General features: G+C 46.5%; 2 protein-coding genes across 3 annotated transcripts; both read right to left on the bottom strand.

Annotated features, from left to right (window-relative positions):
- Positions 1 to 16,686: 16,686 nt before the first annotated feature.
- PGGT1B (protein geranylgeranyltransferase type I subunit beta) lies at positions 16,687 to 55,951 on the bottom strand. Its single transcript, XM_084277987.1, is given in 10 exon segments — positions 16,687 to 17,117; positions 17,120 to 17,251; positions 20,818 to 20,926; positions 21,202 to 21,386; positions 22,721 to 22,766; positions 28,197 to 28,329; positions 33,036 to 33,187; positions 40,939 to 41,006; positions 49,516 to 49,634; positions 55,688 to 55,951. Coding segments are annotated over 10 exon segments (1,119 nt in total). The 5' UTR covers positions 55,816 to 55,951; the 3' UTR covers positions 16,687 to 17,070.
- Positions 55,952 to 55,954: 3 nt separating this feature from the next.
- CCDC112 (coiled-coil domain containing 112) lies at positions 55,955 to 68,095 on the bottom strand. Of its 2 annotated transcripts, XM_084277985.1 has the most exons (10): positions 68,006 to 68,095; positions 67,223 to 67,338; positions 65,471 to 65,592; positions 63,690 to 63,779; positions 61,009 to 61,084; positions 60,056 to 60,446; positions 57,776 to 58,183; positions 56,965 to 57,060; positions 56,235 to 56,353; positions 55,955 to 56,158 (listed from the first exon to the last, which is right to left on the bottom strand). In XM_084277985.1, exons 1-10 carry the CDS (start codon positions 68,054 to 68,056, stop codon positions 56,128 to 56,130), a joined length of 1,500 nt encoding a protein of 499 aa, XP_084134111.1. In that variant the 5' UTR covers positions 68,057 to 68,095; the 3' UTR covers positions 55,955 to 56,127. The 2 variants fall into 2 exon arrangements, with proteins under 2 accessions (XP_084134111.1, XP_084134112.1); XM_084277986.1 differs by lacking the exon at positions 56,965 to 57,060.
- Between the last annotated feature and the right edge of the window lie 3,768 nt (positions 68,096 to 71,863).

Here is a 71,863-nt window from a genome sequence, read left to right as displayed (position 1 = left end):
CTCTCTCGATACCCTTAATGGCAACCTTTGTGACAGGAAGAGGGAGGAACAAGTGTCAGCGCAGAAAACGGGAGCCAGCGAGGCACACTGCACAGCTGCACGTCTGCTGCCACCAAAAATCGCGGCACACGCCTTGAGCTGCCGCAAGGCACCCCAAAGAAATCTCAGGGAACATTCCTGAAAGCACCGACAACGCTCTTTCAGCTGAGACGCACGCTGCCACCCGGCACACTCGGTTCTCTTCAGGTCACGCCTGCATTGCAGGGGCGGAGAGGAGAGGAGGGGAGCCGTCTCGCTCCCACTCCAGCACCCAGCGAAAGGCGAGCGACCGCGCTCCGCAACAATGGGGCTCCACGCGTTGAGCTCAGCCGAGCCCCCTGCTTTTCGGGGCGGGGGCGGGGGGAGCAAGTGCCCGACCGGTTAAACAGGAGGCTTCTCTGCCCTGTAGGTCTCCGCTCAGCCCCGAAAGTGCCTTCGCGTCCCCCGGCTAACAGCCCGAGTCCGCAGCGTTGCTTACGTGCCCACCTCCCGCACGAAGCGCGGCCCGGGGAGCGGCGCAGCGCCTCGGCCGCTTGATGACCGCCAGCCGCCCGCGCCCGGAGCCCCGGCCGGGAGAGCCCCGGCAGGCGCAGCCCCGCCGCCGAGCATCAAGTGGCGAGCGCAGCGCCGGCTGCCCAGCGCCGCCCCGCGCATCCCCCCGCGGCCGGCACCCGACTGAGTTCATCTCCCTGCCGCCGGCAGCGCCTCCCCGGCGCGCACCGAGCTCCGTCCCAACAGCTCCGTGCGAGCCCTGCCCGCCGCCTCGGCGCCGCCGCTCCCCGCCGGGCAGGGAAGAGCACCGGGGGAAGGGGACCCGCACCGCGGCCCTCGCCCCCCCCTCGCTCCCCGCGCTCACCGCTTTCTCCGGCCGATCGCCCTCCTCCATCCTCCGCGGCAGCGGCGGCCGCCCCGGCGGGGCGCCGGCCGAGGGGCACGCACTGCGGGCAGCGCCGTCCTCCGGGCGGGGCCAACGGCGACGCCTGGCTCACAATGGCGAACGGGCGCGGCACCGGGCACCGGCGGCGCGGGGGCGGCCACGCCCACAGCGGCGCGGGGCCGGCAGGGGGCGGCGCGGCCGCGGGCACCGGAGCTGTCCAGCCGCCGCCGCCGCCGCCGCCGGGGCGGGGCCGGGCCCGAGGGGACGGGGCGCCGCGTCTGCCGCGGCACTAGTAACTTTCAGGCTGCTCGCTCGCACCGGGCGGCACCGGAAACGCCGCCCGCCGCTGCGCCGGGGGGGGCTTCGCCGCTGCCCACTCCAACCCCGTCCCCGAGCGTCCCCCCAGGTAACGGAGACGTCGCTGGGTACGTTGCTGCGCCCGCGGGAATCGCATCGCGCCGGGCGCGGCAGCGGGAGACGGGCGGGCGCGGGCGGCGCGCACCAACGGCCCTGGCGGCAGCTCGGCTCAAGCAGAGGTGGGCAAGTGCTCAGCCTCGCCCGCGCCTCCTGCCCCCGCCAGCCCTGGGACGGCGGCGGCAAATGCCCCTCCCGACACCAGCCCGAACGAACAGCAACTGCTTCGCAGTCTCCGTCTTCCCCACGTTTCGGCAAGGGTGCAGACGCGGCCGTTGCGGGCACGATGCTGCCTGCAAGTAGCGTTCCGCAAGGGAGGAGCACCACTACCTGGGACACCGGCAGTGAGCGCATGCAGCGTCCTTACATCACACGTCCTCAGCTTCAGTCCACGGGACCATAAATCACAGTGGTTTGGGTTGGAAGCGACCTCAAAGCCCATCTAGTCCCAGCCCCCTGCCATGCACAGGGACACCCCCCACTAGCCCAGGCTCCCCAAAGCCCCATCCTTGGACAGTGCCAGGGATGGGGCAGCCACAGCTTCTCTGAGCAGCCTGTGCCAGGGACTCACCATCCTCACAGTGAAGAATTTCTTCCTGATCAGTAGACACCCATTAGGTCTCCCTGGAGCCGCCTCTTCTCCAGGCTGAACAAGCCCAACTCTCCCAGACTCTTTACAGAGCAGAGGTGCTACAGACCCCTGATCACCTCCACGGTCCTCCTCTGGACTCAGTCCAACAGCTACACGTCTGCCCTGTACTGTGGACTCCAGAGCTTGTCACAGTGCTCCAGGTGGGATCTCACCAGAGCAAAGTAGAGGGGCAGAATCACCTCCCGTGACCTTCCAGGACCTTCCGGGATTTCTTGTGCCCTGCTGTGTTGTCCGATACGTTGACATAGAGGGTGACACCCCCTCCTCCTCTGTCCCATCTGTCCTTCCTAAAGAGCCTGTATCGTCCTATCCCAGCAGCCCAGTTGGAGCCATCCCACCACATCTCCATAATGCCAACAAGGTCACAGCCCTGCAGGCACCTGCCCGTCTCCAACTCCTCCTGATTACTGCCCGTGCTACACGAGTCTGCACAGAGGCATTTCAGCCAGGCCCCACTGAGTCTGATGGAATGGCTGGAATTCCACTGCTCTATTTCCCCACTGTTTCCCTGTTGCTTCCCACTGTCTTGGGAGCTCCTGGCTCAGCACCCCTAGACTCCAAGCATGCTGCAGTGGGTCCGGTGCGTCTCTGAGCAACAGGCTGAGGGCCCTCACCAGCACCCCCAACTTGGGCGCGTCCCACAGCCTGTCCCAGCCACGGCTGACGTTATCCTCTCCCTCCCACTCAGAGCCTAGTTGAAAGGCTTTCCACATCCAGGTCCACGTCCCTTTGGAAGGCAAGGTGGGCAAGGAGGAGGAGCTTTGCCTGCTTCCAATTAAAACAGACTAATTAAAACAGATTGACCACTGGATGTGGTCAATTTGGGGCCAAACCATCAGCTGCAGACCAGATGAAAGCCCCCTTGGCTCTGCTGCTGCCTTTGGGACAACATGAGGAAATTTTGTCTCCGTCGGCACAGCAAGACAAACCTGCACTCATCCCAGGGCTGCAGGTGCCCATATAGGTGGGTGCTGCTAGCATGGACAAACCCATTTTCCTCCTGTCCTCCCACTGCCGTCAGACGGATCACAGAGCAGCCCACGCTTACAGCCTGGACCTGTGAGTGACCCTTTGTTAATCCCTTAATAGATCATTAAGGTATTAGCTTCTTTGTGCGCCTGTTTGCTCTGGCTTCCGGGTGCTTTAGAGCCAGATCTTAGTTACCACTTCCTCTTCCACCACGGTACATGAATGACAAGGCACGCAGAGGCCTCCAAAGGGCAGAACTCCCCCTTCCGCACTCAACACCTTTTTACAACCCACAGCCCTGTGTGGCTGCTTTTTGCAGCGCCGAAGTCTGCAGCAGCTTTAAGGTACTGGCAGGGGTCGCTGGTACATGGAAAAGCAAAGAGCACAGACCACTGGACTGAACAAGTTTGGAAGGGCACACAAGCCACTGCTAGGCAGAGAGCATTGAGCCAGTAACGACAACGCTCACCAAACTGCTGGCAATACTGGGACTGCCCTCAGCTTTGGGTAGGCCCTGTAGCCAGCACATCCCGAGCGTGGTAAGTTGGCTCAGTAGATCTTCACTTTTTCTCTCACTGCCTCGTGTAGAACTCTGCTTCACGCCTGGACACCTGGACAGCAGCAGCTGTGGGGCATCCGAGAAGCATCCAAGAACAGCTGCAGCCCACGCAGAGGGCTCTGCTGATTCTCTCCTCACACGGCAATCACTTGGCAAGCAAATGAAAGGCTTTAAATAAAAAACATGATGTTCAAACCAAACCACTCTCCAGCTCCGTATACGACACCAGGAAATTATCATACCTGCAACCAAATTCTTACTGTTTAGCAGAAATGAAAGGTAATGGCTGTTTTTCAAAGGGTTTGGAATGGAAAAGGTTTAATCAAAAAAAAAAAAAAAAAAAGAAATCAAATTAAATGGACAGGAAGCCCAGGCACAAGCTCCTTTTCTGACACCATATGGATATGGCATGGAAAGCGTGATCACCTTGCACATGGGGACTGTCCACTCCCACTGCCTGCTCCCCTTCACTTGTCATGGTAGGTTCCCCAGTCACAGAGGACAAGGCTGGCAGCTCGCCTGTGCTGTGTCACATCCTGTGCTCCACTCCTGTAGGCGCCTTAGGAACCCCACTGCTGGAGGATGAGGGCATGTCTCAGCCCCAGGGACACACATTTGTCACACAAGCTGACTGACACAGCTAAGTAACTAAGACTATGGGCTGTGAAGACAGGCAAATTGGATTTTAACTCCTCTTAGCTGCTGGATTTCAAACTCAAGACTCCTCTGCAGCAGCTAACCAAACCCTTTACCTGAAACTGAAGTCCAAGCTACCTTCAGACTCAAGTCCTTTTTTGCACAAATACCCCTCACATGATCTAGCACAGGTCTGGATACCCACCAAATGGAATGCAGTTGCTGTACAGTGACGGGCTGCTTTCCTCACAGGGACCCAAACCCCAAACTGGCACTTTGCTACATATATAGAAGCAAGAAAGAGGTAAAGCCTCGTCTTCTGAAAGATGAAGAACAGCACTCGAGTTCAGCTGAGTCAGGCAGCCCAGTGCAACCCACCCCCTCCCACAGCCACCAGAAAACTTCACTGCATTTCCTTCCTCCTCCTCCCCATGCGATTCGGGCTTTGTGCCCCTGCGCAGCTCTACCCCTCACTCCCACCTGGAGAAAAGCTGAAATGGCCCCACAAGCTGAGTGTACGTCAGTCACTGGAAGAAAACAGGCGGAGGGGAGGGACAGAAATCGGTGCCACCTCGCAGGGTCTGGGTGGAGAGCATGCAGAATTTCTACTGCTCTTGGAATGACGTTTCTCGGGTTCACATCCTCAGGGGTTTTGGCCTTGGTTTTCGTAGTGCCTGTTTCTCAAAATGCTTTTTCTGGAGAAATGCTTCTCAAGCTGTTCCTTCAGAACCACAAGCTGCCAGTTTCTGCAAACCAGAGGGTAGGAATAGGGGGTAAGGCAAAACCAGTGAGTGAGGGGAAGAAAAGCAGAGGACCAGGCACAGACTATGCCAAGACCCTCCTTTCAAGAAAATCAACCACCCATGCACAAGGACGGTGTCAGCATTGCTAGCCTCTCTTGAATGTCCCATCAGATTCTCTTGGCTTACTGACTTTATTCCACTTCCAGGAAAGTGCCCACAACTGTTTCTACAAAGCAGATCACAAGCACTGGTATCAGCTCCCCCCCAGACAGAAATATTTCCTTATAGAATTGCCTCCAGATTCTTGCAAGTTAACGCCACAGAAGAAGCAGATGCAGTGAAGAAAACCAATAGAAGAAGCAGATGCGTGCCAGTGAAGAAAACCAATAGAAGAAGCAGATGCGTGCCAGTGAAGAACACCAGTGTCTATGAAATAAACCGATGGTGAGTGAGTGAGGGTGAATAAGGGTCGGGATATTCATGTGTTTGCTGAAAAAGGAAACTTACAGGCAGTGAGGAAGGGAGAGGGGAAAAAAGGCAGCCTGAAACCATTTCTGAAACCACTGGATCATTCTGAGACAGCTGAGTGTCCGTCCTTGCTGTGCTCTGAACTGGGATGTCAGAGTCCTGAAAGAAGGTCAGAACATCTCATTCTGCCTCAGTGCCTCTGATGCAAAATGCAGGTGATTGTTGGTCTATCTGTCTCACAGTGACCTTTTGGAGCACTCCTATGCTACTGTGATGATTGTGGCAGGAGCCTCGCAGGCCTGGAATATCTCACGGAGTACGGCAGTGAGCCAAACGGGTGCTGTGGACATGTGGGTTGCACAAGGACTGCCATGCTGGGGCGAAGTGACACGCGGCTTTCGGCTCCAGGTACGGTGGGCAAGCTCTGTGTGTGGAACCGAGTCACAGGGGAATAATTAGTCCAAATCATTACAAGAGATAACGGCTTTTGAAGTGACATTCCCTGGGGGAAAAGGAATACATAAGGATTTGCCCTGCCTGACAGAGACTGCAAGCTAAGTGGAAAAGCAGCAGGAGTGCCAGAAGAGGTCACGCGCCCAGCGTCCGCAGGCTGATGGATCCTACCTGCTGGGTGCGCCTGTACCCAGAGCAGCAGAGGTAAGTGAACAAGTGTCAGGTATTGCAGTGTCCTGTCTCTCCGGTAGCTCTCTGCTCAGTGAGAGCCAGGTGCTTAGCAGTAAATTCAGACCTTTGCTGCAAAAGCTTTACCCATGTGGGAGAACAGGAAAGGGAACACTGGCGCACTAGGACTGCTGAGCAGTGATACCCTGCCCCTAAGCAAGCACAGTTTACTGTGCAGAGCAGTCCTTCTGCAGGCACGATTTATGACACCTGAAAAAGCAGCTGAATTTTCTCAGGAGAATGCCTCTGAGCTGCTGGATAACACCAATAGATTACAAAGGGGCTGTCATCTAAAGCCCTGGTGCGGAGGCAAAGGACTGCCCAAGGCAAACCTTTTGGACAGTGAGAGGTCTCAGAGCTGGCCCTCGGTGAGCCACTACAGAGTCTGTGAAGACCAGACAACTGCTACTGCTCATCTTTCCTTCCACCACAGCGAGTGGTGGGACTTGGCAGTGGGATGCTGTGTGTATAAACACAGCGCTGTTTGTAGCAAACACGCCTATTTCACACCAGTGTGCCAGATCCTCTGTCGACCCAAGCATATGCTCTTGCAGAGGGTGTCTGATTCGAGCAACAGCATGCTCTGTTTGGCTGTGGGAGACGAGATGGATGTACCACCCCGTTACAGGGAAAAAAGGGAGTTTCTTGCCCGAACGCCCTTCTGATTCCGGGCACTGCATAAAATGGAGAGGAACGTGGCTTGGCCATCTAATTCAGCCTCTGGAGCCCCAGGCATGTCTACTCACAGGCAAGGAGAAGCAGAAAATAATCCAGTAAAGTCCTCTCTCACCACTCTAAAGGTTCATCCACGACTTTTGGAAGAGGGAGTGAGGGAGTGGGAAGAAGGGTGAGCACAAAGAGCAAGGCATGAAGACAGCATCTGGAGATGGACTTGGAGGTCTTCAGGATACATTAACAACAGTCAGCCTTGCAAATAACACCACTGTCCAACACACTTAGTTTTAAGCTGAAAACTAGAGCGACCGCTGCCTGTTTGTACAGCCCCCGCAGCAGTGCCCTGGGGGGACAGCAGCCGCGCTGCTCCCCGGATTTTAGGGCAATACAAGACGCGGCATTGCCCGTCCCTGCGCTACAGAAGGCACACGCTCGTTTCGGTCAAGGATGTGCGAACTCTGAATCCTTTCGTGGGGGCGGGACGCGAGACTCCCGCACCCCGGGAGCCAGACAAGTCCGCGCACACAAAGGGCCCCGGTGAGAGGCTGCCGGGGGCAGCCTCCGGCACCGCACCGCGCGTTAGCGGGCGGACAAGCGGATCAGCAGGCTGCAAAAACGCCGCACGTCCAGCCGCGACGGGCTGCCGGCCCTTCGCAGTTCATTTTCACACTGCTTCGCCCGGCAGCCTCGGAAGCGTGCGGCAGTTACGCGGCGGGTCGCCTCAGCGCGTCGGCTCGAAGCGCGAGTCAAGCCGCCCCCAGCCCCAAACCACCCCGAAGCCCAAAGACCCGAGGGCGCCGACGCCTCCCTCCCTCCATCCCCACCTCCCTCCGGCGCAGCCTCACCGGCTCCCGCCCCCGGCGTTGCCACCGCCCCGGCCCCGCACGGGTCTGCCGAGGATGCCCTGGGGCACCACCGCCCACACGCCGCGGCGGTGCGGGGTCGCGCTCCTACCTTGTCCCGCTTCAGCAGGTCCAAGATGTAGCCGAAGTCGCGGCCCTCCGCGGCCCCCGCCATGGCCCCGCGCTCCCCGCGGGGCGGCCGTGCCGTGGGCCAGCACCGCCCCGCCGCTCCCCCCGCCCCCGCCGTGCTGCCCCGGCCTCCCCCGGTGCTTTCCGGGGAGGAGCCGCCTCCCCGCGCTGTGGCAGATGGGCTCTCGGGGCAGCGCCTCTGCTCAGGGGCTGCGGCCGCGGCACTGGGCGAGGACCCGCGAGCTCATCCCTCCCCGTGGGCTCGCCAAACCCGAGTGCTGCTGTGTCCATCCCCTCTCCTGCTGTGTCTATCCCCTTTCCTGCTGTGTGCAACCCCTCTGCCCCTGCTGCTGTGTCCATGCCCTCTGCTGCTGTGTCCATCCCCTCTCCCTCTGCTGCTGTGTCCACCCCCTCTGCCTCTGCTGCTGTGTCCATCCCCACTGCCTCTGCTGCTGTGTCCATCCCCTCTCCTGCTGTGTCCATCCCCACTGCCTCTGCTGCTGTGTCCATCTCCTCTGCCTCTGCTGCCAGCGCCCGAAGCGGGCGTGCTTCTGGCAAAGGGACTTGAAAGGTCAGCTCGAAGCAGGCTGCTAGCTGGGGTACCGCACCGTGCGCTGGTGCCAGGCTCCCTCTGCTTTTCTCCACTTCCAGGAGTTTGGTTTACATGGAACTTTGTGCATGAGCATGTCTGAGAAGAAGAGCCCCTGCCCTGTCATGTGCCTTTCTCGTCTAAAGCGCGTTGCACGTTGCACTTGGCTGCTGCCATGTCTGTGGAAGAAAAGGCAGCTGTGGCTCACAAGAAAACTCCTCTCCTCTATATTTCTGCACCCCGGGCAGGCTTGATACCACCACTCACAATGGTGTGGATACAACATGCCTCTGTCCCACTGTGGCCAAAATACTGGGCGCAGCAACTCAAGTACCCAGCGCCGCTCGAGGCAGGGAACCCTCAGGGCCCCAGAAACAAGAGGGCCTGCTATGAGAAGCAGCTCTACAAGCCTGTACGCTGACCCAGCAGGCAAGGGGATGCCTCAGGGTGGCTGGGGGATGGCGTTGGAGACATGGCAGGCATCGCACCCCTGCTCCCCGTCTCCACTTCAGCACTGCTGCAATAGCTTGCTCCTGGTGAAGACACCGCTGGTCACTTCAGCCAGCGGCTCTTTTCTTCCTCTTCTGGTCACAGACTGCCCCAAGCCCAAAGATCCCAGCCCCCGCAAGACTGGGGGAGGAGGTCAGTGAGGGGTCACTCTGCTGCTCTCTCATCATCTCTCTCCCAGACCGAGAGGTGGAAGGGGACAAGCCACCCTTGCGCCGTACCTATCAGGTGGCCCGTGGAGCACACCAGTGCTGCGTGGTGGTAGCGTTGCAAAGGGTGTTTTGTAACAGTATAGCATGTCCCCTCCGAGGCCGTATCTCCTAAGCGTACTGATACGTAGTAATGTTATCCCAGATTCTCTCTACAGGTTACTTGCTGAAACCATACACGCTTCCTTTCTCAGCAAACGGGACTCATGAATAGCTACCAGACCTCTGCCACTGGATACTGTGCAATTATATATATCCAATGTCTCATTGATCAAATAGCTCATTATTGGGATAGAGAGAGGCTTTCAGCGTTCTGCAGATTGCTTCTGAGCCAACACCCCAGGAGTAAACAATGGGCAGCAGCACAGGGGACAGCCAGCCATCACCACCCACACAGCTGATGGGTCCTCAGCAACGTCATTTCGCTTCATCTGAGATATTCTCCTCTGATCCAACCCCTGCTCACCAAACAGCACTCATGGAGGAAAGAGTTGCTGCTCTAATTTCTTTGGTCAGTGTTAAACACCATCAATGGCCCGGGCTGGCCAAGGCTGGGGCGAGGGGCGGCATGAAAGCACAGTGCCAACCTGCTCAAGTCCAGTAGTCACCTGCGGGACACCATGCTGGTGGTGGCATCAGCAACAGTGGTGCTCCTGCTTCAGGGCAGGTTGTACCACGAAATTGACGTGACTCTCCAACCAACAGCCAGCACCAAGCAGCAAACATACCTTTGACCTTCCTGCTCAGTAATGACAGGATGTGGGAACAGCTGAGGAATTTACAACCCTTTCTGCTCCGCAGTGGGACAACACAACACGCGGTGCAGATCTCAGCTGGAGGTGTGTCTGCACCCAAATCTCACTGGGGTTCTGTCACATTCATGTTAGACAGTCCCCAACAGCCATCCCCCAAAGCCTGTGGGACAGGATGTTCCCTGGTGCATCTGAATCTGGACATTCATCTTGCTTTCTCTGGCCATGAATCACACCGGGGTTTTGAACTATGTGCTCCCAATTTCTGGCTCCACCCATGTGATTTTTGCTGCACCAGTGTGATTAGGTTTTGTTGTGGTGGTCGTTGAGGTTTTTCCCTTTCTACCAGCCTGGGCTTGAATTCAAGGACTTGGGACAGAAAGGATGATTCCTGGTTCCTCTCCCTTCACCTCCTCATGTCTTGTTTCCATAGACTGATAAGCACCCCAGTCACGTCTGGGTTGTGCTGTCCTTCGGAGCTGGGAGGTGCTGGTGTTCTCGTTACAGTGCTCCTGTATATGGAAGAGATGTAAATGTTGCTCAAGTTGTGGAGTCAACCAGGGCAAGAAGGACACAGGAGAAGGTAGAAGCAGCTGATGGCTCTTTTATGTTCTTTTCTCTGAGTGGTTTAGTTTCAGTGTTAGCTCTTTTAGCCCTCCAGGCTCAGGTGGCTGCCAGTGACAGGCAGGCAGGAGGATGCTGCAAACCACTTTTGCTCTTGGTTTTACTTTGGCAATGGCACCCTCCAAGCAGCTTTTGTTGGGGGGATCCTGGCCCCTGCACCACAGCAGCCTCTGCCATGGGCCCCGCAGAGAGAGCTTTTCTGCAGAGTCCTGCGAGGCCAGGCAGAGCCCTGTGGACGGCTTGGTATCACTGACATGAGATATCTTGAGAGATCCAGCTTAGCCAGGAATTTGGGACTCTTCTCTGCAGCAGATATCAGTTTGTGTGGCCTTTCTGAGGGACCCCGGTTACCTCCCCGTGGGGGAAGACAGTTTGTGTTTGCCTTTGTCTTGAGTGGCTGCAGGCTGACAGGGGAATGTGCGCTGGGAAGGCCAGAGACAGATGGAGACGCTTCGTGTTGCAGCTGGTGGCTCAGGGACTCCCATCCCTCTTGGCAACCAGTCGCTCTGCTTTCCACAACCTTTGCTGAGGTAGGCTGTGTGTCAGGAATAGCTGGGACCTCCTCACCTGTCACACATAAATCGCAGATGTGCAATTGCTTTCCACACTTCTCCTCCTCTTGTTTTGCCCATCATGTCTGTTCCTTTCTGTGGAACCCGGAGGCCTGAAAATTAAGCCAAACCTTTGGTTGCCATGAAATGAGCAATCTCACAGCATGTCCTACGATGTTCAAGTGAACCTGTGGAAGGATTTTCTTTGTTTTCTCTCTCTTCACCTTGAAGTGTGTCTCCAAAAAAGCAAGGATTATCAACTGATGTAACCGATTCCTGTAATTTTATACCAGTGGAAAAACTGGCCCTCCCAAAATGTCATACAACACAGGCACCGTCCCATTTCCACTGCAGAGGGAATCCACGTGAGCACACACGCGTGGCAGCCGTCTGCCTTCGGGAGCGGGGTCTTCTCCCGCTGTGCCCCTGCACACTGTGCTTGAGCGTGTTGGCTGTCGCCACCTGCGGAGGTCGGCTTAAAGAGTGTGTGAACCCTGATGCAGGCACTGGGATGGGGAGGGCTCACACAAACACTTCAGTACACCGGAGAGAAAGACCATTCTATAGGCTGTGTGGAAGAAACGGATCTGTGTGGATGTGCTTCCACCCCAGAGGACTCCAGTGTCTCTGACAGTTGCAAAGCCAGAGCAATGGAGATGCAGGAAACATACAGGCAGGAGAAGATAGTGCTGGTACTCGCTATGAACCGCTTCAGTGTGCAGTTGCACACATTTAGAAACATCTGAAGTCAGGAAAGAACACCACCACTTCAACACATACACAAGTGTACGTGGCTCTGGTAAGGACCGTGACCTCCTTTGGTTTTCTTGACATGTTTGGAGGCCTGCATCCAGCTTAAGAAAGACTAGAGTCCTCGTGTAAACAGTTTATGAATTTTAGATAAACTGCTTCCTTCCACAGGGACTGAAGTAGATGGAACTGTCAGGAGCAGAAAAAAGAACTGCCAAGGAAAAGATGAAACCTTCTGATGCTGGAAACTCTTTGCAAGCAGGACAAAGGCACCAGAGGGACATTCTACCCGCCCCCCCCTGCCACACACACACCCTTGCCCCATTTACCAGGTGTGTTGCTGTGAGGAAGAAAAAGGAGCACAACTGCCTGGAGTCTCCTGGTGAGCAGTCAGGGAACCATCTCCTTCTGTGTCTCTTCCACATTCTGCCCAGGTCCCACTAAGGCCACCTCAAGCTCAGCCACCTCCTCATCCTATTAAATGCCACTCAGGAGCCATATTTGGCCTGTGGTTCCCTGGGGTCCCCAGACCTCTCTCAGTGATGCAGCTGCCAATTCTCTGCACAATGGGATGGTTACCTCCTCAATGTCTCTAGCCTTCCCTGCTGATCAAGTTCTTCCCCCCGGCACCACAGACCGACTATGGCAACGCGAGCGCGGAAGCAGCTCTGCTGCTGCTCTGTGGCCCAGGCAGGCAGCAGCCCTCGCTGCTGGCCAGAGGGACCAGCCTCGCCCCTAGCCTGTACCTCACATCTCCCTGTGGCGACTGTAAGCTGTAGGTGCTCTGGCAAGGGCCAACGTAGGAACATGCAAAAGGGAATTTCAAAGCCACAGTGTTTTCTAGGCAGCTTTTTATTCTCCTGCGCTCAGGCCCTTCTGACACCGCAAATCCCTTCCTCTAGGCGTGTAAATCAGGCACAAACACACAAAATGAATTTCAGAGTGAAAACTGCAGCTATGCTGTGCAAAGCATTCTCTGTATGCATCATTTCCCCCAAGCCTGTCCCGAGCGACTGAGCACACCGGAACAACGCCCTGGGAACCAGCTCATTTCCAACATATGGGTTAAGTATGTAGACTACTATTAATATTGAATGTCCTGAGCGTGCCGTTAGATATGCATAAGGAATCAGCTGGAGTGCATAATGATGCATACCATGAATACCCAGTGCCAATGCCATTGCTCGGCACAACCACAGCCAATCAAGTCTGACAACGTCAAGAGAGAAAGAACTAGGGGTAGCTCGAGTGCTAACAAATACTGATTGAGGAACACACACCAGGCTGGAGTATCTTACTTTACAGTTCACATTTCCTCAAAAGAAGCCATCGAACGAAGAAATCCAAGACATGCAAATCAGGGGAAGAAAGATGAGCGCAGCAGAGATCTGGCTGCAGCAACTGCAGCGATGTTTGTTTCAGTGATTTTATGCCTTTGCAGAAGGGGCATGTCTGCACCAGCAAAGGCTCTGAAGCCTGCAGCATGGGCTTTTCAGACAGAGCCGGCCTTCAGAGAGTGTCACAGCCCTTTCCATGGCTTGTCCAGTTCGTGCCATCAAGGTTCACGCACATCAGCTGGCCTCCTGCACTTCCCGCTCAGTTTAACTACCTCAGGATTAGGTTTGAGGTAACTTTCCTTTGGCAAAATGGCATGCCCTGCGCTCCCACTGGAAAACTCCTTCCTCTGTGCTTACCTGTGGGTTAATCCTGTCTTTAACCCCTGCTGAAACTGGATGAAGCTCCCTGCGCATTGACATTGCTCAGAGTTGGGCCGCTGTAGACCCCACTGAGCTCTGTGTGAGCCAGGCAAGGGCTGACCCTCCCAGCATTGCACTGCACCAGAAAGAGCAGGCCCCTTGGCTTGTTCCCCTTCAGGCTCTCCAGGCCCTTAACATAGATAATCCCGTTTAACACCAGTGTCCAGCTGGGATCAGCATTTGGGCAGATGTCGCGCTGCTGGAGAAGCTGCCTGCGGTGCTGGGGCACAACGGGAGTGCTGCCACGGCCACCCTGGGTGCACAACACTGCACCAGCGGAGGGTCCTACATCTCCTTCCCCTCCTAAGGCTGGCAGAGGTATGTGCTGCTGACCCCTCAAAGAATCTCTGACATAAATGAACTTGGCTTGTGCACGTGAAGGCATGTGCAGTGCAGAGGAAAAGCCAAAACCAGCACCCAGGAGAGATTCTCCAAAGCCACAACAAAGGAAATCGTCACTGAAGAGCTGAGGGGGAAGCCCGGAGACACCGCAGTGCCCTGGTCCCATGATGTGGAACATGGAGAGGATCTGGGGCAGCAACTGGTCCTTGATGTGAGATGGATGCCCTGGCTGGCCAGCGCTGCTTTGGGCCAGCCCCCCCAAATCACAGCTCTAGCTGGTTCCCCACGCGTGCTGCAGTGCAGGACAAGCTGAGTATCACCAGGTGAGGAGCCAGCCACAGCCTCCAGCCCCATGTGCTCGGCTGCTGCTCAGGAAGATGTTCCTGTCCCACACACGCCACAGTGCCAAGGGAGCTGAACAAGGCTCATTGCATGAACTCAATCACTTTCAATCACAGAGAAGCACGGTCCCTGATGACAGGAGTCTGGTCCCCGTCCTGGGCAGACAAGCACTTCTGTACTAATCCGGAGTTTCTGGAAATCTCCCTGATTTTCCATTCTTTTATGTTCCCTTGACTTCTGCTGGCCTCCAACATCTTCAGCATCCTTGGTGTAAAACAGTCTCCCAGAGGTGGCTGCCTGTCTGAGTGGAGCAGATTTCCCTCTGGTTCAGCTACAACTTACTAACCTCAGGGGAGAATGCTCGCTTTGCCTTGCTGTGAGGGAAAGCAGAAGAAATGAGTGCTGCCCAACTCAGCGTGGCTCTTCCCAGTGTCCTCCCCAAATAACTCACCAGCCATGGATTTCAAAGTGGGTACAGACAAGACAAACACTTCCCCCACTTTAATTCCTTGTTTACCCTTAGTTTCCAGAATAATCAAGAATCATCTCTTCCTGGCTGACACCAGTAGGTGAGCAGGCTACAGCTCTCTGCCCTCAAGACGAAGCACCTCCCTAGTGTCCTAGTCTTCCTCTGCCAGTGTTTGCAGGACACAGACCTCCAGTGGAGTGACTGGCATCCCAGGGTTTGTTTAGGAAAGGTGAAAGAAAGCCCTCCTTCACCTTCCCGTCTGTTCCACACGATGCCAGCATCAAAAGGCCCCAGAGGCCTCAGCCTGTTCTGGTGCCCAGTCATCACGGGGGCTGGAGCAGGCTGGGCAGCCAGCAAGGGGGCGAGAGTGGCATCCAGTCCAGCCTGGCCATCAGACCAAGAGCTGTGGCAGACTTTCATTTCTTTTTATAGCAGGGCAGTCGTGGGAACTGTTGTTCTCCACAGCCCGCGGAGCCTTCGGTCTAAAACCCGCCCTCCCTTGGGACCGGACACTGTGAGTTCTCAAACGCTGCTCCCCATGTTTGCTCGCGCTGCTGCCCGAAGCAGCGTGCCTGCCTCTGCTTCTCACAGGGACGCCTGAACCTTCCCCCTTCTGACACTGCTGGGCCATGACTCGGGAGTTTGGGAGGTGGGAGAGCCGGCAATGGCCCAGGGGGTTACATGCAGGGGGTAAGAGCGATGCAGGGCAAGGGGCACCCGGAGGTAGGGACAAATGGGCTAGCAGCCTACGGGCTGCTACGCACAGGGCTGTGCTGCGCTGAGCGCTGGCTCTGAGCACCCGAGTTCACTCACAGCTGTGGCGGCTCCCAGCCATCACTGCTGTTGCCAACTCCTGCCCAGAGCTGGGAGCAGGCCTGAGCAGGAAGGGGTGCAGGAGAACACCTGCCTCCGCTCTTCCCTCCTGTCTGTGTTGATTAAGGGTGAACAGGGGTGGCAGAGGGGAAGGGGACAGGACTTGGTGTGTGGCCAGAGGAGCTCACCTTGTTCACGTGGTTTGCACCTCTCCTTCAGACACCCGCCATCACAGTGCTCATGCTTGCCAGCAGCTCCTCAGTCTGCAAACAGGAGTTGCTTCAGGCTGAAGTTTACTTACACTGAAAGCACATGACGAGGCCTGGAGCCATCAGAAAGCTTTGGTGGCAGGACCAGTTTCCAGGACTGAACAGGAAGCTAGCGATAGAACTGGGAAGCCACAGGGGCCCCGTGTTACCCCCGCCCTACGGGACCCTCTGGCCACATACAGGGACTGTATGCAGAGCTCTACACACAGACACACGAGAGCACACTGTGGAGAGGCCTCCTCCAGACACATCTCTGGCAGAATCCTGGCTCACCAGAGTATGGTGTGTTCCGGGGGCTGTTTCAGAGGGGGGCTGGGCAGCCCGCACCACCCGAGGACAGCTCAAGTGTGAGTATGCCCGATCCTCTCAGATTTCCCATTCCCCCTCCAGTGCATTTGAGCTCTTTGTAGAAACACCCCCCCACACCCCCTTTCCCATCTATGCACCTTGCAGAGCAGTACTGTGTTCAATAGCCCCACCAGCAAACCTGTCATTAATTTAAGAAAGTATGGGTGTCAGGGGTGGGGGGAATGGATTAAAGATAATTCAGTGGTGAAACAGAACTTAAGAACTGCAGAAAATAGCCCAGGAGGGTCCTTAGGAGCCCACCAAACAGCCCCAAGTTAGGGCCAGCTCCCCGGGCAACGGGTTCATCTTTCAGTGCTATGTTCCTCCATGATGGGACTGAAGTTAAAGGAGGCTTTGATGGTATAAATGACATCATAACAAATAAATATAGCAAAGGCACTGTGTGATTTAATCTTTAAGGCCCCTCCTAATCCAGGTTATTCTATGATTCTCCCATATTTAGCTTTCTAGGCAGCACAAGCACAGCTCCTTTCCTACAGGAACTCATGGTGTTTGACGAACACCACACAGATGTGCCTGAGAATGGTCAAGAGATTCAGAATTCTCTTGCATGAGAAGGGGACTATGTATAAAAAAAATAATCAGAGTGCAGTTGTACAACTTTAATGTATTGCAAAGGCTTGACTTCAGAAACAGGTTCTACCCAAAAATACGTCAGACATCGAGAGCATCAACAACTCCAGGTTCTGTGCTATACTGTATGATATGTAAACAGATTTGAAAATATTTCCCCATTATAGACTTTGACACAGTATGCACAAATTTAGAAAAATAAAATAAGAATGAAGTTTCAATGCCTCAAGGGAATTCTTAGAAGTAAAGCCATCTGAAGAGCCAGTTACAGTCTGACAAACTTCTATGTAATACAAATATCTCCTTTTTCCACAACGCAGAGCAACCTGCTGAAGGCAACTATCAAAGTGATGCCGGCAACACGGATCTGATTGCATGACTCCAGCACTTAAGAGAGCACATTGGTTATACATGGCTTTTAACCCTGGGCTACAATTATGCTACCAGAACTAAAGTCAAGTCTAAGTCAGTCATGTAGAGAGGTGTGTGTTGCCTGAGCACTGTTTAGCGTCCTTGATTTCCACATCTGATGAAGGTGGTGAAGGTGCTCTGAGGCTCTGGTGCTTATATTCAGGGCAGGATGGACTTGGCAAATGCCCGGTTCTCCAATTAGCGACAAACCACAGATCCCAAAGTAGGCGTGTAAAGCATCTGGAAGGGGGACAGAAAAGGCAAAAGAGAAATTACACCAGGTGCCACAGCCAAGCGTTCCCGTCTCCCACCACCCCGAATCATTACAGACACGGAAAACAAACAGCTCCTACGTTTGGAACTTGAGTTTGGAGCGAATGAATCCGTGTCTGCCCAAAGCCACCGGTGTGAAAGGCGAGGCTGCCATCTCTCTTGCCCGCTCCCTTGTACCTTTGGAGTGCTCAGGCCAAACGGCACAAGAATTTGAGGACCTGGAAATAATGTCTGCCTACAAAGCAATTTCTCTTTCCCCAAACAGGAGAACATTTTTGACCACTGACCCCATGGACAGCTGACTAACGAAACACCAAAATTAGTGCCAGTAGCTACCACACATCAAGATCTCAGAGTAGGAAAGAATCCTCGCTTTTCCTGAGAGAAAATCCTAAGGATAGGATCTGAGGAGGGCTTGCTGAGCCGTAACAAATGACCGCCACCAAGAAGGGATGCTCTTTTCCCCTCTCCAATGCTCATCCTGCTGCCTACCTTGTCGTCTACCAGCATTACAGCTTGCTGCAAACCCTCCATGGCTGAAAATTAACCCCAGCAGCAGAAAAATGGGGCATTTCTGACATTTCAGTGAATCAAATGGGTTTGCAGGAGATTTAGATATACAGCAAAGCCTGTGCAAAAAGGAGAAAGGACGTGTAGCTGGACTTGGGGAAGCTGGGGGGAAGAGAAATGAGCCTGCCTCTGCCCAGGAAATCCCAGGCTAAAGGGGGAACGAGGATGTGAACTTCACGTGCCCCTTACAAATGCTCAGCACTTTGTAACCTTTGGGAGCTGTCAGTGAATTCCTACCTGACTCAAATGGTACCGCAAGAAGGTTCCAGTGCAGAGGGGCTCTGGAAGAGCTTCTGCATATCAGCATTAGTGTGCAGAGAAGCACGCTTGGCAGTTCCAGCCCCTGCTGACCTTCCAGAGGGAGTGTCAAGCGGAGAGAAACTTCAGGAAACTTCATGGTACTGACCCCTGTGGACAGCTGCGCCGATCCACACGAAAACGCATACACAAACGGAGAACCTGTAAACAGCTTTTGGGTGGGATCAACCACAAAGTTCAACAGTTTGGCAAACCCACGCTATCTTCAGGCTCAAGTTAGTTCTAGTTCTATAAAACAGTAGTACTGCTACTACAAAGATATTCAGGAGATTATTCAGATGAAAAACACGTTAATAACTGAGACACAGCTTCTCTTTCAGGTATGAGACTGCGCTTGTGGGAAGCGCAGCTATGAATGACAAGGAAATCACAGCTCTGTGGAAATAATCTTTACAGTGCTGCATTAACACTCATTCTTCAGGTTAGAACTGCGTTAACTTCTTCATCATTTTGGAGCAGAATCTGACTGGAGGCCTGTTACTAGCGGTGCTCCCCAGGGCTCGGTGTTGGGTCCAGTCCTGTTTAGTATCTTCATTAACGACCTTGATGAGGGAATAGCATCCACCCTCAGCAAGTACACTGATGATACAAAGCTGGGAGGAGTGGCTGACACGCAGGAACACTGCGCTGCCATCCAGAGAGACCTGGACAGGCTGGAGAGCTGGGCAGGGAGAAACCAGATGAGGTTCAACAAAAGCAAGTGTAGAGTCTTGCACCTGGGAAGGAATAACCGCTTGTATCAGTACAGGCTGGGGGATGACCTGCTGGAGAGGAGATCTGTGGAGAAGGACCACAGGTAGGCCATGAGCCAGCAGTGTGCCCTGGTGGCTAAGAGAGCCAATGGGATCCTGGGGTGCATCAGAAGGAGTGTAGCCAGCAGGTCAAAGGAGGTGATCCTCCCACTCTACTCTGCCCTGGTCAGGCCCCACCTGGAGTATTGTGTCCAGTTCTGGGCTCCTTGGTATAAAAAGGACAGGGATCTCCTGGAGAGAGTCCAGAGAAGGGCTACGAAGATGATTAAGGGCCTGGAGCATCTCCCCTGTGAGGAAAGGCTGAATAAGTTGGGAATGTTCAGCCTTGAGAAGAGAAGACTAAGTGGGGACCTAATTAAAGTTTATAATTATCTGAAGCAGGGGATGCAGGGGGAATCAGCCAGCCCCTTTTCATTGGTCTATGGAGACAGGACAAGGGGCAATGGCTACAAGTTGGAGCACAGGAAGTTCCGCACCAACATGCAGAAGAACTTTTTCCCAGTGACGGTGAGAGAGCCCCGGGACAGGCTGCCCAGGGAGGGGGTGGAGCCTCCTCTGGAGATATTCAAGACCTGTCTGGACGCCTGGGAGCTGCTTTGGCAGGGGGGTTGGACCCGATGATCTCTTGAGGTCCCTTCCAACCGCTACAATTCTAAGATTCTATGATCTCTCCTTCAAACGTGAACACAGACTTAGGTCACAATCTGCCCCAGGAAGGAATGCTGCAACAAGGCCACCTCTCACAACGGAGCACAAGAGACAGCAAAAGCTTGCTTTATAGGAAACAGCAGCGTTCAGCCCGGAGCAGCACACAGATCAAAGGAGGGCAGCTTTATTAGTAGTTCTGCCTTTCTCAATCAACTGTTATCTCAAACAATCACAGCTCTGCTACAAGACAGGCAAAGGGACCTGGCACACGACGGGGCTTGAAACAGATTTCTCTCATTTCTAGCTCACAAAATAAATGGTTCATCAGATAAACAGAGATATTTCCTCCAAGTGGTACTGACTGATCTGTACAAAGCAGTGTAAATACAGCAAAGTCCTCAGGAATCCAGGGCTGAGTCTCGGGCCAGTGGGAGGAACACATCTATCACAAGCACTGTGTTCTCAGTGCGGGTCCACCTCGAAAACTCTTCAATTGCTTTCATCCTTTCCTTTTGAACCACAGGAAAGATCAGGGCCAAGATTCTGAACACACTCACCCTTGGCTACGGCTGACTTTGTATGTTGTTTGATTAGTTTGCAGACTCCCTCTTCCCTGAACAAAACGCCACTGAGCAACACTACGGGCGCGAGGTTTGTTTTCACAAGTTCCCAATACTTGTTGGATCCCAGCACCTCTTCAAATGATCTCAAATTAAAAGATCTGAGCATCAAGTTTCTCACTTCTACAAATGATCCGCTTCCAAAATGATCATGATTAACTTCCAGATATACTCTATCTAGTTGCTACAGGTAACTACCACCTGTAAATCACACTACAGAACCACGTAAATTTTGACTGTTCTTACAGGTGCTGACTTCCTCCCCAGAAGCTCTGAGGATTCCTTTATCGAGGAAACAAATGTTCTGAATTGCTCTGCTCAGACGATGTAGACAGACACCCACTGCATGGTGTTCCCACAAGTACAGGTAAACACCTGCAGAAAGGCTTGTCCAGCCCTAGGTAGCGATGCTCTTCTAGCAAGAGCCTGAGCAGCACCAGCTCCATGGCAGAAGAAGGGGAAAACGTACTTCCCTCTTTCCACTTCCTGCCTGAAAATCACATTCTATTCTAAAGGTTTTTTTCCCATTTCTTTGAAGGAGAATGAGGGGAAAACTGCCTTGGCACCTCTCCGAGGAAGCTCTCACTTACAACACGCTCACCATGACTGTGAAAAGGAAAGTTACCTGGATGGCTATCTGGCCACTTGGCAAATCCACCTACGAGGCGATCTTGAGTTGACAGGATGTAATTTCGGTTTTTCTCAAAGTTTGTGTATTGGAATGTGTTCAGGAGCTGAAAGAAATCAGACCATTGCAGTCATAAATCTTGCTGTAGTTGTAGAACTAACGCCAGTGCCTGTTGATGAGACAAGCCGCGATAGCAGAGACAGCACTAATCTGGTAAGCCTCCCCATCCTGCATTTTTGGGAGATGAGGGACCTTCCTGGGGATCTGTGCCAGTTCATGCACTTGTGCCAAACACGCAAGTCTTTCAAGCAAAACAGAAACACGCCACTTGAAGAAAGCAAAGCAGGTGAGTGACTGTCCTGTAGCTGTTCTGTACACTACCTTCAATGTTGCTCCCACCCAAAAAGAATAGCAGGTGTCTACGGGTTTGTTGGGTCGTCCCTGGTAGCCGTTCTGTTGCCTCATTATGCACCACCTTGTTATTCTCTTCAGCTCCTTTTGCGAAAAGACTTCCTCCAGTTTACCCATCAAACACAGCGATGCAATACCGCAAAATGTAGAGCCACCTGTGAAGAGAGGGTTGCTTTGGCAGTGCTTCGATGCCCAGATTTTGGCTGAAGCCTGCATGGCCTCAGTCAGAGCTCTGACCTGGGCCGTAACAATGAAATCAATGGATTTTTGCAGGGCTGCGATATTAACTTTAGGTGAAAAATACAAAGAAGAAAACCACTCCAGCTCAGCATGCCTGTCGATTTAAGGGAAGAGAACCCCTCAACTCAACGCAGCGCTTGCACGACTGAACCTGAATTCCCTTTTGGAAGCTGTGTTGCCTCGCAGTGCTGCGTAGCTGATGTCACACAGCAGTTCAGAAGTGAACTGCAATGTCACACCCCACGGCCTGTGGCGGTTGTAATACAGACAGACAGACAAACTCGTGTCCTCTGCCTGTGTATCATGGCCATCACTTTCTAAAGCCCATCCAGCTGAGCATGTACCTCGTGTGATAAAATCACAGTCTGGGAAAAGCTGTGAGCAAGCCGCTGAGATGCGACTTGGGGCCCAAAGTTCCTTACACGCCCCTGATGCTACATGACCCCAGGAGCTCTGAGGCTGTTCTTATTCTGCTGGTGAAGTGCAGCAGCAGCAGGCATCTGAAGCAATGCCCTCTGTTTTCACTAGCAGCCTGCACTAACGTAGTTAACACATTTGTTACATGTGTAGGGGTATAATTTAAGTTTGTCAGCTTTATCCGTCCTGGAGGAAGAAAACTATGCAATCCTGGCAAAGCTCAGCAGTAAGGATAAAGCTAGCAAAGAACTGCTAATAGAGTATTCGTCACACAGAACGCAATCTGACCACTACTCCATAGCATGGAGACATTCTGTTTAAAAATACCAGTCTCTTGGGGACACCCATCTTCACAACTGCCAACTACTCACCAAAAAGTAACTGCTGCTGCTGCTGCTGCAAAGATCTGAGGCCCCCGTGACTGCTGTAAACTACCGGAGGAAACGCTTCTAGGTTTTGCTAAGAGCTGCTGCAATTGGGGATTGTCAGGTGCACAAAATCTCTTGCAGCTATGTCCCAAGAGCAGCCACAGTACATGTGGGGAAGGTCTGCCCTGTCAGCAAGAGATGAGAACCACAGCCAACACCTTTCAGGAAGATATTCCTGAGGTATGATTGGTGGTGTCAGGATCCTAAGAGCGCACCTCGTCTACTACTGAACTGGGACGAAGGGAAGAAGACAGACTGCTATTCCGAGGCAGGGTTTGCATTTACTCCTCCTCATCCCACTTCCTTAGTCAGACAAGAGGGAAAGGCATGACATACCCTGCACCTTTTGCAGCCTTTCCCATCCCCATCTTAAAAACAGGCGCAGAACATTTTAACATTCTTACCGTGAGACTCCAGTCCAGCTCCCTGTGCCAGGCCGTTATCGTAAGACTGAAGGAAAAAACAACCCACAAACCCGTTACTTTGGAGCCAAATCACGTTTGCAGCCATTGCAACTTCGCAGTTTACTAGCAAAACGACCCTGGGACTGTAGCACCGCTTGAACCTCATCACATTGTGAACTTATGCTGCAAGAAGCCCCTGTCACAAAGCAGTTAGTGAATGAGCTTTGTGTCGATGCAGGCGGCTTCCACCACTTCCCTGGAGTTCACTGTAGTTGTGCCACGGTTGAAGCAGGTAAGGGTGTCTTTGCCAAAGGGGGAAAGCAGTGCGATGCATAGAGCTGCCAAAGACCCAAAATGCTTCTCCTCCCAAAAGAGGAAGCGGGCGTGTGATTCCAAACCACATGCAATGGATAACTGAAAGCTGCCGCTGCCCCAAAAGCTGCTTAACACACACAAAGACAAAACATAAGGTACTACTGCGCATAAAATACTCAAGAAGTGCTATATCAAGGAGCGAGAACATTGGGCTTTAAATAAAAGGATGACTGGGGAGGGGGCAAAGCCAGAAGTGAAGAGACAGTGGAGCACACTGCTGGACTAAACCGTCCCTCTAAAGCATTCCAATGAAGAAATACTTTCGCAGTGCTGAAAGAGCACTTTAAGTGAAAGAAAAAGGAGGAATGTGAGCCTGAAGAACAAAGCACCAAGAATGTTCCAGCACAGCTGTGTTACGAGCCGTCTAGGAACAGATGACATTGTACAGGTAGGAATAACAGTCCTTCTGCCCTAAAAATTCATCAGATCATTTTGCATGGTAAGTTGTTCATAAAGCAGGAAATGTCTGTTTTACAAGCGTGCATAGAACACTTTCTTAACAGTCACTGGCCACATACAAACTGGTAAGGAGGAAAAAACATCAAGTTTCAGTTCAATGACACAGGTCCCACACCTTCCACATCAACTGCCTAGTTAACGATCGGTTCACTTAGATCTGGTCAGTTAGGAAGGAATTTTACTTCCCCTCTCCAGGTGCTGCCTATGAATTTCTCACATCTTCTCCAAAACATTTAACAGTGTCCAGCAGACACAGGACATGTGGCCAGGGCACTGGTGGCTCCTGCAGTCCTGGCCAAAGAACAGCTACAGGAGCTACCATGTCTTTAGGAATGACCTCAGGGCCATTGTGTCAATCTACTTCCAAAGCTGATGTTGGGAAGGACAAGGAAGCCGAAGCACACACCGAAGCCACGTTAAAACCAGACTCCTCGGGTTTGGAGTCCTCGCTGCAAGTTGAGGCAACAAAAAAGCCTGAGACTGGAAACACAGTCTTCAAGCTGCCATTTGACCTTCTAAGGTCTGAAGCAGCCCGTTGAAGTAATCCCTACCAACGCCTGACTGCTGAACACACAGCGCACAGCTGCCTTGAACTCCTTGTGCTGCCTTTGGAGAAAGCAATCCAAAGGTGCTACCAGGCTCTGCGGGCCTATTAACGGCCCAGCAAAGGCAAGCTCATTAACAAAGCTATGCTGGCAAAGCTAATTAGCACTACAAACACTAACTGTGAGAGGAGTCGTTTGCTTTAGCTATGACAAACCACCTAGCTCTGGACAGAAGCTGCTGGGTGTGCATCCCAGGCAGCGCACTCCATTGGGCTGCGCAATCGGCCTGAAATGTGCCAGGCAACAGCTGAGCTGAGCTGGCCGGTGCCTCTTTCCGTGCGGACGGCAGCTGCTCACTGGGGGCTCAGAGCATTAAAGATTTAGGGAAATGTTTTCCCTTCTTTCTGCTCTTGAAAAGACCCAGGAAATGATACGCAAACGAGGCTCCACGACACTGCAGCGTGAGAACTGCGTAACTAAATACTGTCCCGGGGAAGCGCGTAAGTGCAGCTGGGCACAATCTCTGCTTCACACCCTACAAGTTTTACAGCCAACAGATTAATGTACCTACATTTGAAGAGGACTCTACGATCCTAGAAGTAGCGGGGTTCTCTTTAAAGCTTCTTGCAATACCTTCTCTACCTCAAAACCAAATTTGTTGTAAAACAGGCAATATTGCCAAGAGCCTGCTGAAGTCATTCAGAATTTCAGCATCTCAGTGTCTGGGTTTTTTAGGTTAGGGAGGTACCTGACTTTGCATGTGAAAGCCCCAAATCAACCTCTGCCCCTAAAAATTGTGTGACTGGAACCTATTTTATGGAGAATAAACCTGACACAGAAGTATTTTGGTCATCGATCTTGTGTAAACACTTTTTAGGCAAGTGATAACAGGATTCTGTATGAAGATTCTGTATGAAGATTCAATTCTTTTAAACTAGTTAATTTCGTGAAAGAAGCAACAACCTTGGTTCACATTCCAGTCTTCTGATGTTCTCAATGTGCCTAACTGCACACCCTCTCTCCCTCCTTCAGCTCTGTTGAATTTTCTCTCTCACAATTCTTACACTGCATCATCACTAGAGAACAAATGCCAAAGAATAAGCTAAAAATTCCAGGAGTGTATTACAAGGATTACTGTGCTTTACAGTCCCGTTGCTCCTGATCAGATGAGCTGCCCTTCACATGTCTGTTGATTTTTATAATAGTCTGTGTACTACCACTGGCTTCATGTATGTGCAAATGAAGTCCCGTGGCAGGGAAACCAAACCACACCTTTCTGCCACAGCACCTCACTACTGAGGAACGCAATTTCTTTTCCTTTAATTAATGGCAGTACCAGAACAAGGTAATCTTGTAGCCAATAGGGAATGAGCATGTGCAAGAAAGCCTGCAACAGCATTCACTGCATAGTTACCTACACAAGATAGAATACATGTAACAAGTTCAGACAGGATTTATTTTGAATTGCAGTACAAATGCTCAGGCTCTGGATGTAAACTGTAATTTTGGTTCAAGATCACTGCAGTCAGGAAATCTCCAGAACCGCTGCAAAGCTCCAAACTATCCCCACCTGCCTGCTGTACCAATGGTCTTGTATGATGCTCCCTAGCTCTTGTCTGAGGAATTACTGCTCCCTGCCCCACTTCACCTTTTCAGTGCTTCTCATTGCTTTACATACCTCTGTTCCACTCCACATCTCATATCCAGCATGAAGAGTCCTAGCAATATTAAATGCTCCTTTTACACAAGCTCTGACAATTCAACTTGACTTTCTTTGTAACCTTCCCAGTTACTATTCTTTGGGATGAAAACTGCACTGAAGCGTACAAAATGCTAGGAGCTGATGTACAGAACATGATGAGGAATTTGCTCTTTGGTTTTGTTCTCTATTCTTTCTTAGTATTTGATTTTCTTTTTCTATCTCTGCTAAGCTATCTGATTAAAGGCTAATCCAGTAAACAAAAGGATTAGGCAGGGAAGAACCATCCTGACCTGATCAGTGAAAAGTCAATGTCCTGGCTCAGCTGCTCCCTTAGACTGTGAAAGGAGAAGAGATAAATCATCATGCCTAGGTGTAACCCACCAAAAGGAGTCAGCATGGATCCCCTCACCCTGGACCCCAAGCTAACTGAAGTGTGCTACTAATTACTGACATACAAGGGCTCTTATGGGATGCAGTGGAAAAACCTCTGGGATTGTATAAAACTTGTTACAAGGTACTTTTTGGAGAATGCAGAGGGCATACACAACCTCCTATGGCATGGCTTAGGAAAGGATCAGTGGTGAGACAGGAAAAGATCAAAGCAGACTGGGGAGCAGCAAGCAAGGGAAAACAAGTGGGGAAAAGGAGATATAAGGTATGACTGTGAAAAAACTGCTGGTCCACATGCTTATATCACTGAGTGCTGCCCTTGATCTCTCAGTTGGTCCAAGACTTACTAACTCCCATTTTTAACTTCATTCTCTGGAAGCGTGCTATCTACTTGAAGTGTGTGTGTGTATCTGAATGCTAGCAAACTGTAGTCCCAAATAGCTGGTGAGTAAGACAGGTGGTCTGAGTACCAGCAACTAGAGGGCGAACATCCATCTCAGGGGCTCATAGGCTGACCTGCCAGAAGTGGGAGAGACACGGGTTCCAGGGGGACAGCTGTTGGACAGACTAACAGCACCAAGAATTCCCTTTTTTTTCCACTTTACCACCCTGCAGAGGGAAGTTGGGAGAGGGCACTGTGAGGACACCTGAATCCAACTGACCAAAGGGATGTTCTGTATGTTGTAAGCTCAATGCTCAGCAATAAAACTGAAGAAGGGGTGGAGGGAGGTATCTTTCAATGTAACTGGTGCTTGGAGATGGGCTTGGCATCAGTTTGCTTGTGAGAGGCAGTGAGAGGCTGATTTCCTTTCCATCACTTGGGTTTTTTTCTATTTTCTCCACTTAGCTAACTATTTCTACCTTGATCCATGAGTTTTCTTGATTTTGCTCTTCCTATAGGCTCCCCTGTCCTGCTGAGGGGTGTTGCAGAGCGTAAACAGAATAGAGATGTATTAAAAGCCAATGCAAGTGTGATGGTATGAAGTTTTGTTCATACTCTCAATACTTGCAGTATGCAGGTTAATGTCACTAATGCACAATGTTGACTTCACATTTTTTGAAAAGGAACATATGAAGAAAAACTGTGTTCCTAACCAGTCTATGTCAGTGTGCCAGAAAGTTTCTTGTCATGTAAAGTAAGAAATGCTTATGCATCTAACTACTTCCTTTAAAATAAACCCCAGTTTGGTCTAAAGGAGAAGATTAAGTTTGTTTCTCCCCAGTATTTTACAGTCTCACTGCTGGCTGCACCTACAACAACATACTGGTTTACATCAGTAGTTGTACATCATAATAAATTTGACTCTTTTTGTGGACTGGAAGAGTTTACTATCTATGTTTACTCACCTTCATGGTACTGTAGTTTACAAGCTGACAGTTTCTTTGAAAAACACTTTTATCTTAGAAAATGAAGCATAATTAAACTAATGAAAACATAATAAAACCCCTGAAACACTTCTGTTCCAACCAAATATGAAAACAGCTTGTGCAGACACAAAGAAAGTCTATACACTAATTTTTTCCTTCATTTCAACTATATAATACATAATCAAATGCATTACTCTAAACACTTATTAAGCTCGAACTTATATCAATAACTGTCTTTTCCTTTGATTCTGTATATTATTTAAAAAGCAGAACTACAGCTTATTGAAATTTGATATTTTATTGATGCAGTGTTTTATTTATGCTCTTTTTCTAAGCTACAGGAACATCAGGCCAAATTTTCTAAACACTTGCTTTTGATTTTAAATTACATTTTAAAGAAAAAAGATCAGATTCAATTTGCAGCCAACATAATTTTATTTGGTGTGTATCTGGCTAGTACACACATTACAATGAGAATACAAATGCAAAAAAACCAATGTACTTTTTAATTTTTAACTCACTAAAGTAGGAACAGAAATTACCAGAATACTTCGATCTGGATGGAGATATCTTTAGTCTCAAGAAATAAAGCTAGTGACTTTAAAATGTACTAAGAAATAACACCAGGAATACTCACCATACTTCTTCTAATGTAGTCTATTGCTTTTTTCATATCCATGCCTGACCAGTTATCGAGCATGTAGCAGATGCAGGAAGCACAGTACACGAACCTCATGTCATTCTCGCTTCCTTCCAGCACCGCACAGAAACTAGAAGAAAAAAAAGCTTCTGTCATTAGACACTATACAGCCAGGCATATCAGAAAATATGAAAAGTGGCTTAAGGAATTCTGTGACTTTTCCTTTCAAAATTAGTTATTTCTATTTACAGTATTCACATAAATATAACCTAAATATAACATATGCCAGATTTTCTCTTTAGAAGATATGATTTTAACCAAGACAAGCAAAATTTAAATAGAATTATTAACATTTAGGGGCCTAGGTGACTTTATTTCCAGCAATGTAATGACACTGATCTTTATTATTCTAAGATGTTCTTGCTTCCATTCTTTCCCTATCACAGTTTATAATGATGAGCAAGTTACTCACTTCAACATTTACTATTCTTGCTGGAATTCTTTGCCTTCCTAGAAAACTTCATAGCTCATAAGGCTTTCTTTACTGACTGCAACTTTAGGATCACGTATGTATAAATGTAATTGTTATTAGTACTGGTGAAAATAATATCCGATGCAGTTTTTTATTTCTTATGCCTACAACCTTTCCAAACTCGAAGAACACTTTAAATGTGGTGTACCTGGCTTACCAAGGTATTATTCTGTCCTCTCTGGGATACTTATAATGAAGATTAATACTGTGATTTGCTGCCTGTCAAGCCCCCATTTGGTTCAAAAAGCTAGTTAGAATATTTTTATGAATTAGCTATTTGCAAGAAGCCAGCACAATACAGTATCTTCGTAAGTCCTTCTGACAGATCTCTAAAAAAAGAAAGAAAAGGGTATGACAGCCTTTTAAGCATGCTGATCAGCACTATGACACTCCCTCTTTCACCCTGAAATTCAATTATGTACCCTGATATATTCTTGCATACAAAAGCCTCCAACATTTACTGGAAGAAACTTTCATCTCTCCTAACTGCAGTGGTGCCAGACCCTGCTCTTTGCTGCTGAGCTAGGGATTAATTCTGTTGCTCTCTGGATATGGCACAGGACATTCTGGGAAACCATGACACTTACGATCTGCCAGTAAGGTGCTTTACAATCTTGCCCCATCTGCAGTTGACAAATGCATTGTTATGCAGATACTGAGAATTACTGAGTCACAGAATGCTTAGGGTTGGAAGGGGCCTCAAAGATCATCTAGTTCCAACCCCCTGCCATAGGCAAGGACACCTTTCACTAGACCAGGTTGCTCAAAGCCCCATCCAACCTGGCCTTGAATACTGCCAGGGATGGGGCTTCCATACTCTCTCTAAACAGCCTCTTCCAGGGCCTCACCATCCTCACAGTAAAGAATTTCTTCCTAATGTCTAACCTAAACCTACTCTCTTTCCGCTTGAAGCCATTGCCCCTTGTCCTATCACAACACTCTCTGGTGAACAGTCCCTCTCCTACTTTCCTGTAAGACTTCAAATCACGTTCAGGTAAGGCAAGATCAAAATTAAAATATGCATCTATTCATAATATAAAAAGAGACAGCTTAATTATATATTTTAATTATCTTTAGTTTTGTTACTTTATGTGCGTCTTTTAAAACGATTCTATGATTAAGACTAGCATAAATATACTAGGGTAACAACAGAAAAATGTCTCCCTCATTCAGCTCACTTGCTGTTGTCATTCAGATAAGACTTCTTTGACTCAGACTTTGCTCTCCTCACCCCCCCTGGGTCAGTGGGCAGCAAGATAGGGCACAAGTGGGTAAAGTCCCTCCCATTATAGGGGAAGATCGGGTTCATGACCACCTGAAGAACCTGAACATATCTGAGTCTATGGGACCTGATGAGATGCATCCCAGAGTCCTCATGGAATTGGCTGATGCCATTGAAAAGCCACTCTCCACCATGTATAAAAAGTCATGGCACACCGGGGAAGCCCCTGCTGACGGGAAGAAGGGCAACATTGTGTCCATTTTTAAAAGAGATTAAAAGGACAACCCTCAGGAACTACCAACCTGTCAGCCTCACCTCTGGGCCTGGGAAGATCATGGAACAGATCCTCCTAGAAGCTATGTTGAGGCACATGGAGGACAGAGAGGTGATTCGAGACATCCCTTCACCAAGGGCAAGTCCTGCCTGACCAACTCAGTGGCTTTTTATGAAGGGGTGACCGCACCAATGGACACAGGAAAAGCAATGGATGTCATCTATCTGGACTTCTGTAAAACCTTTTACACAGTCTGCCACAGCACCCTTCTCTCTAAACTGGAGAGATATGGATTTGATGAGTGGACTGTTTGGTGGATAAGGAATTGGTTGGATGGTCACATCCAGAGCGCAGTCGTCAATGGCTCAAAGTCTACATGGAGACCTGTGACAAGTAGTGTCCCTCAGAGGTCTGTACTGGGACTGGTTTTATTTAATATTTTCACCAATTACATTGACAGTGAGGCTGAGGACACCCTCAGAAAGTCTGCAGATGACATCAAGCTGAGTGGAACAGCTGACATGCCAGAAGGATGCCATCCAGAGGGAAGTGGACAAGCTGGAGAAGTGAACCTCATGAGGTTCAACAAGGCCAAATGCAAGGTCCTTCACTGGAGTTGAGGCAATCCTCGTCATCAATACAGGTTGGGAGATGATATGACAGAGAGCAGCCCTGCAGAGGACTCAGGCCTGCTGGTGGACGAGAAGCTCAACATGAGCTGACAATGAGCACTTGCAGCCCAGAAGGCCAGTTGTATCCTGGGCTGCATCAAAAGGAGCGTGGCCAGCAGGTTGAGGGAGGTGATCCTACCCCTCTGCTCTTGTGAGGCCCCCACCTAGAATACTATGTCAAGTTCTGGAGTCCCCAACAAAAGGAAGACATGGACCTCTTGGAGCAAGTCCAGAGGAGGGCCACAAAGATGACTAGAAAGCTGGAGCATCTCTTGTGTAAAGACAGTCTGAGAGAGTTGGGGTTGTTCAGCCTGGAGACGGCTCCAGGGAGATCTTACAGGATCCCTCAAGTACCTGAAGGGGCCTACATGAAAGCTGGGGAGGGACTCTTTAGAAGGGCATGTAGTGACAGGATGAAGGGGAGTGGTTTTTAATTGGAAGGCGGTAGATTTAGATTGCATATTAGGAAAAAAGCCTTCACTGTGAGGGTGGTGAGGCCCTGGCACAGGTTGTCCAGGGAGGTGGTGGCTGCCCTCTCCCTGGCAGTGTTCAAGGCCAGGCTGGAAGGGGCTTTGGGCAGCCTGAGCAGTGGAGGGTGTCCCTGTCCATGGCAGGAGGGTTGGAATTTGATCTTTAAGGTACCTCCCAGACCTAACCATTCCGTGATTCCGTGATTCTAAGATGTTACCTCAAGACCTGGCTTTTTCACATCCTCCTCTGTTGGTGCAGGGAGAGTGTTTTTCATAGTCACAAAAGTGTCTTTCACACTAGAAACTGACTTCTGCTGAAGTAACAACTCTATACCAAAGACGTGCAAACCACTCTCCCTCTAGGCATGACTTGGCACGCTGAACCACAGGATCATGTGTAAGAGTTACCAGTCTGTATGTCAAACCCACACGTGTTACAAACGTGTAGAAGAGGTTAACTGCATGTAGCTTGTTACTATAATCAAGCAAGATGACAAGTAACCACTTCAAGACATTAGTGGGCTGGGAGCAGCTCCTTCCTTTCAGATATACTTTAACAACAAAACCAGCCTGGTATATAATAAGAATGCTTAGAGTAATGTAACAGGCACTTCTACAGGCCTGAAGAAAATGCAAACTACAGCAGATCAACGGACACATGTGTGCATGTATCTGCATGCATGCATTAAGGTGTGGCCATTACAGGTCAGTCTGTTGTTACAGAAAATTGTACGTCCTATAGTTCGTATTCACTGCTTCCATCTTGAGCTTTCTGGTGTTTTGTGTTTTTCTTTTTAAAAGCCAGATATAACACTGCATCTTAATGGTAGTGTTTAAAAAATGATGTTTTAAATACAGAAGATATCTAGGTGATACAAAGCTCTTTGACCAAAACAAAACCTTTCTCAAATCTTAACTGGTGGCAGCAATTTCATCATGAAGTCAAACATAACTCTACAGGAACATTTCTGTAATTCTGCATTTCTTAAGGTACTTGTCCAAAAATGACATTCAGTAAGGCTTAACAAACAAGATAAATCACTTGCCCTAGCAGAAGTTTTTAGTAGCTCCCAGCTTCAGCCTGCATTAAAATCAAACAAAATCCACCAAAAGAAGATCAAGAGGTGTATACCATGTATTAAAAATATATGCAAAAAGGACAAATCACACAATGAAGTTTAGTCTATACCCATATTACAAGTAATATATAGGCTAATTAATCCTTTATAGTGGTATCTTGAATCTCTCAAAACTAAATAAAGCTCATCCTCCCACAACGCACAGAAAACATCCTAATAACAGTGTTCCAGGGGCCTGTAAAAATCAGGCAACGTGAACACTGAAAACCTTGCTTTTCTGAAGGACAGAGCAGAAAAGCTACTGTACCCAAGACATAAATGAATCCATAAAATTTCCACTAATAATACGTAGAAGTGTAAGCAAACCTTGTCGTTCTTCAATATGAAAGTACATGTATACACAAAATAGTGTTTGATCCTGTAAACTGGGATGTGTTGTGTTACTCATACCTACTACTCACCAAAGTATTTTGTAAAGAAATAAAATATATAACTGTTTTAATTAAAACCATGTTTCTTATGTTTCATTTCACACAAGAGTTTTCTATTAACCTTCTAGAGAGTTGTAGAATATAAAGTATCTTTTACCTTCCATCCTCCAGCTGCAGAGCTCTCAGTCCTGCCAGCAAGGCATCTTTATTTACTCTACTTAAATCATCTCCAAGAATAACCAGACATGACAGACCTGTGTAAGTCATTGCTATGTGCCCACTGTCGTAAGGATGCCATATACCCGGACCCTAGAAAAAGGAGGGGGAAAAAAAGATATTGAAACATCGTAAAACCTTAGATTACAGTCAAGTAGTTGCTTTAAAAAAATAATGAAGATGCAAACAAAGTTCTCCCTTCACTCACTGCTGTTAAACTGAAGGCATCCCACTCAACTTTTCTGGATCAAAGGCCTCGCGCAGTTCTGCTGCCCTTGTAAACAGCTGGGCCCTATGAAGCTTTGGAAAAACGTTTTGCCAAGACTGATATTTATACAAGAGTTAAGCAAAAAACATGGGATGTGCTCAATTGTACCTAAGTTTATCCTGACACACCACTACTGTGCACTAGCTTCCTGGCAGCTGTCTAAGCACTGTTAAACAGTCAAACCTCTGGAGGACTTTCCCACAAAGTCTTTACAATCTGCTGATCTGCAGGTAGAAAGCAGTGTCACAGATTACGAGTAATCTCTCTGTCAACTGAAGCAATATGCCTCTCATCAACTTTCACGGCTCTTCTAAAACAATAATCAGAGCTTAAATGAAGTATTTATATAGCAAAAATTATCAACTGGAAAGCTGAAATTAGAGGTAAATGATGACGGTCAACCAACACAATCCCCCCCTCAGGTGAGGGATTGATAAAGCTGTGGTAAAATGAACGTTTTTCCTCCTGATATTTTCTAGCCATATCCTGCACTGTACCAATTCATGACAACAGAAACCACATGTAACAAGATGAATTTGGATACCTGGGATGGTTCAGTTTGGAGCAACTGGAAGACAACTTCTAAAATCAAGACAAAAGCCGACAAAAAGCTTTTAAACCACATTTAACTGGGATTATTGCCTAGTTAGCAGTCATTGCCATTTTGCAATTAATCCTAAATATACATGCAAAAAGTAGTATAAAACCACATTAAGTAAGATTGCTATATGTATGTGGCATTTTTCAGGGAAATCATGCTTATTTCTAAAGCCAAGAAACTTTGCTTCTAGTAAGAAACTGTGAGAAAAATACTTATTACTCACAAGGCAGCAAGGGACCGTTGTTCCCACTCTAGGGAATCAAACACAGTTGGGAAAGGGAAGCACAAAACAAGTTGAAAATGGCTGCAGCTGAAAAAGTACCTGCTATGCAATGGAGAACGGAAATAAAGGGATGAAAGCTGAGAGCTGCACCTCCTCCCCCTCATTTCCAGCCCTGGACTCTCTGCTGGTAAGAGGGCACAAATCTCAACAGCTCCCACTCCTACCTTTGAGCTACTACTGCCACCATCACCATCTCTAGCCCTGCGTGTCCCCCAGTCACACACACACACAGCCACAGAGTGGCTGAGGTGGGAAGGGAGCTCTAGAGCCAGGTGCCCAGGACCATGTCAGGTGGCTTTTGAGCATCTCCAAGGATGGAGACCCCACCACATCTCTGGGTGACCTGTGCCAGTGCTTGGCCACCCTCACAGGGAAAAAGCATTTCCTGATGATCAGAGGCAACCTCCCCTGTTTCAGTGCATGCCCATCAACTCTGCTCCTGTTGCTGGCCACCACTGAGAAGAGCTGGCTACAACCTCTTGGTTCCTCCCTGCAGGGATTTATGTATGTTGATGAGATGCCTCTCAGCCTTCTCTTCTCTAGGCTGAAAATTCCCAGCTCTTTCAACCTTTCCTTGTAAGAGAGGTGCTCCACTCCCAGATTTCCCCATTTGGCACCCTACAGATGGCAGACAGACGTGCCCTCAAGCATCTAGGAAAAAACCTACTACAGTCATGAAAGAAGTTTTTCTAACTTCAGTAGACAACAGGCTCTAATCCCAGAAGGAGCAGCTTAGCCTATCATACCAATTTTAGGCATTTTAACTCTTAACAGAACAAAAAGATCTTCCTTTCACAATATTCTCCCCCTAAAAAACGTACTATAAGCAGCATCAACTTAAATTCAAGTCTAAAATTCTGCTACAAAAATCCAGACATACAAGGTGATACATATTCGCCCTGACACAAAAAAGATACTAAGTTTAGTATAATTAATAAATTTACTTTTAAGCACAGCAAGTCTCTATTCTTAAGAGCCAAATTTTAAACAGTTCTTCCCCTAATAGGATTCTCAATGTCCCAGCTCTGTAGCTAAAGCTTCTCATATAATTTGTCAAACAAAATACAAGATCATGTCAGCCAATGAAAAATATCTGGAAAGGTTCTCCAGTATTAGGACCAATTACTTAAAAAAATTCAGTTCCTGACAGAAACTATGAAGGAAACAAAGTTTACAAACATCTATATAGTTGAAGTTAAACTGGAAAGAGAGAAAGACTTTAGGTTCCCCTATTTGGAATAACCTGGAGCAGGCTGGTACAGAAGAAGATGCCTCTGCTCATTTCATATAAATACAATGAAAATGCCAAGGCCTCAAAAATTCAATGTTAACTGCTCATCACTGGTCTATTTACACATTTTACAGGTAGTTCACCTCCAAATCAACAGTAACATCATGAATAGCTGAACAGTAATAGGTATAGTGAAACAGCTTGACTTTACCTTTGAAAATATTATTTTCAGACTACATTCACTAAGCAAGGAACTTGCTTTTTAAAACCACAGTCATGAAAACTCTAGTTTTAACTACAAGAAATGTGTTTGAATATTCAGGAAATATTTCTAAGACATCTGTAGTTCTCAACACTCTCCTTCAATTTTACACTGAATGTTTACATAAAGTAACGGAAAATTCTGATTTCACAAGATTTAACTGTACTTTTCTATACAGCTGCTAATTGAATATTGCCTGAAAACTCTGGTAAAAATGTTTCAATATTTGTGAGTGGATACAGGTATTTCTGTTACGGTATTACTCACTGCAGTAAAACCAGGCTGCTGATGAAGTGTTACAAGAACATACACCGCATGCTGGTGAAACTAAACAATACCATTCTTCCCAAAGAAACTGTATCAATCACTACACTATCTGGGTCATCATAGGATCACAGAATGGTTTCAGGTGGAAGGGGCCTCAAAGATCATTTAGTTCCAATCCCCTGCCATGGGCAGGGACACCTTCAGCAGCCCAGGCTGCCCAAAGCCCCATCCTTGAACACTGCCAGGGAGGGGGCAGCCACAGCTTCTCTGGGCAGCCTGTGCCAGGGACTCACCACCCTCACAGGGTATCTGATCTGAAACTCCCCACTTTCACCTCAGGGCCATCTGCCCTTGAACATCTTTGCATTACTTGTACCTAAATGTTTGTTTGATGTTCAAGGGCAGAAGCAGGTGGCAGTCATAACCTCCCCGATTGCATGTATAGGCAGAAGACACTATTGTTTGCTTTACGTAGAGTTGAGATTGCTCAGCCTGGAGAAGAGAAGGCTCCAGGGAGACCCGCCAGCTGCCTTCCAGTACCTGAAGGCGCCTACAGGAAAGTGGGAGAGGGACTGTTTGTCAGGGAGTGCAGTGATTGCACCTATACACACCAATATATATTTCAACACTAACGCAGCAAAAAGCCTGAAACCAAGTAACAGGATGTCTTTGAGGAAACAACAATCAGAGTAATTGGACATTTCAGACAAAAAACCCCCTTCACACCCATGAAAACAATACATTTTTAAAAATAAAATGGACCATTCATAATTTTTCTATAATTTCATCATTTGATATCCCAAAGTAGGATGGGAATAGCTTCTCCAAATGAAAAAGGTTATAGTGAGTGTCAAATGTTTCATTACATAATTACTAATACCTCTAAAATTGGCATGGTAGGAGGAAGTGCTGCTAGATTGCCTTTGCTGTAAAGGACAAAGTAATCCAGAGATTGTAAGTCTGTCCAAAATGTATCAAAAACACTAGTCAAAGCAGCTGACTTTTTAAAATTTACTTCTTCAGGCATGGTAAAAACAAGTTACTTTTTAAGTTCTGTACCATGAACAAAGCCTACTTCCAGTGGCATAAAACTGCTTCTGCCTCATAGATATTATAGACCAAAGCAACAGCAGCAACTAAGCAAACTTCCAGCTTAGGCACAAAACACCCTACTGCTGCCATCACCTCAAACCACAGGCTTCACGGGCAAAGGACATGGAAATAAACATAATGAAGTTACTTAAAGAGTGACAGCTGTTAAATCTCAAAAACTGCCAACGAGAATGGAGACCAAACAACTGGAAGATACACACTTAACATCAGTAAGGTTATATCTACACAAAGGAGAAATGCAACAGGAGCAGGTCTGGAAAGCAAAACAGCCGATGCCCACACTACCTGCATTTCACAACCTGTGCCAGCCCTGGTCTGTCTCCATGCAGTCCACTAATGGAGAAATTCATTCAGAGCCTGTCTCCTGGTTCAGTTTCATTCTTCTGGCTCTTCTGGAGCAAGCACATTAAACTGCTGTCATTAAGTCCTCTCCACTGATCTGAACTACTGCCCAGGTGCAGATATATTCTGAGAAGACAAGAGTGGACATATATCCAGGTCCTGTTCTCTCTAAACCCCTCACCTTTAGTGAGAATTAGTTTGTAGGTCACACAGGAAACGGATCCACTTGGCTCCTAAATTAAACAGTTACTCTCTACAGGCATTACCACCATGGTCTCCATAATCTGAGCAGAGATTAGTATTACCATTTAAAGATGCAAGGTGAGAGGAAGCTTTCAAACATTTTAATCTGGTAGGATAACATGATAATGTTCCCTACCACATTATCCAGAACAGCTACTTAACCATAACGCATGTTCACCAACAACTCTTGAAGACCATTGCACAGAGGCCTAAGAAACTCTCTCTCTGCTAAAGAGCACGAGCAGGATCTCTCCAAACACTACTAAAGAATGCTACTAAACACAGTTCTACACAGGCAGAGCCCCTCTCTCAGAAAAACTTTCTTATCACATCCTGCATCGATGTTACAAACAGGGCTCGCTTCACCCTTGAGAAAATGGAATGTGTGTCAGGAACACAAAGCAGATCTTCCTTCCCTAAGTGAAAGCATATGTTGTTTACCTCCACCTTCTATAGAAGTTTCAGGCACTGTCTTTCAACCTAGCCCCTAGAACTGATTTGCGATGCACGAAAGAGATTGAAAAGATCTAGGTCCTTCTGAAACTCAAAGGAGACTATTCACCTCTAAATTAAAAAACTAATTTAAACTCCAGTAACACCTCATCACAGGGACTGCAGAACCTGCTGCCATTTCAGAAAATAACTGTTACCTAATTTTAAATTGTTCATATTTAAACTCAGTGACAGAAGCAGAACTTTTAAGTTTAAGTTTACTTTTTTTTTTTAAGATTAAGACTGTTAAGGTTTGTTAAAGCTGTGTGAGGTGGGTTGGTTTTGCTTCACTTTTGCTACAGTCCCAAAAAAGCTGGATTGACACTACCATCAAACACTGAAAGGGTAACAAAAACCAACCAAAAATGCCAAACCAAAACCAGATGTGCTATCCGGGTAACATTTAGTGAAGCTGGGCACTCTAACATAACCTTTGCCTGTTTTTATATTATTTTGAAGAGTTGCTAGTGACAGAAGAGATTTGGCTATCTCCAGTATGGTGCATTCCCAGAGTTCTAGAATGAAATCAATGTAGTGGTATATAATAAATAATAACTGTTAATACAAATCCAAAATGCTTACAGGCTTTTAAAAAAATTAATTTTCAAGACACAGAATTAATAAGACTTTTTAAATTATGAATAAAGATAAATTACAATGACTTAAATGTATCAGAAAGTTATTTCAGTTATTTCAGAACCTTTTAGGGCAACAATTCTGGAAATATTTTAAACCTTTGTATGCTGATAAATCAAGCAAGATCTGACCCTTGTGATGCAGATGCAATGAGAAAAGTATTGCAATGCTTGAATTAAAAAAAAAGCTCATCCATCTGTAAACAGTTTTCTTGAGATGATGACCTTGTAACTGATTTCCACACGTTTTATGATTCCACTCCTTTGCTCCTTTTGCAGATTGCCTAACACATTACCAGACACTGATGGGCCACAACATATTTCCTCAGAAGAGAGTAGTTAAGTATGCAGTATGTACTATTAGAAGTTGAGAGTTAAATTAACTGAGCACACCCAGAAGTGTTCAGAAGGGATGATGACACTTCTCAATGTTACAGACTTTTTGTCTTCAGGGACTTTGACACGATCTCAGAATTCTTGTCTTCAAGCTTCATACACTGGGGAGGATTTGAAAGAGGTTCTGAAAAGCAAGCACTGATTTCATGTACTATATAGTGCATGGCACTAACCCAAACCTTTGAGGAAACATGATTGCTACATCCTCAAGAGCTGTTTGGTAAAATTATGTCTTTATTCCTTTTGTAATGTTGCTATGTCACAACAACAGCATGACAACTTCTTCAGGTAACCTACCAAATACAGTCATCTTCCTTCTGAGTAAACCCAGTCTTTTTCTTACACATATATACTGAAATTACCTTCTACTATTATTTTTAACAAAGTATCCCAGTGAGTCACCACTAGAGATAACAAATTGGTTTAGGCTTTAAGCAGAAGTTTTCCTTTTTTCCTTCAAGATCAGTGGGATTTCCTTCAAGATGGTGGGATTGCCACTGAGATGAATTCCAATTAAAAAAAGATGATGAATTCATCTTGCTACTACAGTCTGAGCTCACTGCTGGCATCATCTGTAGTGTAATACAGGACAAATACAAAGGCAAACCAAAAAGCAAGTTACCTTGCCTATCAAGTAGCACCCACTGTAGAAATGTAAAACCCCTCTCTTCACAATTACATCTTTCTTGTTAGAAAGTATAACATTTGAATACTACTGCCATGAGGACTTGGCTGACTTGCTATGCAAAGAGGCATATACAGTTATTACTCCAACACAGACTAACAATCCCTCAAGTTATTCAGAAACAAAGTTAAGTTGTTAGGAGTAAATGAAAAAAGGCCAAAACGGGCTGCTGTACTACCTTGATACTTAGATTCACAGATTTTAACACTCATCTACAGTCACTAGCATATCAGATGTGCATTCTTGCTTTCAATGTCAGTTCCCAAGATTCTTTCTTCATTTACATTTAAAATCTTGCTATCTCTCCACTACAAAAATCAAATTCTGGTGATAATTTACTGCTCTTCCAGATTGTTCATCCACTGTTTAGTGAGATTTAACTGTTTGCTCTCAAACACAGGATGGAACTACTGTACTTCTTTCACAGTCCTTCTTGCACACCAGCCTCTACTTCCCTCTTCCAACTGTATAAGACTTTCTGTACCATCTCTAGCAGCCTCTGCTAAACGACTTTTCCCTCTCTTATTAATGGCACTTCTTTTTGTATACAGATATAACTTTCTTGGATTTCAGTTTCATGGAGTTAAAGCATCCTCTCTTACAGTCACAACAGACAGGAATGACCAGAGCCTTGCTTATGTCTGACTGGATACCAGACAATCAGATACATGTTTTCTCACAGGAAGATGAACACTGAGAAACAGCAAGTGCTGCACCATTTAATATGGAGCTATTCCTTCTTTACTAGTTGACAGTTCTTGAGTTGTCTACTTCAGCACAGATCAGAGAAGAGGAAGAGCCCCAATTTACAGCTCAATTTCTTCACCGTCCTGGCAAGTCAAGCAGTACCATTTCAGTATGTTTCTTACAGCTGTTTCTTAAAAGCAATGCAAACATTTTATTAACAGTGCAAAAATCCCTCCTTTCAATATTCTATAACCATGCAGTTACTATTATACAAAAGACATAAGATCATGTATTGCCTAACTGAAATTATTCTCACACACACACACACAGACAACTGACCTTGGAGGGATTGAACGGCATTCCTAAATATGAAGACCCTCTGAAGCCACAGTGAATCAAGTTTGACTCTGGAAAGATAAAAAAAAAAAAAGGAGAAAAAAAAGAATACTCAACTAACTCGTTTTACTGAGACACTAATTATAAACATAATTCTCTAGTCCAGGTCAAGACCTGGTAGTTCAACACTATTGACAGCATGACTAGAGTTTCCACATGTCTTTCAGCATGTTCCCAACCTCAGTTTGTTATCATTCCAATTAACAGAAAAAGCAAACCAAAGAAAGCTACTAGAAAAGATCCTGCTATAATGACAAAACAACAGGTGTTTTCTTTGATGTGGTGGAAATACAGTATTCAAACCAGCACAGAATTGTTTTCCATGCTCACAGACAAAATAAAAGATCCCCTGGAAAAGTGCCCAGTTAACAGATTTTTTTTCCCCTCTCTGGATTCTGGCCTGGCAATGCCTTCTGTTCCCCAGCAGAGCTGTTTTGAGATACTTTGCAATGTACAAGGATAAACAAACTGTTAGCAGTTTTAAGCTAACTCAATAGGGTGAGAATGATATAGCTACAATGATGTCCTGTGAATGGCACATTTTTAACCATTTGAGCCATTCTCTCACCCAAAGCACAGCTACAAGAATAGTGATCAAGCATTTCTGTTAGTGATTCAACAAAATTTGTTTCAAATGTGTCCTAGCACCTGAGCAGGCAGTACAGAGAAATGTGCCACACACTGCCTAAAGCCAAGTACAGGTTTGCAGGGCTCAAAACTCCTTCTGCATGGCAAAAACTCAATTATTTCACTCCACCATCCCTGAAAGTGTAAGTCTAACAAGTGTCATAATTCAGTGGCACTTTGCTGTTCTTAAATTCTCTCCACCACACTCTAAAAATCCTCATGTACATTAGAGAAAATTGCACCAGGCTAAACAAATAACAAGAACTAAAAAGCTGGAAGTCCTAAAAATATGACCATGCAATGTGGTCTACCAGTTTTGGTGTAATGTATCAGCATATTAGCTGCTAATTATAATTAAATTTTGCATGTATGTAATGTTTAACCAAGAAGTTTCTATCAGTCTAATTACTTCAGCATGGTTACACCATGCAATTTCTCTACCAGACAAGTCTTTCCATCTAATTTACATGGAGTGAACCATTATTTAATAGAAAAAAAAAAACCACCCCACAACTGCAATTCTCCACTTCGTCCTGGTTTCAACTAGAAGTACTTATTAATGACTTTAGAGGTGTAGTGAAGGTCATTTAAGCCTGCAAAAAAAAAAAAGGTATGCTATAGTCATAGCCACAAAGAGAAAACAGGAGTATCTGTATTTGTAGACAAAAAAATATGTCTAATTAATTTAATTTGTTATAATCTAAATCATCTCAGCAGAGAATATTTGTCTGTTAGCTCCTGGGGTCAAAGACTTGTATTTCGTGTTGAAACAAGTTCTAGAAAACACAATAGATTTTATTCTTAAAGACTAATTTAAGGTGCAGAAGGGCACTGCCCAAAAGCATCAGAATTCAACAAGTGACAGAATGTGAATAAATCAGTAAGAGGAAAACCAGAACCTTAAACTCTTAAATACTGTATTTCCTAGGTGACCTTGTGGAAAAATCACCGTTCATTTGGCCCATTTTCAGTAAAAATGAACATTTTCCTTAAGTGTTGCAGTTAACTACAAAATTCACTTTGAGACAGCTCTGATGTGGAAATCCTTCACCCAGGAAACAGCTGCTAGGCTGCAGCACACAGCTGATCTTGCCTGCTGCAAATGAAAACATGCAACGATTAGGGTAGCTCAGCAGTTGAGCAGAACTCTGCTGCTAGTTGCTAGATGGAAGGATTAATCCCAGGAGGACTGATCTCTTTTAGACTGCAGCTTGTAATTCCTTATCAAGGCAGAAATGGCAGTTTGAAACCCAGGTGCAGTGTGCTGTTAGTGGGTCACTTCAACTGGCTTCTGACTTGACAGCTACTATGAAAGAGATTAAAAATTAAGTACATTAATGAAATCAGGATCTATAATTCCTTTAGCTCTTCGATTTTTGTGTAGTATTTTAAAACTTTTCTATACTACTGAACTGCTGCCAACTAAAAATCAGCACTGGATTTCTAACTGTGTTGCTATGATTGGTTTAAGATCTATTTTGATTCATCATGTCCGTGACTTCTGATCTCCCACCCTAGACTTTACACACTGGCTGGCTCATAGAAGAAATAAAAGAACAGTGTGGCTCTACAATGCCCTGACACCTGCATAACCATTGAAGGGCAATTTATTCCTTCCTCCAAACAAAACCACTTTCTCATTACTGTGTATGCAATAGGTGCTTCCTAGGGCTTCAGCTTTACAAGTGAACTGGTAAATTTCAGGTTGAATTAAAAAAAGGAATGCTGAGCTGGTACAGGAAGTGTTAAAACAGGAAGTGAAAACAGCTCATTTCTAACCAGCAGACTCTGGCACACTGTCATCATGTCTCAAAAGTGGTTTTTTTTAGCTTCCTGTGAATATACACATCCAAACCCAAATGAGAACCGAAGGGGAATTAGGGAAAAAACACCATCTTTCAATTTATGCACATCACCTCAACTTCTGTGAAGTTCGCTTTAATGTCTTAAAGTATTTGCACAGTACCTGACATGATAGCTAAGGAGTGCCAATCAAACCCTTGCCTACCCTCCTGAACCAAATCCTGCCTGCCAGAATGAGCAAAAGAACTAGAAACGAAACACATCATCGCAGTTTAGTTCCCCCTGCAAACGGACCGGTTCGGCGCTGTGCAGCGGTGGTACCACCTCCTGCTCGCTCACCCAGTGAGGAGGCGCAGCTACCGCTTCCCGCAGGCGCCCCAGGGACAGCAGCGCCCGCTGAAACGCTGCGGCAGTCGCTGCCCGACTACTGCACGCTGAGCAGAACACACCCAGGAAAAGCTTTTCACATTCGACAACAGAGCTGGAGAAAATTTACCCTCTTCCCAAAGCAAACGATTCCAGGCTTAAACCACGAGCTGAGACCTGCCCATGAAGAAACCTCATTACTTACCTGCGTGCAGGCCAGAAACTCCTTAGACTTTGTAATACAGCTCCAAGTGATGACCACTCACGGCTTATCCTGCAAGCTCTTTTGTTACAGATGGGACATTTTTGTTGTTTAAGGTTTGTCTCACATGGGAAGCTTGGTAACTGTTACCACTATTTCTTCCCACTCAGGGTACCTATGCATTCCTCCGATTCCAAGGCTTTTCTCATTTTGTGAAGTACAGAAACAAGCCTACATACACTGTTAAAATCTTGATATATATATATATATATATATGTGTCACAGTTTTAACACAGGCTAACACAGTCAGTACATCCAGACAAAATTAAGCATAAGCAATTCTTACTGAACTAGGGCTAAGAAAATAATTATTCTTATAAATCGAAGCACTAGAATGTGTCATAAAATGTGAAGCTGCATTCTCTAAAATGGAAGTCCATTATACAGCTAGGTAAATACGTTAATGTAGCCACTAAAGAAGATTATGTTGGAGGAAAATTCGTGTATCTGCTTGAGAAACTCTTAATCAGAAAACTCATATGTAACAATGATCCCAGAAACAGTTAACATTTTATTCTTTGTTTGTTCAGTATTGATACAAAGGAAAAAGAAGCAAAGAAGAAAGAAGCAAAGAAGAAAGCAGCAAAGAAGAAAGAAGCATTGTTACAAATCTAAATTTAGACTCTGGCAGAAGAGAAAGGTCCCTGATAAGAGAGCAATGTTTTTTGGCCTGCTATGCATGGGTAATGGGGGGTTCAGACTCACAAATGAAACATGCCTCAGCTCTCCTTTTGGTGGCATTTCTTAGTACAGCAAAGCCAGCGAAGCTGCCAAAAATACAATCTCTCTATTCCTCTGCCCCTTACTGGTCTGACACTAGCACTCCCAGCCAAAACAGGTCACCTATGCAATACAAAGCTAAGCTTCTCTTAGGTAAATAAATGCATGCTTTTCTGCCACTTCGACAAGCTAAACCAGCTCTTAAGCAGGGTCAAACAAGTGCTAGAGTTGCTCTGGGGAAGGATGGTGGATTAATACGGCCAAGGAGTGTGCCTCTACCGTCTGTTTGTAATTAGACTGCTTGAGTAGAGGGCTCAGGATTCACCGCCTGTCAGAAGTGCTGGCCTGCTTTTTAAATGTGACCTGCCAGGAACTGGGATACATATTTCTTATACTGCTAATAGCTGCACTTCAAGACAGTTAAATAAATGTGGAATTCTCTCTAGGGACTGCTTTATCAGAGAACAAACCAGTAAAGATCTGACACAGGAACCTTAAAAAAACAAGCAGCTGAAAAGGGGTCTTTTGTCAACCCTTCTTGCATGTCACTAACGCTTAAAAAAGCGTGTCTTAGTCTAAATATGTATAATTTGTGATAAGGCGTGTAAAGGAGCACCACTGCCCTCAAAATTAAAAGAAAAATTTTTTTTTAAAAAGAATTTCAACTTCTTTCTAAAAGGAATCACAGATAGATCTTTCTGCAGTGAACACACAAAACAAAAACATATATTGGCCATGCACCTAAGCAGAGCATTTACTAGAAGTGAAGGAAAAGTAACAATAGCCAAATCCTACAGAATATAAAGCCGAATTATTTTGCAAACGTTACAGAAGACAGCAGGCCCTTCGAATAAGCAGAGGACTGCAATGAGACAAAGCATTCAGCTAAGGATGGTAGGTGACTGTGTGAGGGTCAGCTTGTGTGTGTGACATGCCATTCCCTCCTAATTAGAACTGGTATTGAGTCAGTCTCTAAAACACTTGAGGTGAAATTACCGCACCTGAAAGATCTTATTTGTTTGAATCAAGATTGCAACAAACCCACAGAAGGATGCAACCTTTCCTGTGAGACCTTAATCTTTACCTTCCTTTAGTGCATTTCAGTTAGGCTCACACAGTGTATTTGCTTTCTTAGTGAGATCAAGACCTGACCACTTTGCATTTGTGAGTTTTAACTTCACATAAAAATTTCAAAGGCTACAAACCTCTGAACCGAAGCTTTCATGAGCCAACAGACATATCACATACCAGTAAATACCAACATGTTACCTGAAACTATCACAGTATATTGTGAGACTCTACATAAGAGCTATCCTAAACCACCAAACTGTGAATCTTCCAACAAGTTCTGCTTTGTGCTGCTGTGGTGGGCTGACCCCCACCAGCAGCTAAGCACCCACACAGCTACCCACTCATTTCCACCTCCCATGGGCCAGTGAGAAAACAGGGAAAAAGGGAGAAACCTCATGGACTGAGACAGAGACATTTTGATAGGCAAAGCAAAAGCTGCAGGCACAAGCAGAGCACAGGAGGAATACATTCACTGCTTGCCATTGGCCAGGCAGATGCATGCATACGGGTTACTCAGGGTAACAAATGCCAGAAACACAAACATCACCCACCCCCTTTCTCCTCCCTTCCCTAAGATTTTGCTAATGAACATGGTGTCAGACTGTATAGAGTATCCCTCAGGTGGGTGGGGGTCAGTTGTCCTGCTGTGTCCCCTGGCTGTAACTGCTGGGAGAGAAGGGTGTAGAGAGGGGAAAAGAGACAACCCCAATGCTGGGCAGGCACTGCTCCGCCACAGCTGAAGCACGGGTGTGTTACAACTCACGGGAAAGGTGGCAGCATACAGGCGGTGATGGGCACAATGACACCCATCCCAACCAGCACACTGACAGGTTCCCAGTGACAAAAGTAAACAGACAGTAAGCTTGCAGGGCACACACTGCTCTCTCTCACATTCACTGGAAAAGTGACTATAAGGTAGTGCTAGTTATCAAAAACTGAATTTGATGTCTTAACAACTGCTAAAAATAAAGAACTACCACAATGCTGTTGATATGGAAGCTCTGGAGGGACAAAGCTGAACATCAGAGAAAATAACTTTTCTGGTAAGAATTACAGAAATTCTCTTTTTGCTCAGTTTAGGAATTCAACAAGTGATGTGATCAAAACCAAAGAACCAAGACTGTGTACAAATATATTCCAATTTAAAATATGCTTTAAATAGATTTTCAATCCAAGAGCCAAAAGTAACAAAGACTTATGTCAAGTACAATACAGCTACTTGAGGCAAGATTATTGGAATTAATTGATCCAGAAACTATATAATACAATAGTGTTATAAACGTTTGGAAGTAATTTTTCCCCGGAAAGAGGGCTTTATCAGCATGCATGTTAAAAAAGCCACAATAGAACGTTTCTTTAAAAGCAAAGTTTTTTGTTTCTGTTTTTTGGGTTTTTTTTAACCTGGAAAGACTCTGATGCATCAAGGTAGCAACCATTCTCCTGAACTAACTAAGGATGCACAAACATTTTGCAACCTATCAGAGCTCAGCTACTTCTTCAGACAGGCCAAAAGAGGGAGCCAGAACTCTGCTGCTCTGAAGCTGTCAATTAACAGTTAATTTTAATCCTGCACTCGACCAGGATTAAAAAACAAATAGTGGATGTGTTTTACTGCAGGTAGACATTACAGAAGGGTATACATTCTCTTCTGAACATTAATCATCCAGTATCCACCTTGCTGTTAGTGCTATCATTTACATTTTGCATCACCTTTAACCATTAGATGAAGTAAAAATTGAATAAAAATAATACTCAAGTTTTAGAGAGTAAGTGATCAGACAGAGCAGTGTTCTTATCAAAAGAAAGGGAGCTTAAGAAGAAAAAAACCCACAGGATTGGTAAAAAAAAATAGGAAAACAAAAAAAAAAGATATATTTATTACTTAAAAGCATAGAGCTACCGTCTTGTAATCGTATGATGGGATGATAGCTAGAAAAATAAGGAGCACATTTCAGCTGTGCCCTGGACTGTCGGCCTCCATTCCACATCTGCATGCTGAGATTTACACTGCCCTCCCTGCAAGGCTCTTGACAGTGGGACTATTCTGAGCATTGGCTAGGCAGGAAAAAAAAAAGTATTTTAGAACTACTGTATACTATCAAATACAAATGAACAAAAAAAAAGCCTATTCTAATCTCTCTTCTTGCAAACTTTATCATGCTTTAGAATACACTGCTGAGGACTGGGCTAGAGATCAGAAAGTGAGAAACTCCTAAAAACAAAGCATGCACACCCTGGAATTTTTTTTTATTATTATTGCTAAGGCACAGGAGCATTCTTGGAATTAAAAAAGTTGTGGGAATGTCATCCAGATCCCTAAAATCTTCTATAATCAGTCCTAGAATACAACACAAGAAAAAACAAATCTATTGGAGTTAATGCTCGAGGTGGATCTGATAGTTTGTGAGTCACCACGATAAGAAAAAGCATCTTTTTATTACTGTAAAAAATCAAGCATCAGCAATCTTGACTTTCCTATGCTCACTTCATAAAACTGCTTTTATTTAATCAAAATGCTTTTAGGAAAGACACCATATTACTAGTCTATAATTAGACTAGATATTATAAGGAAATGCACAATTTTCCTTCTACAACTATTTAACATAAAAATCATAGAATATGTTAGGTTGGAAGAGACCTTTAAAGGTCATCTAGCCCAAGCCCCTGGTCAGGTTGCTCACAGCCCCATCAAGCCTGACCTTAAATGTCTCCAGGGCCTCCACCATCTCTCTGGGCAACCTGCTCCAGTGATCTACCACCCTCCCATATTGAAGAACTTAAAAAATAAAAATACACGTTTGTGATTCTGCAGATGGAATTACCTCCCTTTTAGAGACCAGCCTGGAGCTATCCCCACACCAGCACTTAAGATGCCAGCACCTTCTGTCATAAAACAGCTGTGCCTCACCTACACCTCCCTCCGTCCCCCTCTACTGCTATCAGCCATTCACCTGCAGGGATGCAGGAAAAATTGCCCATACCACATAGCACACAGAAACAGCACCTCCCTGACTTCTCCCAAGGCAGCAGGGAAGGGATGCTTCCTTTGTACTCCCTCCCTGGCCTGGATCTGCTTGCACCTTCCAATCTAAGGACAGCTGGGATGCAGCAACAGCACTACTCCTCCTATAAACCTTATGTAAATTTAACTTTCACAGACCTAGGGAACAGGGTTTTTTCATTTTAAAGCAGGAATTGTGTTTACCCCTTTTGCTTCTTAACCTTATGCCTCCCATTTTCCAAAAACTGGTCCAAATAACCACACCTGTGCTCAGAGCTCCTGGCATAGCTACAATTAGCAGCATTCAATATAATCACTACTAGACTTAGAATACTTACATAACACAGGCATTTCTTTTAGAACCAGTTGAAGCATTCCTCTGAGATGCTTAAAGATGCAACTTCATTACTATTCTACACTGTCTTACCATCAAATTAATTTCATAGTTTCACCTTGTATACTAAAAGGTCAAACTAAAAGCTTTCTCTAGCTTTATTACTTTAGAGGGATCTGTTTCTAGGATTTGCTCAACATTGCTATCTGAAATGATCAGGACAGCACTTCATAAAGGTCAGCCTTGTATTTTATAAAAGCCAAGAGAGCCATCCCCAGGTGAAAAGCAAAAGTAAAGATGTTAATATCAATAAAAAAAACTAAAAAACTCACTCACTGTCTTCTGTGGGAAGGACCTGCAGGGAATAAATCCATTCTATTATATCATCTTTGTTCACCACATCTAAGGAATCCAACATATCCAGACCAGAGAGTGCGAAAAATGCAATTGTCAACCTAAAAGAAAAAGATAAGACTTACACTTCCCACCATAAATATCATGGGGAAATTAACAAACGGTTGCAGAAACAGAAATATCTATGATTTCTCCGCCTTTGACAGTGGTGCAAAACATGCTCAGAGAGCATGAAATTGATCTGCTGGACAAAATTATGTACCATAAACATTTTTTTCTTAACAAGGCTTTTTCCTATAAGCCACCCCTCCTTTTATATAGTAATGATATGCCAATTCAGACATCAATCTAAGGGCCTGCTTAGCTAAACAAAACCAACAAAGCAAACCAGGTTATTAACATATGGTGCACTAGTTCTCTGTGATGAATTTTTACATGAAAAGTCCCTAAATATGCAGCAAGCTAGCCCTGAACTGTAGTAAGCTCTCATTGTGTCCCAACCCAGTTTCAGATGCTCTGAAGTTATAAGTGTCAAACACCAAGGCTTCCTCTGTAACTAATCAGTGTATAATAGGCACACAGGATGTACTATCATCTAGAGGTACTTATTTATTGACCTTTGGTACACAGGAGCCTAGAAGATTAAGTTAATTAAACATAAAAAATTAAAGTATGCCAAATCCAAGTATCCAATACAGGAGTGCAGTAGCTAGCATTCTCAGTGTCCTTGCTCACACCTCATTTCCTTCCATAAACATGTACTACCATACCTGTAAAACAACACCTTCCTTGAGGGTTTTGTTTTTACCTGAAATCAGTACAGTCACCTAGCTAACAGCATGGGCCCTCAAACAGCTGCACTATGTGCTCTGACAGAGCATCAAAGCAACAGCACTGGGTTAGGAGACAGCTTGCTGTGAGAGAAAAGTGTTTGTGTAATAGTACCTTGGAAGTTCTGACTCAGAGTAAAATTAGCTGGATGTATATTTTGCCACCCACACTTGTATGTGCCTATCCTTCTAGAAATTCTTGCTCTGCTTTCATCAGGTAAAATGATGGATTGTGAAACACGTGCCACACGGGCAGACTAGTTCAGCATGCTAAGGAAAACCAAAAGTTAATGGCAGCTTTCCTTAGGAGACTACGTTATAATTTGCAGTCACCTCAAAAGCTCATGAGCCACTTTGGCCATCAGTAGTAGACACCTCTGAAGACGAGGAGGCAGATGTGGACAGAAGCCTCAACAGCCATGTAATTTCTGCATGTGGTTCTGCATCAGAACACCAAACAACAAGACCAAAGAAAAACACGGTGACATAAGCCAGCCTAAAACACACCTCCAAAGGAATTCTTCTAATTAAAACATAGCAGCTAAATGCAGCACACTGATCTCAATAAGATGTCACAATCTCAAAAGGTGACATTCCTACCAGTGGGCTGACCAGCTGCTACACTCTCCGTTTGGCCATTCACAAGCAGAATTTATGTCAACAACTTCTGTTTCAATGTAGCATTACATGGCACAAGCAGTGGCCACAACTCAGTTGAATAATGATGCCTTGTTAAACTGAGGCTGCTTTTTTTTTTTAACTTCTATCCCCAACTTTTGCATACTGTCTCATACCACTCATACAAACAAAAGTTTTTAATCTGTAAATATTTGGATATTGAATATTAACATTTCCTCCTCAAAAAAACCCCCATCATTCCATGATGTTCTAACGTCCTTGAAAAAACACACCACCCCCCAAAACAAAATCCAACCAAACACAGAATAGCATATAGCTTCACTGTTGCAAGTATTAATGCCAAGAAGTGTACACTTACTGTGTAATCATTAGATACTAAAATATTATTATAAAGTTTTTGACTACAGAAAGCCAAAAGAAGTAGGCTGCACACAAATGTACTTCTCTGCAGAACAAAACTACCTTTTAAGCCTCCTGCTGACTGAAAAACAGTCTTCCAAAGTACAAAATTAATACTTCAACACTTAAGTCTACTTTTGCCATTGATCACACCTGTGTAACCCAAAATTTGACTCTGGATAATAACCCATGATTTCAAGCCAAACCACTACTTTTACAAAACCCAAGGAATGTAGTGTTCAGCCACAGTGTATTATTTCTTTGAAACCTCATGTGTATTTTTGCAAACACTAACTTTAACAACCTTTTACTGAAACTACTTAAAGACATTTTTCACACATTAGCTAGCTAAGCTACTCACACTGAGGCACAAACAACATGCCAACCTCAGCGCTACACGCTGCTGCAAACCAGGTCCAGAAGACCACTACTGTACATGAAAGACAGGGTTTCATCTGTACTAAAAGCACATGGACCAGATAAACAAATATAAAGTGATTTTAGGTACAGTTAGGTTTCTGTTTACATATTCAGAGCTGATTTCTCTGTGTAAACAGCACTCGAATGACTAGGGAACGGCGTGTTGGAATTTACGTGTTGGGCAAGAACATCTGGCACCACTGGACACTGGCAGTTCCTGACATGGGCCTCCAGAGTCTGCACCCTTACTTCATAGGCTGTTCTGTCTCATAGAAAATTAAGACACATGTTCCAAGACTTAACACAGACAACTCGTTGCAGCATCTTAGTGGACACGTTGCATTTAGTGTAAAGATGTTAAATATGACGACTTCCACAGAGGGAAGCCCTGTCAGTGTAAAATAATCCCCAAGTTTGGCAATACTTTTGCTGTATCTTTTCTTCATGCCTTCTACCCCTGCAATTACTGCACGTGGGTTACTTTTAGGAAGTCAATCATCAAAACTTGACAGCTGTAATTGAGCTGTTAAATAACCTACTGAAAGCTTACAGAACAGGTATCATTTGTCTTAAGCACCCCTCCAAGACACGCAAGTATCCTTAACCGTGATGGACAGGAAGTTGGCCGGATGGTTGCACTCAAAAAAATTGTAGTCAACAGCTTGATGTCCAAGTGGAGACCAGTGGTAAGTGCTGCTCCTCAGAGGTCTGTACTGGGACTAGCACTGGTACACCCTCAGCAAATTTGCCAATGCAACCAAGCTGTGTGGTGCAGTCAGCTCTTTGGGTGGAAGGGCTGGCATCCAGAGGGACCTTGACAGGCTGGAGAGGCATGGTAGGTCCGTGTAAACCACATGAAGTTCAATAAGGCCAAGTGTAAGGTACTGCATGTGGCATGGAGCAATCCCAAGCACAACTGCCAGCTGGGCAGAGAACGGATTGAGAACAGCCCTGAGGAGAAAGATGTTGAGGGTGTTGGATGAGTTCAACATGAGCCAGCATGTGTGCTTGCAGCCCAGAAAGCCAACTCTGGACTGGGCTGCATCACCGTAAGTGCAATCACCAGGTCAAAGGAGGTGATTACCCCCTCCACTCTGCTCTCATGAGACTCCACCTGGAGTACCAGTTCTTGGGCTGTCAATGAAAGGACATGGACCTCTTTGGAGTGGGTCCAGAGGAGGGCCATAAAGATGACCAGGGGGCTAGACTCTCTTGGCCGAATTCTGAAAGCATCTGAAGTGACCAGTCTGAAAAAGCAACTAAGTATGCCACAAAGAGCATCATGAAGAGCTACAGTCTGAAAGACTTCAGCCACTAGTGAGTGGCATTCTCCTGAAAAACCTCACAGTACTGACAGATCACATATGAACCAACTACTTAAAAACTACTGTTGCCAGTGCTGCATGAACAGGTGTGGAGGCTCTGAGGAGTCAGGCTAATAAAGAACACAAAATGAGGTTTCTTTATTGTTGGACTTACTCCCTTAGCATTAAACAAATTACAGCTAAAGTTAAATAGACCCAGAACTGTATGGAAAACTTCATGCTCTACCACCCTGACTGGTAACCTCAAATGCAGTTGTTTCTGCTGCAGTGCAGTGAACTAAAAACAACGCCCTCAAAAAAATTTTTACAAGTGTTTCTTTAATTTAGTTGCATTTCCCCATGGAAGCACACACAGACACACCATTTCCTTAACAAGGGAGGTGAGAACAAAAGGGTAACCGCATTTCTTTCTTCCTGCAGCAGTACCAGCTCAGGAGGCTTGCTAACTCAGTGAACTGGTCAAAAAAGCACATCTACTACCCTCAAGGTCAAACTGGGGAAGATGCACTTATGGCTCAATACCCCGCTTTGAATTTGTTAACAGACATGGATGTGTATCTGCAGAGCTCTAATCTAAAAAAACAGAACTAAAAAAACCCCACCAAACCTGAGTAAACACTTCATGACTTAAAAAAAGCCTTAATTTAGATGACCATTTTTATTCCAATTGAAGGCTTGGACTTTGCTCATTACCCAAAAATTAAGGCATCCTGAAAGTTTCTGACAGTTCCAATTTTTAGAAAAGTTTTCTTCGTGGTGCAGACATTATGTGAGATACACTGGACACTAATTATTTAACATGGTGTGGCTACTAGGACCAGGCATTAAATTTAAGCCCAGACAGCTCATTATTTTCTTAACAGTTCCCAAGACAATTAGATTGTTATTAGCACTGTTCAAAAAGACTGGAGAAAACCCCATGTAAATTATGGCTGCTGTTTCAGCTCAGTGGCAAACTGTGATAGCTTCAGAATGCAGATCACAAAAACATCTAGGCAGTCAAAGACCTCTGGAGATGGCTCTGGAGATCTTCTGGGAAAAGTGCAGCCTTAGATGAGATGCCCCAGGACCCTCACAAGCCAAGTCTTCAAAGGAGAATCTACAGGGCAACCAATACATGGTTAAGTGCTGTCACAGGGAAAAACATTTTTCATTCTTTCAATCTTCCCCAAAGTGACTCATTCCTGCAGCCTACTGCCCCATCATCCCAATCCCAAGACGGGTGCACCCTCCATCTTTCTCGGTAACGGAAGACTGTGACCAGATCCTCCATCCTCTATGCTAAGCGATGCCATTTCTTTAACCTTCCTCCTTACGTCAGTTTTGCATGACGAGTCTGATACCTATACAAGTCATTGTAACTTAAATGTCTGGAAAAGAATTAAGAGTATAACGTACTAGTCTTCCCCCTGTGATCATTTAAAATACTGGCAAAGTACAGCAAAGCATAGTCCCATTCTTGAATAAATTTACATCTCTTAAAGTTCCTAACTTTCCTTTTGACTGTAGAGTTATGTTCTACCTTACACAGAGTTTAGCACCATACATACTAATCTGTGCATGTTTTCTGTCAACTGTTTGTATTCTCGACTGAAATAAAGTTAATTTAGTGTGAAGGTTAGATGCAAACCATTAAGCATTCTTTACAGCATGACTTGCAGGAGATTACAAAGTGAAAAGCAGCTGATGATTTTAATGGTTGAATAAAATACCAAACCCTTTACACATCAACCCTTCACATGGCCAGTTTGACAAATTATTGATCCTCTTTTGCCTCTGATGTAACTTTCTTCCTCTCACGGAGTCTTTAAGAATCTGAGGGGAGAAGCATCCCTCTAAATTCAAAGTGAGGAACACATCTCATTAGTATTGTAACTCTTACACGAGCTAATGAAGACTCACTCTTTCTTTTATGGTTACATAAACAAGAGCCTTCTGCATGCTGACTTCCAGCTAAAAAAAAAAAAAGGCTTAAGACTTTTAAAATCGGCTTGCGGGGTGGATTAAAAGACTGAATCAGGGATCTGAAAACAGATTAAAGAGGAACAAGTGTTCCCTCGCGGAGTTCAGGAGCGCACAGACGAAGCCCCTCCATCGATTCCAATGCTTCTGAGATCCGCCCGCCCGCGGGCAGACTCTAGGGAGCGCCTTCCTGCCGGCCACGGCTGCGCCCCGCCCGCGGCCGCGGGAGGCCGGGCCGGCGGGCAGCTCTCCAGCAGGAATCTCCCGTTAAGGCGAGTGCCCCGCCGGAGAGGGAAGAGACGCCGCACACGCCCCCCATCCCCATCCCCCCCCCCACACCCCGCCAACAGGGAGGGGAGCGCCGGGCGAAAGGCGAGGGGGTCAGTCCCGCGTTCCCTCCGCGCGGCCGGCAGCGCCCGCGCCCAGGCCCCCGCCACCAGCCCGGCCTCGGCCGTGCCCAAGGCCGGCACGGCGGCAACTACGGCCCGGGCGCCGCGCCGACCCCTCCCCTCCCCCCCACCCCGAGGGCAGGCGGCCGGCCCGCCCGAGCCCCTCCTCGGCCGGAGCCCGGCCCGCTACCTGCTGGTCTCCAGAGACGAGTAGCGCTCGGGCAGGATCTGGAGGCAGCGCTGGAAGAAGCGCACATGCCGCTCGGGCAGGAAGTCCAGCCGCTCCGCCTCCCCCGAGCCCGAAGCCGCCTCAGCCATCTTGCCGCCACCCGCGCCCGGCGCGCGCAAACTGCGTCATGCGCGGCGGCTGCCCCCGCCCCCTGCGGCGACGTCACACCCCGAGCGCGACCCGCCCCAAGGAGGGGGCTGGGGGCCGCCAGCCTCTAGCGCAGTCTGTACACATGCCGTCACGCAGCCCTGCCCGTCAGACGGTTCGATCCGAGCGCTCACAACACACAAGGCTCGCAGGCGCCGCTGCGCCCAGCACATCTTGCCACAGCTCCCGAGAACGGCGGGCGGCTTCGGGGTCACGGAAGTCATCATCCTGCGACGGGCTCCGGCAGGCGCCGCCTACATCCCCTGTCTGCAGGGCGGCACCGCTCTGAAAGAAAGGCCGGGAAAGGCCCGTCAGTGGCCGCGTCCCGGCCGCGCCACACGCCCGCCGCTCCCCTCCTTACCTGTGAGGCACACGCAAAACCGGCTCCCCACCTGCCGGCGCCATCTCCTTCCTGCGTCCCTCCCAGCCCGTGGTAGGTCTGTACAGCCGGGACCGCTCTCCGGTTACACGAATCTCCACCTCGGAGCCAAGCAAACAGAGGAACGGTCTCTGACACGGCTCACAGAACCAGTCACACGCCCCTGCCCGGCCGCCCTCACCTCCGCAGGTGCGGAGCAGCCACCGCACAGCTGCGCGCCGGGGCAGAAGGAGACCTTCCCCTCCACACCACCACAGGGCACGGCAAGAACACGAAGCCCCTAAGAGGGGCCCCAGCCGTTCACTCTCATTCAGTCTGATAAAAGGCTGAACTTCAAGCATGCAGACAACATTGCCAAAGCTCTTCTGGAAGTCAGCCTACCTACTTAACTAGTGGTAGAAAAACATTTTTAAAATACAGCCCCCACACCTACACTGCAGCTAATTTCTATGAGCTATAGGCTTTACCTGCAATCACACTGCCAGGAATAGACTCGCACCTGTTTTTCTCTGTTCTGTTGTGGGTTTGTGTTTTATTTTCTATGCACAAGTCCTATGTCTGCTGCATTTTTGTCTCCTGATAACAAGCCTTTTTTTTCCCCCTTTACCATTTAGGCAATTAAAAATAATTGGATTTTTAATTCAATGAGGAAAAAGGCTGATTAAACAACCAAGCTGCACACACCTCAGATTAAAAAAAAAAGGCAATTTACCTTCTCTCTTAACCTTGCCAAACTTTTTTCTTTCTCTTGTTTCCCTATTTCTTTAGCTTGCTTTTGCAGAAGCCTTAGCTCCAGCTTACGTAGATCCTAAAACAAACAAAAAAGAACACTCTCCTTTGTAAGCAAAACAAACTGTATGAACGTATTATGCAGCTTTTTCAAGGGTTGTGTTTGTTTAGAAATTATTTTGCCATGGTACAGAACAAAGTTACACTAGGTAGCAAGTTGTAACAGTTTGTCCTGCACAAATTACATGTACACAACTTTTCGGGGAAAAAAGGGGGTGAAGGGCAGTGGGAGGGAAAAGACTGCAGTAGTTTTATCTGTTTATAAAAATGAACTCTGGTGTGAATGCTGAAAATATTATCTGTTCTCCAGTAATCAGATTCACATTGGTATGTTATCTAACTTGACCTTACAGCTACTGAAACCTGCAGGATCTCTAAACATCTTTATTAAATGCCTGCATACATCAATTGGGTCTCCTATAGATACCATGGAGAGCAAAGCAGCCCAAGCTGTTCTTCCGACACGTTTTCACACTGAAGTAAATAAAACCACTTATATATGTAGGAAGGAATATGGGCTTGAATAATCATTTGGAACTTTGATATGGGGAAAAGGAGTATCTTTGGCTAAAACAGTTTCATACTGTTTCTCATATGTAGCAGATGCTGTTATTCATAGTAAATCAAAAATAGATTTAAATGAATGAAATTGGGATTCTAAAGTGTTTAACAGATTATACTGTAGGATGAAGTAGGCGACAACAAGATGCATAAATGGAGATGTAATTACGCACTCGCTCCTGAAACTTAGTAATTTCTTCAGCAGCAATTCTCTTCATTTTCTCCTTTTCAGCTTCCTCTCTCTTCTTTTCAAGCTTTTCAAGTTCCTCCTTTTCCTTCTTCTGTAAGGTATACCCTTCCAACAGTAACTTCATATGGTACTGACGCTGGTGTTCTTTTTGTTGCTTTCTCTCCCTTTCTTCTTCTAGTTTTAGTTGTGATGCTTGTTCCATTGCAAATGCTTTTGCTTTCTGCTTCTTCCATGCTTCAATTGCTGCTTGTTGTCTTTTTCTTTCTTCTGCTTTTTGTTTCTGAGCTTCTTCACGCTGTAGCCATTCTTCCTTGAGCATTTTGTCTGATTTCTCTTTTTCCTTCAGATCTCCTTTTTCTTGCAGCTGCTTTTCTTTCCACTTCTTAATTGACTGCAAGAAGACAGCAGGGAGAAAAAGAAAAAGGTTTTCCTGAAAGTTTTACACATTCCCATTATATGGTCTGATGAAAACATACGGTTCAAGAATACAAACTGAGGACAGGAATTAAAAATCTATTAAAGGCAAAATGTAAGGCAAAGAAGGACCTATGTCTGCTTTCTCAGAATTTAAAAAATATATTTATTATTGATAAGATCTTCCCTCAGTCTTCTCCAGGCTAAACAGCCCCACCTGTCTCTGCCTTACCTCATAAGAGATGCTCAAGTCCTTATTCATCATCATAACCCTCTGCTGGACTCTCTCCAATAGTTCCCTGCCTTTTGAACTTGGGAGCCCACAACTGGACACAGTACTCCAGATGTGGCCTCACCACTGCAGAGCAGAGGGGGAGGATAACCTCCCTCAACCTGCTGGCCACGCTATTCTTAACACACCTCAAGGTACCACTGACCTTCTTGGCCATGGAGCACACTGCTGGCTCACGGAGAACTTCATATCCACCCTAAGTCCCAGGTGCTTCTCTGCAGAGCTGCTTCCCAGCAGGTCAAACCCTAATCTGTACTGGTGCCTGGGGTTAGTCCTCCCCAGGTACAGGACCCTACACACTTATCCTTGTTGAATTTCATTAGGTTTCTGTTCACCCAACTCTCTGGTCCATCAAGATCTCACTGAATGGCAGCACAGCCTTCTGGTGTGCTGGCCATTCCTCTCAGTTTTCTATCAGCAGCAAATTTGCTGAGGGTGCACTCTAAGCCTTTGTCTGGGTCATTGATGAATATGTCGAACACCACCAGACCCAGCACTAACCCCTGGGGCACACCACTAGCCACAGGCTTCCAACTGGACTCTCAGCTGCTTATTACAACACTCTGGGCCCTGCCATTCAGCCAGTTCTCAATCCATCTCACTGCCCACTCACCCAACCTACACCTCTTACGAGCTTGCCTATGAGGATGTTAAGGTGTCACAAGACTTGCTGAAGTCAAGGTAGACAACACCCACTGCTCTCCCCTCATCCACACAGCCAGTCATGCCATCACAGAATGCTATCAGATTGGTCAGGCATTATTTCCCCCATGAATCCCTGTTGACTAACCTTCTCCTCCATGTGCTTAGAAATGACACCCAGAATGAGCTGTTCTATTACCTTGCCAGGGATGGAGGTGAAGCTGACCAGTCTGTTATTACCCAGGTCCTCCTTCCTGCCCTTTTTGAAAGCTGGAGTGACAATTGCTCTTCTCCAGTCCTCAGACACCTCCCTCCATAACTTTTCAAAGATGAGGGAGGAGTGGTTTGGCAGCAACATCCGCCAGCTCCTTTAGCAGTCATGGGTGCATCCCATCAGGGCTGTCACCAGGGCACCCACATCATTCAGCAGCAGGCCCATATCATCCCTAGTCTTCCTTCTGTTGCTGATGTGCTTGAAAAAAAGCACTTCTTTTTGTCCTTGACATCCTTTGCCAGTTTTAATTCCAAGTGGGCCTTAGCCCTCCCCATTGCATCCTAGCATACTCTGACAACAGACACTCTTAGTGACAGAGGTGATAAGAATTGCAGTTTCAGAAATGATTGCTTACAGCCCTGGGACTGACATTTACCTTGCTGGACTACTACTGTCAAAAGCATTTATGATGAACTTCAGCAATATACAGCTCACCTCCATGTGTTATTAGGTACTGGTAGTTTTTTAAGACAAAAACATTTGGCAAGATGAGGGCACTTAAGACTTCAGTTATATACCATCAACTGTGACAGAAGTCCACCTGGCACTACCACTAAAGAGGTAAATACAAAAGTAAGAAATGCACACATTTTAAAAGTAAGTACTTGTTCTTAAAGCTACAAAATCCCTAGTGATTTTACCTCTTTCTTTCTTTCCTGTAAAATTAGAAATTCTTGATACCATTTGTCATGTTCTTCAATATCTTCTTTTGTTCTTCCAGAAAGATACTGAAGGGCTTCCTCCACATACGACAGCCTTCCTTTGTGCTTCGTCCATGCTTTCAGGAAATTCTGATGATCAGAATCATCCCAGCCTCCTTGCCGCCCTCCCGTTCGCTTCAGAAATCTTTCAAACTCTACCACTTCTTCAGGTAGATGATTTTCCAGCGTTTTGCCAACTGAGACCCTGGCTGAAGGCAATTTTGAAACGTTTTCTGGCTTTGAGCTGCCTAACACCCACAGTTCCACTTTTCTCTCGATAACACTGAGCTCATTAATGGCAGTTTTCTCCTCCTTCAAAAGCTGTTCATATCTGAAAAGAGAACACTGAAATGTAAGGGAAGAAATACCATATTCATTGTTCGTTCACCAGAAACGAATTCTAGAATTGTTCAATGCTACAAAGAAGCTATTCTTCAAAGATTAAGAACTGAAACTATAACACAGATGACAGCATGATTGTAATGATCCCATAATCAAGCACTACACAATCAAAATTAAGTTATCCTTTTAGTGAAAGCATACATTTATGGCATGGCACTCAAAAAAACTAACTCCCCCTCCAGTGAATTAAAAAATAAAACCAAAAAGCAACAGCACCCCTCCAATCCCATCTCTTCTGCAGCCTTTCTCTGAAAAGCCTTTTCATAGGCAAATGAATGTTATATTGGATCACTGAAATAGCTCTATAAACGGTCTCTCTACAAGACTGTTTATCAAGATTCCAACATTGATTGCTTGAGTTTTGATTTACATACCACAGGAATCGCTACCAAAAGAATAACTCAAAAGAACAGTTTACTTTATTAATGTCAAGTTTTCACTGCATCTTATGAAAGCATTTTTTCCTGAAGCTGAAGCACATATAAACATACATTTGCCTCTGTTCCTCCTTAAAAGCATTGATTGCATTTTCAACTTCTTCCATCATTTCCTTGAGCCTGTCAACAACTAAAAAGGAGAAGAAGAAAAGAGCATATCACTTAAGAAGCCTACAGAATTTACCAGCAATTTAGCACTATAAAGAAACGTAGGCACTTGCAGAGACCTCTTGGACACTTTTACTTCAGTGTCTGAAAAAAACATGCATTTCCATTTCAAACAGCCTTAAAACACAGACTCTCGTTCAACAGGTGTGATTTCATAGTGATTTAGGTAACTTGATGCAAATCCCAGCACAAATAGTAGTCCTGACATGGTGAAAGTCAGCAAGACAGTTGTCCAAAGAAAATTTTGCAACAGTAGAAAAAGGTTTAGAATCTGTTTTAAGCAAGCACAATATCCCTATGGACACATATTGAACACACACTTCAACCTGGCATTAAATAATAAGCAAAATTGTTTGAGTTACATAGTCTAAAACTCTCAGTTACGTTTCATGCCTTGGTATCTTTGCTGATAGTTTAAGAAGATAATGGTGTGTTTTTTTCCTAGAATAGATACTGAATAAATGAAATAAGAAGCATTTAATTGTAGCAATGTATCTTGAGAGGAGTGGGCTTGTGGCCCATCCAGACTTGTTGCCACATGGCTTGACCCCCATATAATCAGGCCTGGGGGTTGAGTGAAGACATGTCAAGGTGCAGTCGGTCTGCAGTAACACAGAGCAGAAGCCTGTGAGAAAAGGTAAGAAACTGCAGGAAAGTTAACAACTGCCTTATAAGGAATAATGTGACTGTGTAGCTTTAACCAATTGTTAGCAATAGTGAGATGCATGTAAGGTCTGTGAACAGAGCACACAGCCACCAGCAATGTAATGTACCTTGTGTACCGATACAGGAATATATATAAACTGTGTGTGTCTTTGAATAAACGAGCTCAGCATTGATCACATTGATCTGAGTTAAGTCCGTTACTTCAACTCCAGCATTTAACGCAGCATCAGAAAATAGTAGGAGGTCTTTAACCTGTGTTCCACACAAGGTATGAGAGTGGTTATTTCAGTTCCTATTTCCCAAAATTTTCAAAATGTACAAACTGAATGAGTTGTTTCAGTACCTTCCACATGTGGAAGCCATGTGGACAGCCAAAAAGGAGTTCCCTGTAGACCCACATACCCTGTGCCCTCTTAGCAAGTGAAAGAGAGCTGTATCTAAACAGCACTAGAATATTAACTTTATTTTATGTAAAGAGCTACCTACAGAAAATAACTAGCTTTCTGGTGGAGAAGGGGTGCTGCAGGGGTGGGTTCTGCAAGAAGCAGCCAGAAGCTCTCTGCAGGCACCACAAAGCAAACACCAGCCAGCTCAAGGCTGGAGTCATTTCTGACCAAGGCCAAGCCCATTAGCAATGGTCACAGCACCTCTGGGCATCACATTTAGGAGAAAAAACCCACACACAAACAGCTGCTTTTTGCCACTAGAGAAGGGAGTGAATGTAAGAAACTGTGCAGACACCAAGGTGTGTGAAGAAGGGAAGGAGACACCTGAGGTACCAGAGAGAAAGATGCCCCTGCAGCCCGTGGAGAAACCTGTAGCGGAGCAGGTGTCCCCCCCGCAGCCCATGGAAAAGGATGAGACTCCACCTGCAGCCTGTGGAGAGGCCCCACGCTGGAGCAGGTGGAGACATACAGAAGACACTGTGATTTGTGTTGGAGCCTCTGCCAGCACTTGCAGCCCGTGGAGAGACAAAGACACAGAGATGAGCACGAGAGAGATCCGTGCCAGATCAGGTTTGTGGCAGGGAGAGGCTTGTGACTCTGTCGAGGACCAGGCTGGAGCAGCCTGGGCCTGAGAGACATTGTGATTTATGACTGCACCCCACAGCAGTGACCCACGCTGGGGCAGCTGGTGAAGAGCTGAAGACCCATAGGAAAGGGCTTATGTTGGAGAAGTTCATGAAGGACTGTCTCCCGTGGGAGGGATCCCGTGGTGCAGCAGGGGAAGGGTGTGAGGAATGTCCATTCCTCCCCCTCTCGCCCCCACAATCGGCTAAGAAGGAAAAGATCTCATGAGGAACTGAGCAAAACCCCCATTCTCTGCCCCTCCCTGTGCCACAAAAAGGGGGGAGAAGGGAGTGAAATCATGACCGAAGTCTGCTAAGAAGTGAGGGGGCGGGGGGAGAGGTGCTTTAAGATCTGGTTATCCTTCTCGTTACCCGACTCTGGTGTCACTGGGTGTGTGATATATTGTAACAAATTAAAGAGTTTTCCTTCCTTTATTCCATGTTGAGTTTCTTTTGCCTGTGACACTGATTACAGGATGATCTCTCCCTGTCCTTATCTCGATTCCTCATCCTCTCAATAGACATTTTCTCCCATGTCCAGCTGAAAAGGGGAGTGATAGAGCGATTTTGGTGGGCATCTGGCCTCCACCCAGGGCCAAACCAGCACACCAACCCACACCACTTCTAAGACAGAGTAAATTTCCCTGTTTCCACAGAGACCTGTACCACCTTTCGTAGTTTCTTACATTTCTGCATTCTTCCTCTCCCAGATTCCTGGAGCAGCAGACAGACTGGAGAAGGAGTATCTCAAGCCAGCAGAAGAATCACCAGCCCAACTACTGAACCAACCTATCTATAGAGGAAGACCCTTTTAAACGTCATCAGGACTCACATTCTGGCGTAGTCTTCACATCTTTTAACTGTCGCTGGAGTCTTCTCACATTACCTTGTATTTTTGATAGCTGCTGCAGGATTTTAGCTTCTGTTAAACAAAATAACATACTGACAGTTATAACAGTTCCTTTGTGCACTACATCCACTACCAAAAAAATGAAGTGTCCAAAATAAACTGGGGGTTTCATCTAAGCAGGGACACAAGTTCTGTTTGATCATAAGAAATTGCCATCATACTAAGCATTTTAACATGCCTGTAAATGCATGTACCTGACTGCAAAGGCTGTATGTCCCCATACAGCATCAACGTATTTTAAAATTAATATTTTCCATTTTTAAAGATATCAACAGGATAGTCTAGATATCCAGATTAAATCAGATTTGGGTTTTAGGTTTTTTTTTTTCTCCAAAATATTTTATTTGTAACCAGAGTCTGTAAAACACTGCCTATGCAGATGACACCTCCTCTAGAATTTTGAGGGAGACTCTAAACCAGGCATCAAAACACTCACCAACAAAGCGGAAAAACTTGGAAAGCAATGTACTACTTCAACGAGTTTTCTTTAGTTGCAGTGTTAACAAGTAGAATGAATGTTTTTGTGTACTCCCAGCTTACATGCACTTATTGCTTTGTTACCACTTGGCTCCTCAAGAATCCCTAAATAAAACACCGATGAGGATGAAGTTTTGGATATATCTGAAGTACTAAGGAACATGGGGACTGTATCTTTCATCCTAGATTTGGCTTAAAGAAGGGATAATAGAGTCTAAGACCTAAACTTGACAAAATGTAGCAAAGACAACATGATCCTACTGGTTCCAGCTGAGATCAAAGTGTAAAAGCAGATATATCAAGCTCAAAGACCTCGACACAGTCAATGGGAATTTTGGGGGTTCTACTACACATCCTAATAGATGCTATAGTGTTTTACACCTCTTATATCTGTCAATTTTATTCTCACAACAGTACTTCTGTGCGTATTTCCATATTCCCTTCTTAGCCCTGGGAAATTTTCTGAACTTTTTAACCTAGTCATCCCTCAGCAATATTTACATTTCATAAGGATTGCAAGATGTAAAGGACATTATAAATAATATCCTTTAATTAAAGACACATTAAAACACATACAAATTTGTAATCTAAGTATACTTTGTCTATACTTGTCCTTTACCCTCTTCAACTTACTTTGTTTTGATCTTCAACAGAAGGTATAACATGATTTGATTACTTTACATCTAGATACTGTGACCAGGGAGTCACTTTTTTTTCATTAAGTACTTAATTACTCTACAAGTGGAACAGAAATTATAGGACAGACTGTGTACCATATCATAGCATCTGAAGAATGTAAACAGAGAACTATTAGAAGTACATTTACAGCAGTGTGAGAAACTTTCATTGTGCTAAGTATGCACTTATTGTACCTTAGCTAGACTACATTAGGTTTTGCAATACACACAAAAAAATTGATCCCACTTTTCCAAAACAGTAACCAAAAGCTTTTCTGCATTGCATCTGCTATACTCAAGGTTAAAAGAAAACCGTTAATAACACAGGAGGCCCAAAACAGTTATGCTTATGAACTTCACAAGTGAACTGTGGGAGTATTCTTTACAAGCAGGACACATGGTGAAATACCAAATTTATATCACTATCTACCTTCTGCCAGAACTAATCTCTGTGCTACCACTTACTAAACCATTTAAACAAACAGTAGGGTAAAAACAAAACAAACATAAAAAAATAACACCACCACACCCAAATAAAACCACACTTACTTTCAGTTTTCCTGCTGACAGTCATGCTGCGTTCCAGTTCCTCTAGTATGCTGTACTCTGCCCTGGAATCGCTCTTCCTATTGTAAAGATGTCCATTCTTGTCTTTTTCTATATTTGCAATCCTTGGGAAAAAGGTTGCCACACCGTGCAAGACACAATTAACAAAGCTCAAAAATTTTCTAAGGTTAGCATGCAGCTGAGGCTGTGTCAACGAGACTGGCTTAGGTTTTATACAGATCACTGGTTTGTTCCTACAGCTGCTTCCAACAAAATTCTTTCTGTGGCTGTAACATTACACACCAAAGTAACCCAAGAGCTTGAACAAGAAATTAACAAGAAAACCACCTCACTGGCAGGAAGTGTGGTTCACAAATTGAGACAAATGGCCTGGAATTTGATCTGTGTGCTCACTGTCAGGGAGCTGTACCAGATTTTCACTGGAAAGCACAGGAACAGAGGCAGGCTGTATTAATGCAGTTGCACACATAGATGGAGCCCCCACACAGACAAAACAAGTACATTCCTTCAGCCCTAGCTTTAATAATACTATCACTGCAACTGTCGATTCTAAGTCAAGATCATTAGCAAAGATATTAAAGCTGCTCCCTTCCTGACCATGCTTTATGCACAGTACGGAGAGATGACTTTTACTTTCTTACCAAGGTCAGAAGCTCCAGGGTACCACCAGTCAGGATGGGATGTGTTTTGCCTTACAACAATCTGGTGTTATATTAGGGTTTGACCAACAGAACAGCAGATGCAAAAGGACTGCAGACACTGGAGCCCTGAGCACATCTGGGAAGTTTGCTACCATTACCTTATAGAGATCAAAACAGCAGGACTCTGGTGTCATACAGTACAGAGACTGGTAGGATTCCTAATGCTAAGCAACAATACTGCCAGGCCAAGAAACCCTGTCTCTCAGCAGCAGCTTGGTTCTTCAGCACACTATTGCAGTACTAGATGGTTCAAACCCTTACAACGGTGCAGTTTATCATTCACAGTTTAAATGCTTTGCTGGGCACTGGAATTCACAGACCACACCCAAGTACCAAATCTCTCCACAAAGTGCACCAAAAGCCTTCAGAGCGCAACAACCATGGGACAGTGTCCAGTAGTTAAGTAGCATGCCTTGTGTGAAGCTACTTGGGAACATCTACGTTACCCAGCAGTCAATTTGAGCCATAACCCAGGATCCAGAATAATCAAGGAGGTGCAGATTCATAAAACACTGCTGTGAGACTGTCACCTGCCAGTAAAGTTCTTGCAGCACTGAAGACGTGGGGAAACAGATTTAAACCACTTCTGTGCCTGAGATGTCTTGAATCCCTGATTTCCTAAGAAGCGACCAAGATATTCTAGACCAAGCACTTTCAATCTTCTCTGAGAAAGCTGTTGCAATGTTGCAGCAATTCCCATTTTGATGACATGTCTTAAGGGCTTAGTTCTTAGGCGGCTAAGCAGAGCTCAGAGGAAAAACTGAAAACTCAACTATGCCACTCACTTTCTTTTCTGTGCATCTAGTGCAGCAGCAGCTTACTAAAGGTAACTGACCAAAGTCCAGGTGGTAATTTGAACAACATGGTACTTCGGAGCTTATGAACCTATCACAAACTGCTGCAAGCAAGAACAGTAATGTCTAAGCTTCTGAAAAGGAAGCCTTAACCTAAAGGTTTTGTTACCATGAATTCATACCTTTAAACTTATTCAGAACAGCATAAAAATATATTTATGATGAAGTGTTTAACTTACTGGGTTTTGAGCTTTTCTGCAGTTCTTATGAATTCAACTTTCTTAGCTTGTTCAGCTTTCATCTTCCAGTTCTGGAATTGTCGACCAGCACCTGCAGTACTGGAACAGTTGTCATTCTGTATACAACAAAATAACAAAGCAGTTATTTCTCTTTCAGAACGCTTGTTTGTTGGTTTTAAGCAGACACCACCACAGTACAGGGCAACAGCGTAACTTCAGCTTTGTTACCAGAACGATTTAAAAAGTTAAGTCACACAGGTGTGAAACTGGAGCGATGGCCAGCTGATGACCGTGTACAAACCCACATTCGTCAACAGGGAAGCAGAAAACCCACACCACCAGCTCGCACTAACAGAGGCTGCTCACCACGCTGCATACTACACCAGCTACCTCCCCTCTCGCAGCAGCCTCTGACCTCTCTGTTAACATTTCACCTGCGTTAGGCAGGTGACCCCATCTCATCTCACTGAAGAAAAGCGCTACCTTAAGTCCTGAAACCGGCTCTGTGCCCCTCGCAAGCTGCCAGCTCTTACAGCAGCCCAGCACACTCCTGAAAGGCAACCGCTGCTAGGAACGCGGGTAACTAAGCCGCCTTGCTCAGGTTAAGAAACCATTTTGAGGCCAGCCCGCCAAACCCCCGCTGCTTCCCAGACGTCCCTTTTTTAACCTCGTACGGGACTCAAACTCCTCAGCGGCCGCCTCCCGACAGGCCGACAGACGGGCTCCCCCCCCAACCCCGGCGGCAGGAAGGACCAGAGAGAGGCGGCCCGTCGCGGCCTTTACCTGTTGCTGCCCGGCGGCCGCCGCCGCTACAGCCATTGCCAGAGCAGCCATGTTGTCGGCGGCGGCCCTGGCTGCCGCCCCGCCCCGCCGGCAGTGCTGAGGGGCGGCCCGCGCCGCGCCGCGCCCCGCGTGTCTCAGGCGCCCGAAATCCCGGGATTTCGACAGAGAAGAAGGCGGGTGCGCTTGTGCGGAGCGCTTGCTGCGCGCTGCCCGAGCCGCGCAAACGTTGTGGAGAGGGAAGGTGCCGCCGGCGCAGGGGTGAGCGCTGGGGGAAGGCGGCCGCCTCAAGGGGGCCCAGGCTCTTCTCCGGCGGCGCTTCGAGTCGCCTGAGGTGCCTAGAAGAGCGGGGGCCACGGGCCGGGCGCTGCAGGCAGGCGTGCCGTCAGGGCGCTGTGCTGGGGGCCCACCCGCCGCACAGCGCCGGCCTCCTCTGCGGGCTGTTGGGAACCCCGCGCGCGGTGGTCCCGCACGGGCGGGGAAGCGCGGTGTCCGGCTCTTCCCTCGGCGGTTGGCGCTAATCGGCGACAGCCGCGCGGGGTTCTAATCGGGCCGCGACTGATGGGCTGTCTCGGGCGCACGATTTGCGGTTACCTTCCCCCTCCGCAGCTCCTGGGGCGCGCTTGTGCTCACCCCCCTGCCAGCGGTGCTGTGATGTGAGGCCTGGTGCTGGCTTCCTGCGGGGGTCTGCGCGTTGCCCGGGCGGGCAGCCAGCAGGCTCGCCGCCCGATGCCTTCTCGGAGCCATCGAGATGCCGCTTTTCACTCGCGCCTACCGACCAAACTTTTAATGAGCTGCCAATTAACATTTCTGCGGAACAGAAATAAGCTATTCACGCGGTGGCTTTGCTCACTGCAGAGATTGTGTGAGCTGGTGTCTTCCCAGCTGCGGGACACAAAAGCGCTCGCAGATGCCAACCAAATGGCCCAAGCTGAAGACGTTTTATTGCCTAATTGATGTTTTAAAAAGCACTTCCCTGACAAATCTTTTCCTCTTTCTACTTCGTGACGGCACTTACACTTGATTTCTTTGTATTTGCTGAATGGGAATTAACAAGTAAAGGAGAACATTTCAAAACCTGAAAACAGTCATCAGCATGAATTAGGGAGGATTGTTCTCACAGATTGCTACCTGGAGTGGCTTGTAAAAATAGTCCCCCCGCAGCAGTGTTTCAGAGCCTTCTGTATCCTGTCCTTCACTACCAGGCGTAAGATAAACGTGTCGGATAGAACACGTTTGTATCTGCTTTCCACTGGTGACTGTCAGCCGTTCTAAGGTTTCTGTTACTATTGTCAGAAAATGGGTAACAGGTCGGGTTGCTCCACAGCAGCCACCTGTTTTCAGCAAGCACTTTAGCAAAGTGGCTCAGGTCACAGTAATTCAGATACTGTTCAGTAATTCGCCCATGTCTGGGTGGTCAATCTGTAGTATTGTCTGCCATGCACTTTACTTGTGAGTTAGTCAGAATCCTGAGGACTTTGCAACTGTGCCTTTGAGTTTGCAGGGGTTAGAGCAGAGCTAAATTTAACTAGTTCTGCCTCCAGCAGGATCAGGCTTCAAGTTGTGATTCTGGTGTAAAGATGAACCCAGGCTTTCATCTGGGTTAGGATGTTAGTTCATTCCCTCTGTGGAGTGGGACTCGTCTAAGCAAGGCTGTGCTTGTGGTGGGCTGGCTTTGTTGCCCAGCAAGCTGCTTTGCCACTTCCCCCCCCCCAGCAGCACCTGAGTACCCCCGGCCTCTCTCCCCTTAGTCTTTGTTGTTGAGCATGACATCATATGGTATGGAATATCCCCATGGTCAGTTTGGGTTAGGTGTCCTGGCTGTTTCCCCTCCCAACCTCTCGCGTACCCCAGCCCACTGGCCCTTCCGGGGAGTACTGGAGAGACAGCCCTGATGCTGTGTGAGATCCTGCCAGCAACACCCTGAATGCTGGCGTGGCACGACCACCCTTCTAGCTACAAACACAAAGCACAGCTCTGTGCGGACTGCAGTGGGGAGGTTAACTGTCCCAGCCAGACCCAATACGATGCTGCGATTCCTGGGTGTCCGCTCTGTACTTTTTGTAAACAACTAATCTAGATTCAGAAGAAACTAGATAATTAAATAGGGCAATTACTTCCTGTCCTCTCCCACACTCTCTTTCTCCACTTAGTTTGGTGTTTGCAGTTAGCAAATCTGACTTCTGTGTGTGTTTTACTTCATAAAATCCTTTATGCTTTTTGCACAAAAATAAAACATGGAAATAAACATAAAAACATCCATTAAAATTTAGAAACACTGGCTATACATAGAACAAAAAAGCCAAAATAACAGGAAAAAAACCTTGAAGATGCAATGCCAGCGATCAAAGAATTGATCACAGCAACTTGTCTTTATGGAAGAGGCCTCATCAGTCACACTACTGGTTCAACAGTATCTCCCATTTTCCTGAAATCTCTCCAGCCAAACAGAGAAAGAAGGATTGCAGAGTAACAGTGTATTCCCATCTGTGAGATCCCTGAAGATAGAGGCCAATAGGGCAGTGATAGACTTGGGGATGTTGTTCTAGGTGATGGTAAGGAAAAATCTCTGGATTGTCACGTAGGATCTTGTGAAGACTCTTCGGAGGAGGTACTTGTTGCCTATTCCCTGCCCAAAATCTTCTTGCATCCCTCTAGGGATACCTGCACCTGCTGCCTCCCTAAAGTGGTTGCATACTAATGCACACAGCATGGGAAATAAACTGGAAGAGTTAGAGATCTTTGTGTGGTCACAAGGCCACAATCTCACCACAATCACGGAGCTGTGGTGGGACAGCCTGGATGACTGGCATGCTGTCATGGATGGCTATGTGCTTTTTAGGAAGGAGGCTAGGGAGGTGAGGTGGAAGAGTTCTCTTTATGTGAGAGAGCACCTATAATGTATTGAACTCCACCTGGGGGAGGGTGATGTACCAGTGGAGAGCTTGTGGGTGAGAATTAAGGGACAGGCTAGTGTGGGTGACGCTGTTATGGGTGTGTACTACAGGCCTCCTGATCAGGAGGAGAAAGTTGATAATATCTTCTACAAGCAGCTAGAAGTAGCCTCAAGATCCCAGGCGCTGATTCTTATGGGGGATTTCAGTTACCCAGATATTTGTTGGATAAGCAGCAGTGTCCACCCTCAGCAAGTACTCGATGGTACAAAGCTGGGAGGGATGGCTGACAGGCAGGAACACTGCGCTGCCATCCAGAGAGACCTGGACAGGCTGGAGAGCTGGGCAGGGAGAAACCAGATGAGGTTCAACAAAAGCAAGTGTAGAGTCTTGCACCTGGGAAGGAACAACCGTTTGTATCAGTACAGGCTGGGGGATGACCTGATGGAGAAGAGCTCAGTGGAGAAGGACCTGGGGGTCCTGGCAGGCGAGCCAGCAGTGTGCCCTGGTGGCTAAGAGAGCCAGTGGGGTGCATCAGGAGGAGTGTGGCCAGCAGGTCAAAGGAGGTGATCCTCCCCCTCTACTCTGCCCTGGTCAGGCCCCACCTGGAGTATTGTGTCCAGTTCTGGGCTCCCTGGTATAAAAAGGACAGAGATCTCCTGGAGAGAGTCCAGAGAAGGGCTACAAAGATGATTAAGGGCCCGGAGCATCTCCCCTATGAGGAAAGGCTGAGTGAACTGGGGCTGTTCAACCTGGAGAAAAGGAGATGGAGAGGGGATGTTATTAATGTTTATAAATATCTCAAGTGTGGGACACAGGAGGAAATGGCCAGCTGCCTCTCAGTTGTGGAGACAGGACAAGGGGCAATGGCTGCAAGTTGGAGCACAGAAAGTTCCGCACCAACATGCGGAAGAACTTTTTCCCAGTGAGGGCGACAGAGCCCTGGGACAGGCTGCCCAGGAGGGTG

Source organism: Gallinula chloropus (assembly GCF_964237585.1).
Source record: "Gallinula chloropus genome assembly, chromosome: Z".
NCBI classification, from domain to species: domain Eukaryota; kingdom Metazoa; phylum Chordata; class Aves; order Gruiformes; family Rallidae; genus Gallinula; species Gallinula chloropus.
Note: the sequence above shows the minus strand (reverse complement) of the source record. Positions and strands in the feature narration are given on the sequence as shown.

Excerpts from the sequence above, each read along its gene's own strand:
- CCDC112 (XM_084277985.1), bottom strand. The coding sequence starts at position 68,056 with ATGGCTGCTCTGGCAATGGCTGTAGCGGCGGCGGCCGCCGGGCAGCAA. Across the intron at positions 65,593-67,222 it reads GCAGAAAAGCTCAAAACCCA|GATTGCAAATATAGAAAAAG; the intron begins GTAAGTTAAACA and ends CTTTTTCCCAAG. Across the intron at positions 56,354-56,964 it reads TGGCAAGGTTAAGAGAGAAG|GTGGAGATTCGTGTAACCGG; the intron begins GTAAATTGCCTT and ends CTTGGCTCCGAG.